The sequence below is a fragment of the Indicator indicator genome, chromosome 18 (genome assembly GCF_027791375.1).
Source record: "Indicator indicator isolate 239-I01 chromosome 18, UM_Iind_1.1, whole genome shotgun sequence".
Lineage (NCBI taxonomy): Eukaryota > Metazoa > Chordata > Aves > Piciformes > Indicatoridae > Indicator > Indicator indicator.
In genome coordinates this window covers 12,857,090-12,928,368 of record NC_072027.1, presented here as the reverse complement: position 1 = coordinate 12,928,368, position 71,279 = coordinate 12,857,090, and the positions used below count along the sequence as shown (strand labels likewise).

At 46.5% G+C, this 71,279-nt stretch overlaps 1 protein-coding gene across 1 annotated transcript; it reads left to right on the top strand.

The window, feature by feature from the left end:
• The first annotated feature begins 10,847 nt into the window (after window positions 1–10,847).
• FGF18 (fibroblast growth factor 18) lies at window positions 10,848–68,320 on the top strand. Its single transcript, XM_054388956.1, is given in 6 exon segments — window positions 10,848–10,988; window positions 15,903–15,997; window positions 15,999–16,032; window positions 22,811–22,991; window positions 49,805–49,911; window positions 68,054–68,320. Coding segments are annotated over 6 exon segments (825 nt in total).
• The last annotated feature ends 2,959 nt before the right edge of the window (window positions 68,321–71,279 follow it).

Below are 71,279 nucleotides of genomic sequence, written 5' to 3'. Positions count from 1 at the left end.
CCATCCAAGTGAGGCAGAAACAAATATGAACTCTTTCAGCATTCGAGGGCTTGGTGTCTTCTGGATGTGTTGTGGCCACAGGCAGCAAAACAGAGCTGCTGCTGGAAGGCTTTGATCTGTTCACCTGCATGTGTTGCTGTTTGCCTTTTCAGGGCTCTAGAGATGTGCAGGATGCTTCAGAGAGACAGAGAAGCACTCAGTGTGGTTGAGGAGAGCACTTAGCAGGGTGTACCCATGTATAGGGTTCAGATTTTCCCTGTTGGAGATAGCTGGTCACATCATGGTGGTTGCATTTGATTTCTTGTTTACTCTCCTTATTGCACCTGCATGTCCGAGGCTGGGTGGAGACAAGTGAGTCTGGGTTTGGAGCAGTGCTGGGATTCACAAGAGGGATGTCTGCTCAAACTCCACTTGTTTGCTGCTTGTAGAGCAGCTTGGCAATAGTGTTCCAAGAGCAGAACAGGCAAAGGGTGATGATACTTCCCAAGCCTTTGGGCTGTGGTGATGCAGCTGATGGCAGGTCCTTCAGTGACAGAGAGGTGGGGGATGACTGCTCAGAGCTTCTGGAGTCTCAGGTAGGATGAACAGCATCGGGGGACTCAGGCGGTCATTCAGATTATCTGATTTTGCTGTGAGCTGATAGCACCAAGCTTGTTGGGCTGGTGAGCAGATATCTGCTTCTGCTGCAGGAGTCTGAGCTCAAGAGAAGGATTCCCCTGGGGCTGAAAATCCTTTTTTTTTTTTTTTTTTTTTTTTTGATTGATAAAGCTACTTCCAGGATTCTTGGGAGTATTTTTATGACTCTTCCTTTCCTTAGAAGCTGGGAAAAACCCCTGTCGGACTCTCTCCTACCTGTATCCTTCTAAGTAGTAGCTCCTTTCAGGTGGATTTTCCCCAGATGTGGACACTTTGGCTTCAGTTGTGATAAAAGCAGGTGTGTTCAGGGCACAGCATGATTTAAAAAGGAAAAAAAAAAACAGTGAGCAGCTGCTGATGGTGCCTGGGCAGGGGTATTTTGGGATGGATACCTGTTGCCAGGGACTTTTTCTGGGGTCTTTGCAAACTGCTCCGGTACTGGGAAGGCTGGGGTACGTCATGCCATATGTACTGGAGGGTATGGAAGCTGTGGGCACGGGGAGGTATCTAAATACCCTCCTGCCCTTGAGCCTCTCTCATGCTTTGGAGAGAGATGTTCTGCTGCAAACTGTGACCTTTCTGTGCTCCGCTTCTGAGACCAGGGGAACTTCCATGTGGGAATCTGCATCTCTGACAAGTCTGAACATTATTTTTTTTTCTTTCCTTCCTGGGGATTTTTGTGTTTGATCACCTGCAGTGCCTTAGCAGCAGGTACAAGCAGAAATTATGCAGAGCTGTGCATTACACTGCCTACCTGGTATGTCGCCTCTGTGTCCCAGTCCCTCTCCAGATGTCCATGGAGGATTAGGCATCCAGTGAAGCAGCTGGAGGGAAAGTAAGAAAAAAACCCAACAAAATAGAAAAGACTGTCTGGCTCTGCCAAAGTATTTCCCTATTGGCATTCAGCAGCCTCGCCATAGCATGAAGAGAAAGAAAGGGGAACAGGGAGGAAGGAGGAGGCTTAGCCTGTCATGGTCTGCGTATTTCCCTTTGTGCAAGTTCCTTGCCGTGCCGGGGACTGCGGTGGGTGGGAGCTGACATGCCAATCTTCCCCACTCAGCCAGGGCCAGGCTGTGGAGCTCGTGCCCCTGCACTGGGCTCACCAGCTTGCTTCAACACAGGGATGGGCTCCATGGGCAGTACCTCATCACCTTCCTGCTTTTTTTGCCCACACAGACAACTGGATTCCAAGCGGAAACACAGGGCAGTGTTTCCCACGTAGTGCCAGCACATCCTCCCCTGGCACAGCTCTCTGCCTTTTGCCAAGCTCTTCTTACACTCTGCTTACTGCATGTGCTGGCTTCTTCATCAGGTTATCTGCTTTATTCTGCTGCAGTCAGCAGAAAAGGGGTCATGCTGCTGGGAAATCCAAAATGCCTTCAACATACTGACCTTAGAGTGCAATAACAGCATCCAACAGCATCCTCCTGCACATAGATCCTGTCTCAGCATAATGCTGCTCCTGTGTTGTGACTCTAGCTGGGTACATGCTCATCGAGCTTGCTGTCTGTGCTGGTTGAAGTGAAGTTTGCTTTGGAGGCAAACTGGGAGGAAAGGGGAATGGCTGGAGGCTGCAGTTCTGGGTAATCACAGCTCCTGCCTTGGGGCGCAGTTGAACTGGGATAAAAACAAGCAGTGAGGAAGCGTCCTAGTCACCCAGTGGAGAGCAGCTGGTCAGGCTCTGCTGGTGCTGATGGGAGATGAGGCAGAGCCCAGCCCTTGGCCTCATGGAGATGGAAGGTGAGGAATTACTCCACTGGGTTCACTGGGACAGACTGGGGCTGCCAAAGCTTGCCCCAGGTGCTGGCCAGGCTGAGGGGCTGGCCAGGCTGAGGGGCTGAATCTTGCATATGATGGGTATGGCACTGAGGGAAGCGGTGATGAGGGGCTAGATGTGCCCTCTGGTTCTCTGTTCATGTTTTACAATCGAAATCACACTGAGGATGATGAATGCAAAACCTTGGTGCAGGTCCCAGGGAACTACATATCTCATGGATGCAAACACCAGGATGCAGCAATTAATTAACAATGGATTGCTCTTCCTGCAGAGTGTTTCCAGCACTTCTTATTCCTCCCAGTTCCTTTTTCTCCTACTGTATGTTTCAAATCTCTTTCTTTCCTGCTACAATACTATCTTTGGCATAATTTTCAAGGCCAGCTTGTTAAAAAACTGCTGTATCTTTTGGAATACCCTGAGCTGCTCTTCTGCAGAATTAACAGAAGCATGCAGGGAGCACTGGTGAGCCTGGTAAGTAACTAGGCTTGCAGCATGTGTGCTGGGTGACTGTGGGCAGAGACAGTGGGGTATGAAGCCCTGGGAATATAAATTAGAAAATGAGATGAAGGACAACATTGGTGGAATACATTTTGGTGCTTGTCTGTGGCAGTTAATGTTTGGAGACAGGGATGGGCTGGAAAGCTGTCGCTGCAGTGCTACAGTCACAGGGGTTCCCTACTCACTGGTGGGACTGGGCTCACCTCCTTCACTGCAAATTTGCCTTGGTTATATGAGTGTGCAGACTACCAGTGAGTAGGGTGCATACTCTTCTTCCAACAATAATTTGAGGGTGGTGGAGCCCTGGAGTGGGATGCCCAGATTCTCTGGAGAGATTCCAAACCTGCCTGGATGTTGTGATCGTGGGCAACCTACTGTGAGTGACCATGCTTTAGTGTGAGGGTTGGACTAGATGATCTCCAGAAGTCCTTTCCAACACCCACCATGCTGGGATTCTGGGATTCCCAGCTATGAAACGGAAGCTGATTTTAACCCCTGTAAGCTGCCAGGCCTTAAGGTTACAATCCTGGTTGAGCAGCACCAGCCCCTGAGTGTGGGGCTGTACTGTAAGATTGCATGGTGCAGTGTGGTATTGATTATCTGTAAAATAAATTATGATGTATGTAGTGCAGGTTTCTGACCCTGTGGTCATGACCTCGATGTGATTGGGGAGACTTCCTACCAGCTGAGATCAGAATAGCAAACAGCCCCCCAGTAATCAATAGAAGAACCAGCAGCTCTCATCCTTGGGGCCTGTGACAGGAGTAATGTTTGGTGCTGTGTACATGTGGCATTTTTATCTCAGGGAACAGGCAGGTCTTCTGCAAACTTCACCTGAAATTAGGAGTGTGCCTCAGTGTGGGCTCTTCTGCTGTGTGCCAAGGCAGCCTAACCAACGGGCTATCAGGGATGGGAAGATTCACAGTGCAAAAAGGAGCAGATAGGTTTCTGAATTGGGATTTTCAGTGACCAGCCAAGCTGGTGCCTCTGAGGATGGTAGGGAGGAGTGTGGGCAGCTCTGCCTGGCTCTGTGGGCAGGCACAGAGGGTCTGCCCTGCTCATATTGTGTGTTTATTTTGTGAGTTTATAATGGCATTATCTCAGTCCTACATGAGAAGTCTTCTGATCCACAAGCCAGTCTGACTGAGCTGGGGCACAACTGACAGCCAGCCTGCTGGGCTGATCTTTGAGAGGTGTGCAGGTGCATGCAGATGCAGGTGCAGTGGCTGCACCAGTGCTTTTCTTGGCTTGTTCTGCTAACCTAACCCCCACTAAAGAACTGGGAAGGCAGGGAACAGGACTGGCCTGGCCTGGGGCATTCTGAGAGCATCACCCTCTCTCCTGATACTGCTATCATGGGGATTGCAGCAGGGCCTCCAGCTCCTGGGTCAGCTGGGCTGTGTCTTCTGGTTTGGAGAGGGAGCAAGGAAATGGGTATAGTCTGCCAGGGAGGCAGAGGGCTTGCTTTTGCCTGTTTTTGTTGAAAGAGTAGGTAACAGGAATTTAATTGCCATTTGAATTTAACAAACAAGAAAATGGAATTTATTTGTGCTGTTTCAGTTTCTTTCTGGGAGCCTGATTTCCCCTGCGTGCACCATCACTGTGCATGCCAAGAAGCTGAACCACAGCAGGTTAAATTGTGAGGTCTCAGTTTTGAAACAAATCTGTGCTAGCTCTGACATGGGGCCAGCAAGGCTAAGCTCACAAGGCTGTTTGGTTAGTTGGATGATGGGCCTTGGGAGGTTGGCAGCTATAGGAGTTCCCAGACCAGGCAGGAGCTATAGACGTTCCCAGCCTAAACAGGGGGTTGTTTGTGTGCTGGGTGCCTGCAGGGCTCTGGCCAGCTCTTGCGGGTCTCCTTGCAAGAGGATACTCAGAGAGCAGGGGATGGGGAGGTCTGGACCCAGGCATGGTGCTTGGCAGCATCCTGGTGATTCAAAGAAAGGGCTATTGGGGAATCATCAGCTTCATGTCATAAGGTCTCCTGAATTTCCCCCCAGCAGCATTTTTTCTCACTGCTGGTGACTGGTGATGGATGCATCAAAGTGTGTTGGGCTCTCCCTGGTACCTGGAAGCTGTGTGAGGATGCAGCAGCCCAAACCTTGGGAGCTGCCTTACTGATTCTAATGCCTCTATTTCTTATTTTGACTATTTAAAATGTTAAAAAAAGAGATTTATTTTCCAACGCTGTTGGTAATTATTCCCTGAAAATGGGAAATCAGTAACCTAAATAATTTGAAATGAAAAGAAATTGTTCCCCAGCTTAAGAAAGGAGAACAATAAGAAATCCTGTTTGTCCAGCGTTAGCAGTGTACAGTTTTCCACGCCAGAGCACCGAGCACTGAGATCAGTACAAGTCTTCTATGAGGAAACAAACTTTGCTTTTCATTTCTGGCCCTGGGCTCCCATGTTTGTTATATCTGATCCTGAAGGCAGAATGACAGTTTGGTTTGGATTAAGTTCAGCACATGGTTTATGCCATACTTTTGATAAGGTTCAATCTTAGGGGTTTTTCTCGTGCGGTTTTAGTACATGAGCAGCAGTATTGTCCATTCCTAGGAATATTTTTGCAGTGAAACCATTGAGGAATTCATTTCTGGAGGGAAGATAAGATTACTGATTTTTAAAAGCTCTCAAGATCCCAAGTAAAGTTAAAATCCATTAACTAAGCTTGACATGACCTGAATGGTTTTCAAGCTATTTTATTAACTGATATAAAAAGCATTTTCTTTAAATATCTTTGGAGAAGCAGCAGAGGAGGAGACTGGCTCATGCAGAGGGACCAGAGCAGGTTCCTTTGCATTTGCCATCAGCATCAGCTCAGTTCTGGTTAGCTGGGAATGAAGATGGTCACCATTAGTGCCTGTAGGTGCTTGTGAGGTCAGTTTCTTTGTGGGAATAAAAAGCTTCGCTGATTCCCACTGGTTCCCTGAACGGCCTCCTGCTATATGTCCCAGCAGTGGGCTCTTAGGTACAAACAGTTTGTTCTTAATAATTATTGGACACAAATAGTTATTTATTTGTATAATAGATATTTATTCTGTTTAAAAATGGCCTTCACTCTCCAAAGCTGATGTCTTTTATGTCATTGCTCTGTTCCCTAGGAAGAAAGTGGGGAAGAAATGGTAGAGGAATTGGTGATGGGGAGGACTGAGGGAGAAGAGGCAGAGAGGAAATTGCTTATTACCTTTGAACTCTATCTAAGCAGCAGTGTGCCTGGAAACCCAGCTGCAAAACTTTGTGTCCATGCTTGCTGTAAGATGCAGTGATCTGTGGAGGCTAATTTTGAAGTCACCTCCACCTCTGATGCAAGTGTGGCAACTTGCAAATGTGGTGCTTTTATCAGGAGTGAAGTTTGTCCCAAAGCTTGTCTTTGGTGCTTGAAGATAACTGATGCCGGCAGGACCTGTTGGTTGCTTGCACAGTGCTAAAACTGGGTGCTGGAAAAGCTCTGTCTTGATGGTAATACTTGAAAGCAGCTGAGATCCTTATCCCAACTGGGTATTAACTTTAAAAAATAAAATTAATGGAGCTGGAGATGAACATTGCCTGGGTCAGCTTTGGTTTGAAGCTGGCTCCAGCAGTGAGTTGCACCCGGTGAGGTGCTTAGGTGAGCTCTCCTCTGGGTGGTGAATCTTGTGAGGCACATGTCTTGGGGTGAAACTCTCATTTCTCAGCAGGGTGGTGCAAGTTCCCTGTATCCATCCATGTTGGGTGAGCCGGGGATCTCCAGCCTCAAGCGGAAAATGTGTGTTTGCACAATTAACGTGGCCCCTTCCTTCCCTGGGAGCAGAATGGTTTATTGATTTCTGTGGCCCGCTCACCCCCACCTATTCAGCAATAATGACCCTTCCACCCCAACTCTAAATCATTGCAGCCTGCCTCGCCTGTAAGCCCTCTAATCTTTTTGGGTTGTTGTTGGTATTTATGCTCGTGGAGGTTTATGATCTGTCGGTGTTGGCTGCTGAAATGCTTTATTTATCCATGCACTGGGCCACACAGGGAGCGTCCTTATTCTGGTATCATATTCAGGATGCTGTAGTTAAGGTTTGTGTCAGCACTTCCATGCACAAACCTTGTTATTCAGGGCTTTTGCAACTCTGTGGAAAAGAAAACCAGTGACCTGGCACAGTGAGGGGAGGCTCAGAGGCACACATGAAAGCCCAACAACCCACTGCCCATTTAGGGATTATTAGATGGGCAGCATCTTTCCTTGAGGAAAAATAGCCAAAACCAGCCTCCTCCTTTGGTCTGACTTTGTAAAAAGAAAACCCTCTTTTGTGTACTTGTCTTGGTGTTGGACGAGGAAAACACAGTGAGGTAGGACATGGGCTGGAATCCTCTCTGGATCCTTCAGAAAATAAACATCCGGCTGATGCGGAACAAACCTGCCTTCTCCTCCAGCACACCCTGCTGCAGAGGGTGGAGGCTTTGGGAAGGCAGAGCCTGCTCCTGCTGCCTCCCTTCATCCAGCCCCGTGGCCAGCTCGGCACCACCGCCCCCTGAACAGTAGGCAGTGGGGGCTGTAAAGGTGATTTATGGCCCTGTTAGCACAGGAGCTTGTGGGCTTATAAATTACTCAGAGATTTCTCGATAATCAAAGGAGTGTGGTATGAACAGGAGAGATAATGGGGCTTGAGAATGTATTTCAAAGAATTTCGGGGAAAGAGAAGTCCTGTGGCTGTTGGTGGTGACTGGCTGTGGTGGAGGAAGAGACTTTTCAGACCAACCCTGCTGAGATATGTTTTTATTGCTCCCTTTCAACAGCTGATGGATTTTGTGGGTGCTCCATGGGGCAGCTTGGAGCAGAGTTGATAAGTCAGAATGAAAATGTTCGTGGAGCCCAGTAGCCCAAGGCAGCAGGCAGAGGCTTGCATCAGGGGTTTCTTGTTCAAGTGGAATTGATCAAGCCACTTGTGTCCACAGGCAGCAGTGGGTGGTGATGGAATATCCTCCTGCTTTCCCAGAAAGGGGAAACCGGGAGTGCCAAAGAGATGCTTGACCCTTTGGTTAGCAGGTACTGAACTGCAATGGTTGGCAGCCCTAAGTCCCTGCTCCAAAGACATTTTTCTCATCTCTGGGGTGGTGCCAGCAAGTTTTGCAACACCACATGTAGCCAAGGGGACTCTGCTGTTAGGCACAGCAACAGGCTGAAAGCAGCAGTGATGGTACAGGAGCATCATTGTGGGGAGAGCATTAGTGAGTTAGGAGGTGCAGGAAAACATCTCCTCAGACGTGTCTTTGGGCTGGGGCTGGGTGTTGGCCAACTTCAGTGCTTACCCCTTTCTCAGTCCTTGGTTTGCTGACCACCTTTGACAAGGCAGTGTGGAAAGGGTTGACAGCTCCTTGGCAGGCTTGATGAGGAGCATCTTGGATACTGACAGTGGAACAGAGGTCTTTTCTGTCTCCTGTGTTTTGCCTTGAAGCCTTTGGAGTTGGCCATATATTTTGTTGTCTGAACATGAACTTCTAAACTGGTTCTAAACATCTTGATCTTACATAGGGGATGCTTTTGGTGTGAAATTGTGCTTTGCTGATTGCTCCTGGAAGCTCTGTAGCCTGTTGCTGTGAAGCAGCATCTCAGACCATGATTTCAGGTAGGGCCACCCTAGAGAAAGGATAGGAAATGGAAAAGGTTGCTGCTATGATGGTTTTGAGTTTTGCTACATAAAAGTGGGTCTTCCCAGGTAAGTTGATTTGAAGAGATTTATTTAAAGCAAGTAACACATTTTCAAATGGAAATTGCTTCTCTCTACCTCCTGTGTCACCAGGAGTCCCATGGTGATATATTCGGGGTCCAGAGGACATCCAGGGAGCTCCATCCTGCCCTACAGTTAATGAAACAGGGTTTGCAATGCAAGCAGAGTATAAAGCAAGCTCAGAAGAAAGTATCTTCCTTGCAGAGAAAAAGGAAATTTTGCATCTTATGCTTCAAATAAATGAATTACTGATCAAAATCATCTCTGGAAATCTCTATTCCAGAAATAGCTTGCAAGACTTCCGTAAATAAAGATGTTTCTCATCTATGTGGGAAGAGAACTCTGCAGGAGCAACTCTAATATTGCAGGTGCTTGGTCATGGTAACTTGGGGAGAGGAAAAAGAAACTCCTCAGCAATGTGTTGGCAAAGTGTGCAGCTGACATGGAGAAAAGCTCTCTGAAGGACAAGGGGATGCTAATCTCCATGGCTGTGATTCTACAAGTTGCCATTTATTTTGGGGGTAAATTGCTGGCCTACTCTGCTTTCCACCCTGACTGCTCTTCCTCAACACTGTTACCCCAGGACCTTGCCTTTAATAAGTCCCATCGGGTTCAGAGAGTTCCAGTAGCTTGTTCTTGGGAGCTGGTGGTTCCTGCTGTACTGTTGTCCCAGTTCCATGCTCTCTCTTTGTTCAGGAGCCTCCAGTGTAATTTCAGAACCTAAACCTTCTTTGTGGCACAGCAGTGCTGGGCATCTCTGGACTCCTGCATGGAGAGGGCATATGAATCTTAAATCTCTTTGCCCCATTTCTGTGAGTTTGGGTTTTGATACAGCTTTGTATTTTGCTTTCTAAAAAGCAAAGTTTGTGCCCCTGACTCTTCCAACAGTATCTCAAGTCAGGGCTGGTCTGATAGACTATTTGAGTGTGGTGGGTGAAGTCCAAGGACAGAGAGCATGTCATTACATGTTACCAGCAGCACTGGAAGGAGAAAAGGAAGTGCCCAGTGGTGGTTGGTCATTTGGTGTGTTTTCAGACCCGGGGAGAAGTCGTTGTCTCTGTGTCTCATAGCTTAAAGTTTGCAGAGATCTTCACATAGAACATCTTTTCCCATTTTGATACCAAAACTTCCGCTCAGACTGGCAGTTGGGGAAGGGTGGGTCCATAGTGACGCCTCATGACACTGCCACATATCAGCCACGTTTAGCAGTACCAGCCCTGCTGTCACAGGCTTTACTTCACGGGGTCAGGATGAAGAGCCTGGAAAGGCTGTCCCCCAATCTGGGCATCCCCATCGTGTGTCATAATTAGGTTCTGAAAGAGAAATAAGCCTAGAGAGACAGCATGTTCCCCCCCTCATAATTAACATTGACAGGTGACATGTAACCACTGAGGCTGCCAGTCATGTTTTGGTGGTTTCTATAACACAGAGTTGATTCTTTCCCTGAACCCATAAACGTCTCCCTTCAGACCAGCGCTGCTGGAGATGGTGAGAGTAAAGAAGATACTCCATTGAATGATAGAGAAGACAAACTTTAGGAGTGGTGGATGAAAGCTTTGTGAAGTATCGAACAGCTCATGTCAGCCAGTCCTAAAAGCAGGCATGAAAAAGCTGGAGGCAAGCTGGTAGGAATGAGTGTGAGGCAGAAATGAGGTATCAGCAGCATGAAATTCCCAGCGGAATGACTCCCGCAGGTTCAGTAAATCCCCTACCTGGCCTCCAGGTATTGTTAGATGGATTAACCTCCCTGTCCTTGGTCACAACCGTTTTCTTATATTCCAGCACTATGTAGAGGGTGAGAAATCATGGAATGAGTGAGCAGTGACACCTGAGGAAGTCCCTTTCCCCTTGGCACCATTCCCATGTAGGGTCACCGGGTGTTATCTTGCCAGAATAAACAGGAGTGAGACCAGTCAGAGTTTAGTAAAAGCTTTGCAGAGAGGAAACTCAGCAGAGAAGTAGCACAGGATAATTCAGTAGGATGTCCAGGCATCTCTGCTGCATCAGCTATATGCTTTTGGAGGAATCATCTTTCACATTGAGATCAGTACTTGGGAGCTGCTGTCCACGGCGACCGCTGATAGCCACATCTCTGTTCTCTTGGCAGATGCAATGGCTGAAGGTGTTTTGGGAATGTTGCCCTGCACTCGTGAGCGCTGCTCGGCAGTTGCCATGCTTTACCCTAGAGGGAGTTGCTTTTCTGCAGTGGGAGCAGGGACCTCTGTGTTCCTTGGACGATGTCAGGGAACCGGGATGAAAGGAGCAACCAGGGCAGACTTCGGATCACTGCTGCGGTGCTGCCACTGCAGACGTTTGTTTCTTTCAGGAGGAGATCGGTCTCTGGTCATCTTCTGTCTCCTGACAGGGTGGTTTCTCGAGTATCACTTGGGTTTGCTAGGTCTTGTGCTTTTCCTCCAGTTTTAATGGGGGTTCCAGCTGGGCTTATGTTAGGCAGAAGAGCCAGAGGTGTCACCGTGGAGCTCCTGCTTTAAACTGGCATTGTGGTCAGTCGCTGGTCCTAGGGGTGACTGACTTTGCCTTTTCCCAGGGTTTGGAACCCCCCCTGACTAATTTCAGGGGAGTGGGCTTGGGGTTTCTGCCCTGTTCTGCCAGATGAGTTTGGTCTGGAGCATCTGCTCTGGGACAAAGTTGCTGCTGATGGAGGGAAGGAGGAAAAAGGCCAGGAGTGCTCTGAACCTGTTAGGTTTGTCAGTAATTTGGCTCCGGTCTCGTTTGAAGAGATGAACAAATTGCTGGTAGGTATTTTTAGTGGAGTGCCTGCAGCTTTTGTCCCAGCAGCACCCCGCTGGGAGGACTGCACTGGTCTGTGCTGCATCTCAGCTGGTGTGGCTAAGCTGAGCTCCTCCACCACTGCCTGTGAAATGGGATGAGGAGCAGAGGGTACAAACCATGTGCTTAACCAGCAGCACTCCAGGAAGGAGTGGAAATAGAGGAGGGGCAGCCCCTTCACCCTTGTTTCACACCTTTGCAGAGCTCCCTGTGCCTTCTGCAAAGGCTTTCATGTTGTTTAGAAGCAAGTTGGGTGCTGCTGATGGATCAGCCTCAGAAGGGACTTCCTCTGTGGCTGACCATGTGGGCAACACATGCTCAGATACAGGCTATTATGCTGCTGCCTTACCAGAGACTGAGTTTGGTCTTGGTGTCTTTGAGCTGGAGACTTTACAGTCTCCTCTCAAGGTTTTGTTTCTTGAATGCACATTTCAACTGCTCAGAAACACAAACAGACAACTAGCTGCAACAGTTTCAAGTGTTGAATGGTCTTAATTCCTGCATGTCAGGGAGTTTAATTCATCAGGATTATTTTCTACATGAAGAAAAGAAACTGTCTTTCTTTGTTAAGGTAGTGAAGGCAGTTGTAGCATTCTCAAAGCCAGCTGCTGTCTTTTTGGATCCAGGACCTCACAGAGGCTGGAGGGAGCTGTTCTGCAATGCCTTGTTGCAGTTTTCTTTGCAGTGATACCTGTGGCACAAGGAGGTTCACAGGCATATTAACTACTTCTGGTGCTAGTAGTGAGTAATTGAGTGGCAGCAGTACCAAGCCATGCAGAGATCTTGAGTCATGCATGGCCTGTGCAAAGCCTGAAGGATGTTGCCTCCAGGCAGCACTTGACAGTGTCAGAAGTAACTGTGGTGAAGTGGCAGTGATGTGAGCTTAGTAAAACCACCTCCCAGCAAAAACACCTGGAGACAAACCACACTAGGAGATTTCACCCCTAAAGGGGAACCTTTGGAAAACTTAGGCTTGTCAAAGTAGTGATTTTTGCAGAGCAGGACTGTTGTGAAGGCTGTTGTAATGTAACACATTCACCAGAGCCAATCCTGTGTTCTCTCTGTGGGTTGTCTTGGGGTGAGACATGTCCAGAGCAAAGTAAATGCAGTGAAGTCCCAGCCCTGGGGAGGTGCAAGGATTTCTGCTGGTACCAGGATTTGAGATGTTCTGATTATACGCTGTCTGGATCCAGGCAGTGCTGCTCGGGCGCTATGTGGCACCAAAGGGGATGAGACCTGAGAGAATGGCTGGAGTGGGAGATGGTAGGTGGGGCAGTGCCTGAAGAGGACGTGGGGGCTTTGCCCTGTACCTGAATGGCTTCACCAAGGTCTAAGTTGAGCAGCAGAGCTAAATGAACAGGTGATACTAGTCCAGCTTATTCCTGTGTTTCTTCCAGTAAAAAAGATAAATAACTAGTGCAGTAGTAAATGTTGTACATTTTGAAAAGCCGAGTACTTAACATGGGAACAATTTTGGAGCCCTGAAACCCAACCTACCCAAATTCTGTCTGGTGAGTTTGACAGGTGCAGCATTAACCCTTGAACCTTCCTGCAGCCCAGGCTGCACAGAGATGCCCATGGAAACCTGAGGTGACCTCATGAAACCACCATGGGAATTTAATGTATCTCAGTAAGCAAGGGAGGGCTCTGTTTGTTGAGCTGTTAACTTGGTCATATTTTAATATCCTCTATTTTTACCTTTACTTGTATTTTTGAAACTCCTGTTCTTATTATTCTGGAATCATCCTATTATTTCCTGCAAATACCGTTTCTCTAAGAGGTGGCTGGATTTTTTAAAATGGGAAAGCAGTGGATCTTGTGGGACAGAGTTGTAGCACTCTGGTAAAGCTAAACTGCTTTGCATCTGCATGGGTTGCAAATCTACTTCCTTTGTTATTCTATGATTTGACGTTTCTGTCTCTTCCTGAGACAAAATCATGTAGATAAATGACAACTTTGAGTCAAGATTACTGAGGTCACCTTGAATTGGTATAAGTGTACTATAAGACCACAGGGCTGGACAGTTTAAAGCTCTCATGCTCTCATGTCCCAGTTTCAGAGTCCCAGGAAGGACAGCTAGAGTTACTTGACCATGTGCATTTCAGGATCATGTAGAATCCTGACGGATCATGGAAGATCTCTGTTTTCCCCTTGAGATCTCAGTTGACTGATGGTTGGCCAATAGTCAGAGCTGCAGAACCAAGGACCTGCTCATCCCTTTGTATCCATGGGGACCTGCAGCAATGCTGTGAAATCATATTGGGGCAGATGAGGTGCCAGAGCTGGAGTGATCACATGTGCATGGTGTTGGGGACCTTCCTTCCAGCATCGACCTCCCTCACAAGCCCTGGCCGGCGGCTTTGGAAGGCAACGTTTTGCCAGTCGCGGTGGAAGTCAGAAGGACCACCCAGTTCTGATAAGGGCAATTTAGAAAGGAAGGGGAAGATTGTGAAAAGAGGGGCAAAGGGGCACAAAGGGAAGAAAAAACCCACCCCACTGCTGAACAAAACTGAAGATCAAGACCGCTGTTAAACACACTGCCTGCGAGGGAGGTCTCCACCGTGCCTTTTCTCATCTAGAGCCAGCCAGGATTGTATTAACAGCTTCAACGCAATGGAACAAATTAATCCCTGATGTAATTGAAATCGGTGAGGTCTCACAATAGGTGAGTTTGACCCAGTGGGATAGAAATAGAACAAGTGTTGGAATGAAGGAGTGAAATGAAGTCACACTGTTCAGCCATTGGTATTTCATTCCTAGAAACAAAGGCCAGACAAACGCAGAGAATACATGGCTCTGCTGGGCATGGTTGAAAGCTGCTCAATAATATCAAGCTTTGAAGGGATATTTCTGTGTGGAGAGGAAGTATAGAGCAGAGATGTAACAAGCATTAAAGAGAGACAAAGAAAGAAAGAATGAAAAAGCCCCACGTGCTCGTTGCCTGATTGATAGCTGTGGTAAAATAACACCAGCCCTGAATTTAAAACAAAGATCTGTCACAACTGGGGGGAAATAAGAAAAAGAATTAAGGTCTGAATTGTATTTCCAGAGAATCAAAACTGTCAGGAGCTCGTGGCGAGAGGCAGTGTCCTTCAGACACCCCTGCAGCTGAGATGCACAAGCTTGGTTTGCTTGGGTTAGCACAGGTAGTAGGAGCTGGTCCTGCTGGGAAAGATGTGCCCTTAGGTGGTGGGAGGTGGCTCAGTCTCGGTCCATTCAGTGCAGCTGCACCATGACATGACACAGGCTCTGGTGGAGGGGGAAGGTGGATGCTGGAGACATGGGCTCCCCTTACAGGCTGCTGAGCTGTTATTCGTGATTACATCTTAATAATGTGGCCAGGGGGCTGGTTCTGAGTCGGTGGGAAGGGGCAGATGCAGGGGGAGAAGTGAAGTGTTTCCACGGGTGTTGGAGCCTGTTGAAGGGAGCAGCATAACAGCACCTCAGTGGCAGTGGCTGGAGGCACCCTCCCTTCCTCTGCTTGCATGCAAGTATGGTTTGAAAAGCCATTAATCAAGGCTGAAACCTTGCTCTTCCCCAGACCAAGCCATTTCCCAGGGTGGAACGAGTTTAAAATGTCACCATCTCACAAACAGCACGTTTGAACAGTTCTGGCTGAGGCTCACTCCATCATCAGGAGAAATTCGGGTTTCTGGAAGGCAGCATCATCTTTCTCTAGAAAATGGCCAAATACTGACTGATGGGCCATAAAACATTCGTTTCCTCAAAGCTCTCTCAGGTTCCAGCTTTTTGGCACTCCCTCCTGCCTTCCTCACAGTTTCATACCAGGCTCAGTAACACTTGTCTGCCATCTGAGGGGCAGTGGACATGTTGTGTTAGGGGAGCTGGATAGCAGTGGGACATGGCTTGGAAAGCTGTCAGGATCTCAGGGAGATGCTGGGGAGTTTGGCTGAGCCATAGCTGTATTTCTTAGGGGTTGTGTGTCTTGGAGAGGAGGAAGGTCTGATGCTGCCCAAGGAGATTTAATGTATGGCTTCTCTGAATGCAGCAGGCAGCTCCCTGGAGGCAAGGAGACTCTGCTTGCAGAGCAGCTTTTGGATCCAAGTATGTGTTACCTCGCTGAGCTGTATGTCCCCTCTTCCAAGTCCTGGAAATGTCTTCTTTTTAGGTCCTGTTTAACATTTCTGAAATCCAAAGGACGGGCAGGCTTGACCCCCTCACCACCCCAGTTCCTTCTCCTTCCAGCTCCATCCCTAGATGCACCTCACTTTGAGTGCATTAAACAAGAGCAAACATCCTTGAATTTCACGTACCGCAGCAGCTTGAAAGTGCTCAAGTCAAATAAATGAAGGGCTCAGTTTCAGAGCACATCTATGCATGAGCAAGGAGAGCTCCAGAATTTCTTCCTGGGCTAATGTCTCCTCCATGGGGCTATGCTGGGGAGAGCTCAGCACTCATCCTCACTGTAGGCAGAAACTCCTCTGTGACGAAGGGAGGCGGAGTTGATTTGGTTCTTGGCTTTCTTCCTTTCCCAGCATGGTGGAATTGAGGCTGGGAAGAGAGCGGAGAAAGGAAATGTCCTGAATGTATTGCAAGGAGAAGCATGAGAGGAGAAAGTATTAATCAAGCTGAAGGATACTTGGTACAAGAATAACCAGATGTAAACTGGATGTAAATACACAAGGTAGAAAATTAAGGTGGAGAATATTAGGGAAACGGTTCTAAGCAAACAGAGACAGAAGATGGTTTATGACTCAATCCATGAACAAGGCTAGAGAGAGAATGCCTCCTGTGGAGGGAGATATTTTGGTGCCTGGGTTTTAAATAGGATATTTGTGTTTGTCCAGTGAAATCTTATTTCCCAGCAAAACCAAAACATCCAAAAAGCTTTTCAAGTGAAATACTTTGTAAACACCATTTATCGAGTCTAGAGACTCATTTGTCCTACAAGGACAGGATGATGGAAATGGGTCTGTTCAGCCTGGAGAAGAGAAGGCTCCAGGGAGACCTTATAGTGGCCTTCCAGTATGTGAAGGGGGCTACAGGAAAGCTGGGGAGGGACTTTATACAAGGGCTTGTAGTGCTAGGATGAGGGACAATGGCTTTAAACTAAAGTAGAGTAGATTCTGACTGGACATTAGGAAGAAGTTATTTTCTATGAGCGTGGTGAGACGCTGGAACAGGTTGCCCAGACAAGTTGTGGACATCCTATCCCTGGAAGTGTTTAAGACCAGGCTGGATGAGGCTTTGAGCAACCTGGTCTAGTGGGAGGTGTCCCTGCCCATGCCAAGGACATTGGAACTAGGTGATCTTTAGAGTCCCTTCCAACTCAAACCATTCCATCACTCATGTCTGCGTTGTTTTTAGCAATGACTTCTGTGTTGTTATTCCTCTCTTCCTCATAGTGCAGCATAGCTTTTTGGATGTTTGTTTTTCAAGGGAAAAATAGTTTTGTGTGAATGGCAGGAAGACACCAACATCAAACCAAAAGTCTAATTGCTGTTGTTTTGAGAGGCTTAGTTACATTTGTGTGATCCTGACGCTCTCACACCACTGGATGCACAGAGACTGACTCTGAAGTGTCCTTTCCCTTCGCTTGAAGTTCCTGCTGTGCATCTGAATATGGAGATTCTTTGTGTTAGATAAATTTCCAAACGTGCTTCTAAGCCCAGAGAAGTGAATATGTCAAAGCAGTGCACATCCACTTCTCTCTGGCTTCGAACTGGGCTCTGTAACAATATCCTGGCAATGGACTGACCTTACAGTTAAGAGGAGGAAAAAGCAGCAAATAAGGAGTGCATTGTGTTTCATTGCACATCGAGGATGGCTGTCATGGTGAGCTAGCAAATCCTCCTGTAATTGGCATAGAGGAATTTTGCCAAAGTCATGGAAGCAAAGTGGTTTGTTACTTGCCTTTGTGGGCTTGAGAGAGATCTGTCTTGGATATCCCCTTGTTGACCTTATTGAGTTAACTTTCATGTGCTTAGAAGGTCATGGAGAAAATCATTAATATTAGGTTGATTTGATGGCTGAAAGGTAATAAGTATTTCCTGCTTATCAGATGGGGTTTGAAAGGCCTTTGAATGGCTTGATTTGTTTATCTTTTGCAATCGGTATGGCCCTTAGCGAGAGGGATTTTGTATTCCTAGTTCAGTTTGGGGAATGACATACGGCTTGCTCTCTGATGAGGCTTGGAGGTTCTGTAGCGTAAAAAGCAAAAAATCAGGAAACTCTGAAGTCCAGCTCACTTGGCCGTGCTGGGAGCCTTGGACATCTCATGCTGTAACACTTTGTGACATGAACAATAACAAATTAACATCCCATTTTACTGAAAAGCTCAAAATAGAAATTTTGAAGCACTTTGAGGCTGATTGAATGGAAAACCAAATCCCATAAATGCGGCTTGGCACCATGAGGGTTTCATTGACCTTGGCAGGGCTGCGTTTGCTTTCAGCAAGGCATCGGTGTCTGCAGAGATGTGGCACAAGCTGGTGTAGGACTAACATGGCACTGCAGCTGTCACAGGCTTTTGCTCTTCTTGAGCGTTTCTTGGATGACTTAATGGTGAAATCTCAGGCTGCATCAGCAAAATGGTCCTTCCCTCACCCCCCATCTGGGATTTAACAAATAGGAAAGTCATTCTTTAAGCCGAAGGATCGTTGTGAAGCCATTTAAACTGAAATGCACTCATTGTCTGAGAATCGTTCAGCAAAAAAAGCACTTGAAAAAATCTCCCAGTGTGGGCTGTCTGAGCGCAGATGTGTTTTCTGTGGCAGTTTGGAGAAGTGGTAGAGCTAAATGGACCTACCTTGAAGGGCTGGACAAGTACAACAGATAAAGGAGGAAGAGCTGCTGCTTTCCAGGATGCACTTCTGGTGCATTCAGTGCATCAGCAGCTTGAGGTGATTGTTGTTGTAAAAGAAGGAATGCTGTTTATTTCCTGCTTAAGCTCTGTGTTGCTAACTGTAAGATGTCTTTGTAGCTGTGTAGTATCACTGAAAAATGTAGTGATAAAAAAATTGATAAATACATGAGGAACTGATAGAAAAGAAAGAAAAGAAAGAGGAAGAATAAAAATGAAGCCAAATTTGATGTTCTGTTTTGTCGGCTGGGATTTTGCAGGCTATAAATTGTTGGCAAGGAGCAAGATGGAGTTATATGAAACCTGCTATCCTGAGATGCTGAGGCTGCCCTGCCCATACCAGTTGAATATATTTGCCAAGCAGACTACAACACAACTGCAAATCCCACCAAAATGCTGAAGGAGATAAAGTAATGGAATAAAGGAAATCCTTTTCCTGTCCCTAGAGAGCGTTGGGCTGTTGGGGACCTGTTATGCTGAACTCTGGACCCAGCACTCATAGATTTTGCTACCTGCAGTGTGGACGTGTGAATGAACAGATTGAAAGGGCCAAGATAAAAAGTGGTCATTTTGTGTATGATAATAGTTAAAAAAAAGTCCTTTTGCTTTGGGGAACAGAAGTGCAAAGCCCTTAAGTTTACAAGTGGGACTTAAAGACATTTCTGTATTCATTTATGTGTGGTTGTGATGGTTACATTTGGGGTGGATAGACTTGATTTTAGGTGACCTTCTTGAGCAAGTGTCGGTAAGCAGCTACTGAAAGAGACATATGTAACTGTTTTGAAATGTTGAAAGGGAGTCTCTCTTATGGTATCTATAAATGGACTTTCTTATCTCAGGAAAGTTAGCTGCTTGAGGGAGTGTTGCTCTTCAGCACAGAGATACTGTGAGAATGGATTCCAGCAATGATCAAATAGGTTTTATCATCTCCTGAAATTGACACTGCATGAAATTTTATTTTAGAATATTGATACTCTCTGCTGTGGGCCAGATGCAGCCCAGGCTGGCATGGCTAATTCACCTTGGCCACACTCCAGCAGAGCATCCTGTTTCAACAGATTGGTTTAAGCGGGTGCTTGTCTTTAAAAAGCAGCCAGCTAGATCCTGGGGGTTTCACTGCTGCTCTGGGCCATGGCTGCTTGACCAGGGGACAGGTCAGATGTAAGGAGAGCCTGTAGCACTTTCCTCCTCCAGGATTTTATTTCCCTGGATTAAGGATGGGCTTGTTACTGGAGAAGTGATGGAGAGATACACACTTGGGTTGACTTTATTTCAGGGGTCAATGTCCCCTGCTGATCCTTGCATCGTGCTGCCACTGGGCTTGGACAAGGTGTTGTGGCTGGTGCCAGCCAGGCCCTCAGCTCAGGGAGGAGGAGTTGTCATCTTTCTGGGCTGCAGCATGCCGTTCTTGTGAAGGGAGGTGACACTTAATTAGCTGATCTTGGTCAGAAGAATGGTGACAAATATGCAGAGGTGACTTCATGGCATGTTCAGAACTCACCAGAGTGCAGGATGTCTCCGTGAGTGCTTCAGGGTCCACCCGGGAACTGTGGCTGTAGACTGAGGCTCTGTGGTGTGAGTACTCGAGAGACGATTAAAAGAGAGAATTTACCCATCTTTTGGAAAACAGATTGCCTTTTCTGTTGGAAGTTTCCATGAAAGCAAAGCAACCTGCCCATCCCCCCACTTCAGATCCCACCTGTTTCCTTGGTTTTTTTCCCTAGAAAAATGTGAAATTCATTAACATGTGGTGAAAGCAATGTAACGACGTCATCTTGATTTAAAATCTGTTTTAAATCTTAAAATGGTGGAGCCAGAATTTAACTGCAAATAGCCTTGCTTTTGTGGGTTTGAAGCAGACTGTCAATATTACTGGAACATCTCTGGTTTTAGTAGTTCAATGTCCTCAACAACAATATCATTTGAAAAGAAAGCATGAAGAGAAGCAGGAAGAAAAACAGAAATTAATGTTATTGTTATTAAAAGCCCAGTCCAGCTTACTGTACTTGAATGTAGTTATAGTACCTCAGGAGAGGAGAGTGCGCAGTGCCTGGCTTGGTGATGGCCATGAGCTCTGCTGGCATCCTGCAGTGCCCTCCCGGCAGGTGCTGTGGCTGCTGCTCCTCTCAGGTCCAGCTTTGGGTCACGGTTTCTTGCTGCAGTGTTTTCTGAGAGTTGGAAATGTTGCTGTGATTGTGTAGTTTCTGCCTGTCATCTCTGTCGTCACCTTGAACGTCTGTTCAGATCGAGCATTGCCCTGAGCCTGCTTTTGTAGCCTGTGCGTTTAGCTTCTGCAGTCTCCTCCTGACTTCTGGCAGTGAAATCATAGAATCATGGAATGGTTTGGGTTGGAAAGGACCTTTAAAGGTTATCTGTTCCAACCCCCCAGCAGTGATCAGGGATATCTGCAACTAGAGCAGGTTGCACAGAGTCCCTTCAACCTGACTGGAATTTTTCCAGGGCTATGGCTTCTCCCAGCTCTCTGGGCAACCTGGGGCAGTATTTCACCACCTTCAATGCAAAACATTTCTTCTTCAGTCTGAATCTCCCTCTTTTAGTGCAAACCCTCCCCCCTTGTTTTGTCACAACAGGCCCTGTTAAAAAAATCTGTCCCCAGCTTTCTTATCACCTCCTTTAAGTACTGAAAGGCCACCAGAAGGTCTCCCTGGATATTAGGAAAAAATTCTTTACAGTGAGTGTGGGGAAATACTGGAACAGGTTGTCCAGGGAAGTCATGGATGCGTCCTCCCTGGAGGTGTTCAAGGCCAGGCTGGATAAGGCCTTGAGCAACCTGGGCTAGTGGAAGGTGTCCCTTGCCCATGACAGGGGTTGGAACTAGATGATCTTCAAAGTCGCTTCCAACCTAAACCATTCCATGAATCTATGAACACCCCTGTGAACCTCATGCTGTTGCCATCATGTTGAATATAGAAGTTTTGTTTGGTTTGCTTAGTGAAGACTTCATGCTGAGCAACACTGCCTGCCCCAAATTGGAAGTATAAAAGTTTCTTTGGGGTTTTGACTTCCAAGGAGTACGTGCCTTCAAAATATTTGCTGGTATGAGATGATATATGCAGGAAGCTGAAATGGTGCTGTTTTCGGTGTTGTGGCCATTTGTTCTTATGTGTTTTAGCCTGGAATGGACATGAATGAAGATTTATTGATCTTTTTTTATTTGCATTGCCAGCTTCATCCCCACACCTGCTTGCAGGCTAGGAGGACTGTGTGCTGCAGAGGGAATGGGTTAGGAGAAGAAGTAGTAACCCTACTAGGAGTAGGTATCATTCCTCTACTAATCCCAAACCTGAGCATCATTACACTCCCACCTGATTCTAATTTTGTGGTGGATTTAATCTCTTACACACAGGTAGTACACATCATTAGAACTCACCAACGGCAAGTAGGTTTTGAATGGTCTTGGTCAAATTAAAAATTGCCTGTTGTGTGTTGCCTGTGCCACTTGATAATCTTCTGGGTTTCGTTTCCAAATGATTTATTGTCCTGTGAAGGGAAGTCTGCCTTCAAAATGTTGTCCACCTGTGAGTCAGGAGTGGACAGCATGGTGGTGCAAATACTCTCAGGGACAGGTTGTGGAGCAGTTTCTGGGCTTTCATATTGTTTGGGTGTGAAGTGCTCTTGGATGCATGCTGCTCAGCCTCCCCTTTGGGAGAGCATCTTGAGAACGTCTGGGTTGTCTGGTCCTCTGACCTTGGGCAGGGCAAGATGACTTTCTGGAAGCAAAAGCAGGGATCCTGTTTCAGTGTTTCTTGGCAACAATTAAGATAGGAAACAAGACCTTCAGAGAAGGGCAGATGTGTCAGAGAAAGTTTCTGGTAATACTTTAAGGCCATAGTGAACTAAGGTTAAATTAATTCATTGGCCAGAAAAAACAGATGAAGTGGCTTAAGGATCAGACCTGTGCCGATAACAACCTTGCAGCTGGATGTGCTGATTTGGCTCTTGCTTGCCCTCATGGTCTCTCCCTAAGCCATGGCCCTTTTGAGAGGGACAGAGATGCACTCATAGACAGACACCAGTGAGATGGCTTCACTGAAAAGCAGAGCTGGCAAAAGCTTTAGGCTGAAGAGTGCCCATGTACAACTGATATTTTTATCCCAGTAGTTTTTATGCCTGTGTAAAGCTAGAACACAGTCTGCTAATGTCAGCAGTGAATCCAAGGAATCAGTGGCGCTGCCAAAGGTGAACCACAAATCCTCTGCAATGGAGTTGTCCATCTCCTTCTCCATACGTGTCTTTTAACCTGGTACAGGCTATGCAAAGGGAGAAGCTAATTTATGGCCAGTGTGGCTGACCTGGATTAAAGCAGGACTGAGCAGAAGCTTTTACTCGAGCCCCCACAGTTTGACTGTAAATACCCAAGTCTAGTTTACTGTCAAGTGCCACCCCTGCCTAGAATTCCATGTTGAGTGCCTGATACTGTGCCCACATCTCTCAAGGGAAGGAGAGCCAAATCCCAGTCCTCTCATGCCACGTGCCCGTTGCCAGGTTGGTTTGAAGTCTTTCTGCACCAAGATGCTTGTTTTGTTTCATGGCCTGTTCTGTTCTGTCTCTCCCAAACATGCTCAGATGTTTGCTGCCGAGGAGAATGTAGATTTTCGGATACACGTGGAGAACCAGACGCGAGCAAGGGACGACGTGAGCAGGAAGCAGCTTCGGCTCTATCAGCTCTACAGCAGGACAAGCGGGAAACACATCCAAGTGCTTGGCAGGAGGATCAGTGCCAAAGGAGAAGATGGAGACAAATATGGTAAGAATATTTACTTCGATCCCCCAGACTCCAAGTCAAAGGCTTTAATGCTGTATGTTGGGCTGAGAACCTCCCAGAAGAAAAATATGAGCAAAAGAAAGCAGGATCACAAGGACACCCCCCCCCAGATTTCTATGTTAAGAACATGGAAATTTATTAGTGTGTGATGGTGCTTGAAGAGGAATATCTTCTGCCTGATGGATGAGCTCACAGTGTGTCTAAGTAACTCATAAATTGTACCCAGGTTGGTGATTTGGATTGTTCTTTCCCCATGCACTCTGGGCTCAAGTTTGGGTGAATCCTGTGCTTCAATGAAGTGCTCTTGGCTTGCTAGGCTTGGGGGATATTTGATTTGAGCTGAAATTAAACAGACGTTGGAGCTTTGATTGTTCCTCAGAGCTTAAGTTGAATCTTGAGGTGTGTGGATCCTGCAGGAATGCACCTAATTGAATGTCCCCTGGGCTAGCAGCATGTTCAACTATTCTCATGGTGATTTGCACACATGCAACACGCGAGAGATGGTACTGGCAAGCTGAATTATAACAACCTGCAATTCTGATATGCTTTGAGATGGTTGTGGCAGAAATGCTTTTGCTCAAGGCAGTTGCTAGAAGAATTTTAGGGCTGTTCAGAGAGCTGGCCCTTTTTCTCTTAGGGATGTACGTTCATGTGTGAACAGAGGTGTAGAGGTGTGTGCATGCATTGGCTGGTGTGCATGTTCACATGAGATTAACTTCATATGCAGCACTGGTGAGGTGGGCTGTGATGATGGCAGATCAATATCTGGGAACAGTTGTTCCCTTAGGAGCTCCAGGCAGGATGAGGTACACTCTGTGCCTAGTACTGAGGGCAGTGACTGCCGTTGCCAACATGGGCAGAGGGGCAAGGTGAGCTGTGCCATGGGAGCTGACAGCTAGAGAGCACCTGGCTGGTGTCAAATGAACCCCCACAGCTCTTGAGAAGAGTCAGCCAGTTTCTCAGAGAAATCCCTGCCCTGAGGTCTCATCAACCTTGTCCTTTGTCACTCCCAAATTTCCAGATAAAACAGGAGTGTAAAGTGCCACTTGGCTGCTAATTATTGTGTCATTTGATTGCATTCATCCCCTTCAGGTTTGATATGTAAACCAGTGGCTGCGTGCTGGCTGCTGTGTGCCCAGAGAGCGCTCATGCCCTGGGTGACTGTCAGGTAGTGTGATGTGGTTTTCCTCTCCATGAAAGAAGGCAGCATTTACAGTGGGGTGCAGCAGGGAAGTGTGCCCGTGAGCAGCTGACAAGTGCTAATTTATGTGTCAAAGCCCATCTTGTCCCCTTCATACATATGCAATCGTGTCTGAACAACAAATCCCCACGCAGGAGCGTGCTCCTGACCGCTGCCGATGCTGCACAATTGCAGAGCCCAAGATTTTCATTCTGATAGCTCCCTGGTGCCAGTGTTGCTGCTTGCCACCAAATTCTCTCCACTCCTGGGCAACCCAGAGTGCTCCAGCCATGGAGGCCATTTGCTGACACCCCCCCTGCACCCTCCCCTGTGCCTCCTAATGAAAGTCCTCGACGTGTCAGGTTGCAAAGCCTTTCCATCCCTAGCCCTGCTGAAAGGTTATGGAAATCTGTTCAGCATCTTGCTTGGCACAGGAACACTTAGAGCATGATAATCGGGGAGACAGTGAGGTGGGACATGGAGGTCCAGGATGTGACCATGCAGAGCTCCTAGCTGTGATAATGAAGGGGGGAAGAGATGTCAGAGTTACTGAAGTGAGAACCATCTGTGTTACAGCCAAAACTGGTTACAAAGGCAATGACACAGGATTCATTATGTGCTGGGAACCCCTCCCCCCGAGGCATTATTATGGAGTAACCTTTGATCAAGACCAGAGAGAGGCTTAAACCTGGTCTGAGGATCTCAACAGTTGCAAACTTTTGATCCACATCTCCGTCTTGCTGGTTGAGTCTGCCTCTGCAAGAGGACACCTTTCCCCTCATGCAGCAGCAGATGGGTGGTTTTCCTCCTGCCCTTTTTCTCTCCCCTCTTTCACTGCCAGGATGATGGCACAGTGACTCAGAGCCAGGCTTGGCACTGGGCAGTGCCCAGCTCCTTTCTTGGCTACATTGCCCTTGCTTCTCCACTGTCTTAACCCTGTCCCCACTGACAAGGGAGATGATGGTGGAGGTGATGTAAATTGATGTCCTAAGGCTTACAGCTGGGAAAAGCTTTGGGAAACTGAGCAAAAGCCAATGTCTGACAAAAGGCAAGAGATGTGGGAAAAGGGGCCCCAGAGCTGGTTCCTGCCCTGAATTCTCCAACATCTCAGTCTGATTAAGAGAAGGTAGCATTAAGCAAGGGCAGACTCAGTCTTGATGTGGGCAGTTCTGTGAGCAGGTTGCTGTGGCTGAGACCCATAGAGCTCATCACCAGCAATTAGCAGTAGCCAGTCTTAGGGATGGGGGAGCTAATAACATTTTGGCACATCTCCTGTACATTTGTGGCTGGTTAAAGAACAGTGTCTAAGTGAAGAGATGCTGCTTCTTTTTTTTTTTTTTTTTTCCACATATACAGCTTCCAAATGGCTGGTGTGGGAGGGGTGTCCTGCCTTTGAAGGCAGGTTAGTTTTATTGCAAGGTTTTATTGACTTCTGTAAAACTTCTCACCTCTTGGTTGAAGAGAATGCCCAGAAAAGAAGGGAGGTGGAAAGTCTCAGGCACGGAATTGCTCATTTCTGAGTAGCCACCATGAGAACAGCAAAATGACCAGCCAGCCCTCGTCCAGGGAGAGAAGATACCACAGGGCTGGGGGAGCTGGTTGAAGGAAAGCCCCTGGAATGTTTTATCTAGGTCTGCAAATGCCATATGCAAGGCAAAAGGCATGCTCTGCAATGCTTAGTTTTGCTGGCATAACAATTCTGGTATGTAGTTTTTGGCATATGTGTTGTTTGGGGCCAAGATCTGGCCCCATGTGTCAAATTATTAAATGGCAAATTAAGTCAGTTAATAGAATTAATTGAGTCGATGTAATCCTTTTAATCAGATGGATTTGATCCCTTCTCAGATGAATTAGAATCCATTAACAGATAAGTCAATTATTGGGCTAAATTAAATCTAATAATAATAATGCCTGCTGCTCACAGCAATGCTAATTAATCTAAATACACTTACCTATCTCCCAAGGTTGCATGTTTTTTTCAGGGTTTAATTGATGTTCCTAAAGTGCTCTGAGATCTTTAGATAACAGACGATCTATGTGAGCAAAATATTATCTCTTAACAGACTATAAACTAATGAAAAGCCTGATCTATTTACAGATTGTATTTTTACTTTAATCTCTTCGACCTGTTCAGAAGGAGTTTGCAGTGGCCCAGAAAAACAATATTCCTGTTATAAGCTTATTATTGCTTTACAGGTTCCTAAGTGGTCCTTTCATTCAGAAAATGAAAGGGGGAAAGAGAAAAAACAACCATTAAACTGCTGAAAAAAAAAAAAAGAAAAGGACCTGGAACCTTTATATTCTACCTCCGATAAATGGTACAGATAGGGAAGAGAGGGATCAGTGACCTGAAACCTTAGATCCTTTCATTTATTTTCATTTCACAAAAGGCAGAAGACATTCTATCCTGTTTGTTCACGATCTTTGTATCCGGCACAGTTGGGGAGACAGAGCTCTCTTGGTTTGGTGAAGGCATTTTTTGCCTCATTTGTATTTCACAGCCATGTGATTTTTGGGTTTAATTTGTCCCCGGCTACTGCTGTCCTGCGGGTGATGAGAAGTGATAGCCATCAGGAGAGGTGAGGGGGGTGCCAGATGCCTTTGGGCTTGCCCTCTCTGGGGATGTAACTTTTCTTTGTTGTGAGTGCTTGAGGGTTCTGATGACTGGGACAGAATAATTAAAGTTGGAAAAGACCTCTAAGATCATCAAGTCCAACTGTCCATGTGGTGGAATATGTAGGCAGATGATTAGTTGGTATGTTCCAGGTCACTGTCCAGGGGTATTTTGTACATTGACCCAGAGGCTATCATAGTTTAAAAAATCCTCTTGGGTCCCCTAGAATGTTATAAACCATCTATTTTTTAAACCTTCTCATTTATCAGCCTTCTAGTCAATGACATGGGAGGCTTTGTCTGAGGACAGCCCACACAAGGGACAGCTCACAGGTATGACAGCTTTCTTTCTCAGAACCCTGTTGTCCTAAATCTGGGTTCTTTACCCTGTGTGCAAAAAACAGCCGACAGACAGTGTTAAGACACTTGTTTCATTCCATTTCTGCACAGAAAAGGATTCTATGTGATAAAGAAACCAGATTTGGGACAACATCATCGCTGCCAGCATTTTCAGCCACCCAAGGGGGTTGACTCTGAGTGGTGAAATCTCCTCGAAGAGTCCCGAGTTCAGTGTTCTTTAGCTGAGGGCTCCAGAGATGCTCCTGGGACAGGAGGTTTGGGGAGGTTAACAGGGTTTGCTAACAGGGTGTCAACAAATCTTGGGTCAGGAAGACCCAGGAAGGAAGCAAATTTAAATAGGTGGTGTAGGCATGGTGCCAGGCATTGCATCCACATGTCCTGGGCATTCCCGGTACAGAATATCACACCCTGTATACATGTGCTTTTTTGAGGGTATGGGGAAAGCAAGGAGCTTGGGGAGACGGGTGCCTCCTTCCTCACCCCAGCCTGGGTGACATTCTCTGTAGCTTGCAGTCCCTGCCTTCTGTTGTGGCTGGAGCTTCCCAGAGATGCCAGTGGACAAGCCCATGGAGAGCACATTACAGCTGTCTAGACATCAGCCACACTCCATCCCGCCAGAGATTTCATTTGTGGTAGAAGTGGGCTCTGTTCCATGAGGAGGTGTAATATGTGTGGAAAATATTATTATAGCAAAATAGCCTCCTTTAATTGACTCTACATTTCGCAGGATGCCTTCCTAGGTTTGGGTAATCCTGTGCTCTCTAGAATTAATGAGCTGACATAGCACTTCTTGGGGTTTGGCAGCCTGACAGCTAATTTAGAACTCCCTAAACTCATTTCACTAATGACTCCCATTTGTTCTATCTCAAAGCCTGGAAACAAATGCAAAATACCAGTGCCATTGTCCCATCTTTAGCAAGTCATTCTTTCCCCTCGGTGTTTCTGGCACCTTAACAGCAAGCTGTCTTGGGAAACCTGATTAACCCTTTCCCTTCGCAGAATAGTTAAAATCAATTTTGATCCCTCTCCTGGGAAGAAAAAAAACTATAAACTCTTTGTGGCTGGAAGGCGCGAGGAAGACGAAAGATGTATCCCAAGTTGCAAATGGGATTAGTTAAATAAAGCTGTATTTCCACAGGCTGGGAATTCAGAATCCTGCCTTTCTTCCCAGGAACCAGGTATATGCAGAGGGACTGTTCGTCCCTGGGCAGCCCAGCTCCATGCCCCATATGAGCTGTGATTCCCTTTGTAATTTATTCCACTGACCATCAGGATGGCTGTTTCCTATTTAAATGCTGTACCGCTGCCTCCAGTCTCTTCCCATTACAGTTTTGACATGACAACAAGACAAATAATTTTTTTAAAAGACCTTTTATCTTCTAAATCATTTATTTTCACTTACTTAGCCCGGGGGCAGAGCTGACCTCAGCGAAGGGGATGATCATTCACCATGGCAGCTGTACAGTCATATGGGTCCTGGGGACTGGTCTGAGCCACAGAAGCCTTCGCCCTCCAGCTGCTGTGTTGCGGCTCTGGGTGTTTTCCCTTCTTGCCCAACATCCCCTGGTTGCCTTATTGATTTTTTTTTCCCCCCCTTAAAATATCTTTCCTTCGCAGGGGGGCAGTGGTGGAGTTTTCTTTGGAAAGCAGGCATGGGGATGAACTGGAGTGTGTTGCTTTGTTGAATCATGTGTGGAGTCAGTGGAGCTGGGACTGGGACTGGAGCTGGGGTGAAGATGGAGATGGAGCTGGGACTGGGATAAGGACTGGGGCTGAAACTGTGGCTGGAGCTGTGTCTGGAGATAGGGCTGAGGCTGCACCTGGGACTGGGGCCTCTGCTGCCCTCACCATCCAGGAGACTCTGAGAGGTTCAGCAGACGTTTGAAATGCACCATAATCATTTTATATGAGCCATCTGTACATTTAAGATGTTTTTCTTTTTTATTCTGCTGTATTCTGTGTCTGTGCCAGGCTAAGGGAAAGGTCTGCTTAGACATGATGGGAAATTTAGGGAGAAAAATCCAAGCCTTTTGCATTTTGATTCATGACAAACCTATTTCAAACAATGTATTTGTTGCCAATTTCCTTTGCTTTTGTTTTTGACAGCTGCTACCCCGAACTCCCACTGTGACCAGTGTCACACCTGAAGTTCAGCTCTTTCTTCGGCAGTCCCTGTTTGGTACCTGTAGTAACCACAGAAAGTCATCTTAACTTTATCTCTGACACTACAGAGATTTTTTGATATCCCTACTTCTGGACTTTGAGATGGCTTAAAGACCCTTGACTTTCATGGAAACAAAACAAAAATCCTCTTTCAGCTCTGTGTCCAAACTTCAGATCTCGAGGTTTGGAAAACAACAACCTGTCAGTAAATATTAAAGACCCAGAAATAATGAGGAGAAGTAATGTAGAGATCTGCTGATAATTAGTCATTTTTGATTTCTGTGTGGAGTAGAAAGCAAGCTACAAAGTGAAAGATCCTTATTTTCGTGGAAGTCATAAAAGGGTTTTTGTTAACAGTTTGTGTGTGTGTGTGTGTATAATTCTGTGCTGTGATTTAAGTGTTCCCATTAGAAATGCAGAATAGGAAATAGGATCCCATCTGTGAGCAATTTAGGAGGAAGTGAGACAATGGAGTCGATTGCTGTTTCAGTTTAGATAATCAATACAAATATTATTAGTATAGTGATTTATCTTCTGAGACATGTCATGAAAATGTGAATGCCAGACCCAGAAGACAGGTCAATATGATATTATCTGTTCTTGCCTTGCTGTGATTATGTTGTTTTTTTTTTTTTTCCATGAAGCTTGAGCAGCTGCTTGACTAAATGTTCTTCCTTGACTGTGATGAAATAATGCAGTAACAAAGTTGAGGCTTCCCTTTCTCCTCCATGACTCTGAAAACCTATGGTGCATATCAGTACAAAGACTACTTTTATCTGAAATTTGTACCTGGGAGATACTGGGATAGATAGATACTGGGAGGTGGTCTTTCAGATCTCTTCCAACCCAAACAACTCTATGTTGAAGTTCTGGAAGAAGTTTGCATAATTTTGAATATATTTTGAGGCCATGAGTGATTTTTGTGCACAAATGCTGGGAGAGTTCCATTGACTTTATTGCAGCTGGTCTATGTTAGTGTCTGTCATCAAGCCTTGGACTGGGGTATGTGAGGTTCTCCCATATCAAAGCATTTGGCCAGTCATGAATTCAAGTTGGTTCTTGAGATGCAACTGAAAGTATCTTGTGAATAGGCTAGTCTTCATTTCTTAAAGGGTTTTTTTAATGGCTTTTGCTTTGGAGATGAGGGAAGAAAAACATCATCAACAAATTTTCTTACGAATTTTGATTTTGGTGTACATTACCATGCATGTTATCAAGTGCCCACAAATCTGTCCTTCAGAAGAAGCATTCTGAGGAAATGAAAAATTGCCATAATTTCATTAAGGATGTGCCTAATTAAGGACAGGTTGGGAAATTCAAAACTTGGTGTATAAAGACCACATATTTGCTTGAGGAGAACATGGGATCTCCCTAGGTTGCTGTTTGAGAGACCTAAAGTCAGTATTGTGCTTTGCTGGATACTTACTGTTGGTGGAGTTAAGCTGAGTTGCTCAGCTGGAGCATCTCCTGCACTTCACTCTGCCCAGATTAGACACTGGGACACTGAGGCTGGACCCTCTAGAAAGTGGAGAAAGAAGGACCTTTGCTCCTCATGTATAGTGAAGTGGCATGAATTTCATCTTCTCAATCTCTGTGTGTCTCCCTCATCTCTAAATCAAGGGTTGCACTGTTCCCTCACCTCGCCATCAGGATAGAAGCATTACAAAGGGAGAGATGCTGAAGAGGTGGTGGAAATGGAGACCACGTCACTAGCCTGGTTAGAAGTAATTATTTGGTGTTTTTAGGTGCTGTGAGACCATTCCTCTTTTCAGGTTGGGGTTTCCTCAAGAAAGGTGTTAGACGTTATAAAAAAACCGAAGCACTTCAATTGCTCAGATTTCACCTCAGCTCTTTTCAAACTCAGATAGTCAGGAATTTCCGCAGCTGCGAGGTGGAGCACAGCAAACATTAGCAAGGCCAGCAGCATTGCCTGGCTGTCTGGAAGAGGAGAGAAGAGCCTGGGCCCTTCAAAACTGCACCAAGCCTCGGGCTCAGCAGAAAGGTGAAAAATAATGATGCTCCGAAGAGGGGAAATTGCTGATGCATGACGCTCAGAACTCTGGAAGAGTCCAAAAAGGGAGCTGAAAACACCCCCCAAAAATGACTATCTGTGGCTTGAACGAAATAGTGTCCGATCAGCATTCAGAAACCGCTGAATTCAGGCCGTTCCAATACTGGCATTTTCCAGAGTGCCTGCCAGTCGGATGCTGAGGAGAACACGTGTGGAGTGTCTGCGGTCTCAGTGCTCACAAGAAGGGGAAGGCGAGCTGAAAGTGAAGGGAGTGAGAAGGCCCAGTAAAAAAACCCTGTTTTTTCTTACAGAGAGGAGGAGAAGGAGGTGTTGGGGTTGGAGAGAGACGGTTGCATTGGCTGCATGCTGTGAACATCCCTTTTGATGAGCTATGCCAACAATGAATAGTGTGTGCTTTGGTCCCTGATGAATTTAAAGCATTTTCTGAATGCCTGTAACAGACAATTCATGTTTTCATGGTGATGTAGGAGCTCAGGCCTTCTAAATATCTCCTGAGCTTTGTGTCCCTGACTTGTGTTCTTATCACTTTGAGGATGTGTCGGTCATTTGCTGTTGCTACCTGGAGTGGTTCAGCTTGAAGAATCCCTGGGTAGTGCTCATATTCATTTTGCTCTTGTCTCTGAGAGCTGAAATGAGTGCCTGACAGGCCTTCTCCTCCACTTCATTCACAGCTGCCAAAATGAGTGTCTTTCCTCCCAAAGCAAGAAGAAGAAATCCTGCGATCTGCCATGACCTTCCCGCCTTCTAGGTGTAATGAGTTTTGGTTCTTCTCCAACAAGTAGTTTCCCAGCAATCACAACTGGAGGGCAGCTGTGCTGGCTGGAAGGATCCAGCCCCAGGTAGCTCCATGGAGAGGAGTTCTTGTGCTCTGATGCTGCTCAGCTGCTTCTGTTCCTCATCCAAGAGCTAGGCTGTTGGGATGGAGGAGGAGCAGATGTTGCGCCTGAACGGTGCAATGCTGACACACGCCACTGGCGTTTGAGCATATGGAAGGAGACAAAAGTTTGGGATTCTGGCTCAAATTGGCATGGCTGGTGTAGTTTGGTTTATACCTGATGTTCTCAAGTGCTTTTGGAAGGACAAGCAGGAGAGGAAATGTTTGGTTGGGTGTGAAAGGAGCTCTAGCAGCAGTGAACATCACCCACAGCCTCTGGAGGTGGTGAAGAACCTAAGAAGCAGTAGGGAAGGACTAAGAATAGGCTGGCATGTAAACACCAGCTACATCTGAAAAAATAATGTCCAAATGGCCTCAGTGCTTGGCCAGGGACAGTTGTGAGGCTCCCAGTGTGTCCTTGCCCCTTCTGTGGTATGGGTGTGAGTGCTGAAGCAGGCTGAGGGGTGCTTTGAATTCCAAGTTTCAGATCACATGTTGTGACAGAGGGGGGAACTGTGCAGCTGCTGAAAAGCTGGGCTTGCCCTGTTAGGATCAGTGATGCTGTCCCAGCTTCCAGCACCAAAGGAGCTTGCCTGAAGGTACTTCCAGTAAATTCCCAAATAACATTTCTGCTGGTTGCATGGAGGGATCACAGGGCTGGATCTGTTAAAATCTGAGGCCTGATTATCCTCTTTCCTACGCTCATGAAACTCCACCGACTTCAGCTGAGCTGTTCCTGGAGCTCCTGTGTGAGACTGAAAGGAGATTAAGTGCCCAGCAGTGCCTCCCATTCCTCCTGTGTCTTGCACCTTTGTTAAGACCTTGCATTTCAAACCATTTTAGCTGGTGGGAGGCAAATCAAAGCTGTTAGGTTTTAGCTGGTGACAATGGTGGGATGCTGTGGTGTGCCCAGCCCCTTGCCTTTGTGCCACGTTTGCTCAGCGGTGATTCTGGCCTTTATTTCATTTGCTTCTGCATCTGCATTTGTAACCAGTTTTTTTTTCAAGTTGAGTTTCTGACTGGTGACTCATTAGGAGTAAATAGGCAAAAGGATATTGACTTTACACCTACTAATTTGGGGGTGCTAACAAGCAAATGTAAGAGCTGTATAGTCACATTCCACCTGGGAGGACTGGAGGAGGGGAGATAAAAAGCCTTGCAAAGTAACTGCACTTTTGTTTCTGGCTCCTAGCCTTGGTTGTTCTTGCAACCATAACGAGTTTGGGTGAACATTTGGTAGTCACCTTTGCTGTAACCTGTTTTGAGGAGAGACTGAGAGACCTGGGGCTCCTTAACCTGGAAAAGAGATGACTGAGAGAGAAATCTTACAAATGCTTATAGATATTTAAAGGGTGGAGGTCATAAGGATAGGACTAGGCTGTTTTCAGTGGTGGCCAATGATGGGACAAAGGGCAACAGATACAAACCAGAACACAGGAGACTTCACTTGAACTTAAGGAGAAACTTCTTTCATTTGAGAGTGCTGGAACACTGGAGCAGGCTGCCCAGAGAGGTGGTGGAGTCTCCTTCTCTGGAGACTTTCAAAACCCACCTGGAGGCAATCCTATACAACCTGATCTAGGTGAACCTGCTTTAGCAGGGGACCTGGACTAGAAGTTCTCCAGAGGTCCCTTCTAATTCTCACCGTTCTGTGATTCTTTGATTCCGTGATTGAAGATCACTGGGACATTCTGGCACTGGAACTCTCAGACCTGTGTGGGCATGAGAAGAAGCTGAGATCCTAATTAGATGATGGTAAATATGTTCCCTCAGAAATGAGGTGCCCTTTACAGCAGCTGGTGGAACAAACCCTTCTTCCTGTGGCATATGTGAGTGCAGTGATGCGATGGATGAGTCAGGGCGTGTGTCGCTGCCGTGCTGCGCGGTGCTCTCTGGAGCGGAGACCTAGAGCAGCTTTAATATAGCTGCTATAGGTACCAGCAGCAGTCACCATCAATGGTGTGGGCTGCCCATTAGACAAATATGGCTCGGTGTGGCTGTGGGAATAACAGAGTCTCATGGTCATGACCATGGTCAGGCCTGAGGTCTGTTCTCAGTTTCGTTGGTGCTGGGGCCTGGGTCAGCTGCAGATGTGTCCGTCCCTCTCCAGCCACATGTCTGATGCACTGACCACACACCCTTGGATATGCTTGAATCAAAACAAGGATGGCAGTGATCTTGGGAAGAGCAACCTATTGCAGGGGAGCTGGGGCACACCTAGTGAGAGATGGTCTCCAGTCCTGATGGCCCTTCTCTGAGCAAAGAGTTGAGCTGCATAACCTCTGGAGAGCCTTCCCAGCCTGAATAATTTTGTGATTTGATGAGTGTCTTCAACACTGATAATGGTGAGTGTTCTTCAACACTGATAGTCAGAACAGAGCTAACAAAGTCATCAATGGTCCATTGCTTAGAAGGCAGTGGTTCTCCTTTAGATGCGTTCAGTGGGACCCTTAGGAAGTGTCTTCTTGTGGCTTGTGTCTCCTTTTTCTCCTTGTGATATTGGTATTGAGATTTTAAGAATTTGTATCATTTAAAAGATTGGATGTATTTAGAAAGTTGGACTGCAAAGTTCTCTGTTCTACTACTTTAGTCCTTTTGCTCTTTCCCTCAGCTCAGGGTGGCCTCCTTAAATCTGTAAAGATGATACCATCTGCACAAGGGTTTATCATAAACTGAGTTTATCTTAAAAGGTGTGTGCTGTGGCATGGAGAGGCATACTTTTTACCAGTCTAATAACCAGGTGCCATCTTGACTCCTTTCTGGACACAAACTGGGTTTACTGTGTGCTTTGAATGGAAGGGAGGAGTCTCCAGTCCTGCTTTGTCTGATGCCAGGCTCCCTTTCACCATGTCCTACTCTGTGGTTGTGACTTCCAGCCCCATTCCTCCTCCTTGGTGCTTGACCTGGCTGCAGCCAGTATCTGTCTCTCAGCAGGAGGAATCTGAGGAAACACAGCAAACTTCAGCTCCTGGGGCTAAATTGTTGTGCTCTGTAACATCAAACCGTCTTGAACTAATTGACAGCCAGCTTTAAACATACTCCCATCAAGCAAATATATTGATTTATTTTTTCCTCTCTTACTTAGCACTGAGCAGCTTCCAGCATGGTTTCCTCCCCAAGAACTGGATAACTCATCTGTTGTTTAGTAAAACTGGTGGGCGGTTTTGACCTCTATACAATCTTTTCAGTACCTTGAGGGATGAAGGAGTTTCTTCTACTCATATGAGTGTTTGACCATTTAAAAAAAGCAAAACAAAACCAAACAAAAAAGCCCAACCCAAACCCACACACGCAACAAAAGATGATCCATTTTCTCTGGATGTCTTTGAAAGAAGCTTAGTTTAGAGACAGACTGGAGAGAAAAGCTATTGATTTTGTTTGACCTCCAAACAGACTGCGGTCAGTATATTTTCCCTGTTGGAAGCGGTTCAGGGCTCTGAATTTCCATGTCAGCGTTTGTATTCTGAAGTGCACTGGGGCTTATGCTGCTTCTTCAATAAACAGCAGGCTGCAGAGAAGGGTAGTGCTGGTGTATATAAGTATTTCCCTCTGGATCTGCCTGGCCTTTTTTTTTTTCCTTGTAGAACTGGGTCCTGCTGCTGATTAAGCATTTACAAGTCTTTTTTTATTGAACCTCATGCAGGTTATTGACTTAAGCTTGAGACTCCAAGCAACAGTTTTGTAATCCCTCTCTTGCTTTTTCCAGTGCTGAGCCAGGGCCTTTCTCAGCCTCATGCCTGCACCAGCATCCACAGTTGTGCCTGGTATGAGGGGGGATACCTTCCTGCACACAGTAACAAACCCTTTTTCCTGATTGTTCTCCACCTTTACGTAGGAAAGCGTTCCTGACTGCACTTAGTCCCCTGCAGTGGAACAGAGTATTCTGTTTGGTGACTCCTGTAGCACTGAAGCACTCTCCTCTCTACAGGTTTGTGTAGTTCTGTCAATGTTCTTCTGAAATGGATTATGAGAGCTGATGTGCCCTTCCTCTGGCATTCAGCTATCAAAGAGTGGCTTCAAGAGGTGGTAATACCTGTAGGATGTGTTGATTGTCAGGTTTCTAAATGAACTTCTCAGAGCTCCTTTGAGGTGAGCAGAGCCAAGGTGTTGATGGGTTACCTCCTTTTAATTTAACGATAATGCTTCACGCGGTGTGGTTTTGGTTCCCATGCTTCCGCCTGTGCTGCAGCAAATTCAACACAACGAGTTTGCTGCTGTCAGCACATCAAAGGGCAGCCTGATAAACTCACCATGATGCTATCACACTGTAGGCAGAGGGTCATTGATGTTGGATACCAGTTGCTGAGCTCCCTTATTGGCTTTGGCCACATGAGTTTAATGTCTAATACCCATGGGCAGATGCTCCTCTTGGTCCCTTCTTTCGAGGGCTCATCTTCACTGCCGCTGCCAGCCTCATGCCCGCTTCTAGCTGTGTTTTGGGACAGGGCAGAGGCTGCTGGTACACATGGGTGAGAGCCTGTGGCATTTGTGGTCTGCTGGTGATTTCGCAGCATCAGTTTCTATCGCAAGCACTTAACTTCCCAGAGAGTAATAGCCCACTGCATCCCTAAAAAATAATGAGGAGTGGAAATTGTGTTAGTGAAGCCTGTGCCAAGTCAAGCTGAGGTTGTGTAACTCTAGTGACTCCTAGGAGCAAGGCTTTAAGGTTCCTGAGAACCTTTTCTGCTGTTAGCCTAAACTCCCACTCTCCCTACATCTGAATATTCAGTTACATTAAACCTTTGCAAATGGCTCAGCAAACACCTCAGAGAGTGGTGAGAAAGAGAGACCTGTAGCTGTTAAACCTCTGCCACAAACATGAGGGCAACGAGCTGATGGAGTGAGATAGCAGGAGGTCATAGATTCACTCCCTGCAATCCTCAGCCACAAGCAGGGCTGAGCTTAATACAGCTCAGTACTGGTCAGCCCACACATCCCCATAGCTGGAGCTGCTGGAGGTGGGTCCCATGGGTGCTGCCTGCCAGCCTCCTGGGCTGCCTAGTCATGGTGGGTGCTTGTGTCTACCTTGGGTACTGGTGCTGCTAATTATCCCTCAGCTCCAGCTCCCAAGCCCTGTGTACTGAGTGGTCCCCGCAGTTGGGACTGGGCCATTGGGCAAAAGGGTGCAATGCAGAGGGGCTCCTCTGCTGCCTGGGATGATTTAGTAATAATTATTTTGACTACAGCAATAATATTTATCAACTGCTACTTGTCTTGGGAGTGAGTAGCCCTGGGTGTGCAGTCTGAGCACAGACTGGCCTGCTTAGGTGTTGCCCACCTCCAGGTTACCATGGAATCATACAACTGGTTTTGTTTGGAAAAGATTTTCAAGACCATTGAGTCCAACTGTTGACCTAATACCCCTATGGCCATTAAACCATGTCCCCAAGTGCCACGTCTACGTGTTTCTTGAACACCTCCAGGGCCAGTGACTCCACCACATCCTGGGCAGCCTGCTCCAATGCCTGACCACTCTATAAGTACAGAAATTTTTCCTAATATCCAATCTAAACCTTCCCTGGTGCATCTTGAGGCCATTTCCTCTTGTTCGATCACTTGATACTAGGGAGAAGAGAGGAGCACCCACCTCACTACAACCTCCTTTTAAGTAGTTATAGAGTGCAACATGAAGATGTGGCACTTCAGGATATCGTTTTGTGGTCATAGTAGTTGGGTTATGGTTGGAATCAATGATTTTTAAAGATCTTTTTCAACCTTTGTGATTCTATGAAGCTTTACTGATTAATGAGCAGAGAGTACCTATGAGTGGTAGGTGATGTTTCAGTAAGACCTGTCCGTGGGAATGTAGGTAATGATAGAATTGTAGAATACACTGGTTGGAAGGAACATCTAGAGGTCATCTAATGCAACATCCCTGCAGAAAGCGGGACATCCCCTACTGGATCAGGTTGCTCAGAGCCCTATCAAGCCTGGCCTTGAATGCCTCCACTACCTCTGTGGGATGTTCCAGCATCCTCATAGTAAAAAACTTCTTCCTAATGTCCAATCTAAATCTATCCTTCTCTAGTTTCAAACCATTGCCCCTTGCCCTATTGCTATATGCCTTTGTTCATCCCCAGCTTTCTTGTAGACTGCCTTCAGATACTGGAAAGCTACTCTAAGGTCTCCATGGAGCGCTGAACAACCCCAACTCTCTCAGTCTGTTTTGGGAATGCATCAATGCTATTCATTATGCTGTGGCTTCCATAGGTGGTCTCCACCATGTTGTGATGGTGGATTAGGAATATGACAGTTTGTTTTTGATGATCTAAATCAAAAACTAAGCACATATAGAAAAAGCAAAGATGTCCTTGTGTTTTAAGTGCCCATCGTCTTGTTTCTGAGAGCTGGGTACCAAATTATCCCTTTGATTCTCAGAGGTAATTGTACCTCTTAATTAGCTGGAGAGAAAAAAAAAACAACCCCAGAGCCTGAGATCTTGCTATATAAATTATAATTAACCCCTTGGCACTGGAAGTTGAGATTTCCTGCCCCCGAGCACAAATGCAAAACGCATTAGCAGCACTTAACATCAGGCCCCCTCGCCCACTGCAGCCGAGGGGTCAGGGCGCTCCCCCATAAATACTGCCACACGCCCAAGGCCCCCAGGAAAATGGCAGGGAAGCCACGGAGACCTGAGGGAAGGCACTAAACACACCATTTGAGGATATTTGACCTGCTTTTTTCTCTGAGCTGCAAATGCCCCAGCGGGAAGGACAACACAGGAATAAAAACCCCCACAAAAGCCGAAGCCCGAGTTAGAGCTGGGAGCGAGGAGCGGGAGGCTTCCTGGTGAGCGGTTTTGTCAGCCGCCATGGCTGGTTGCTCCGCCGTGAGAACCGCTCTGGGCGCTCCTGCCTCGCACACCTCCAGCACAATCATTGTCTGGTGCCAGACACACTTGGCTGTGCCTCTTGTATGCGCAGCGCGCCGGGCAGGGGCCGGCGGCCACCCACCGCTGTCATTCACCAGCATCCTGCTTTTTTGTCTCCTTTTCAGTCATGCCTGCTGGGGGATGAGCTTTAACTCCTCACACCGGAGGTGGACCTGCAGTGGAGCACCAGGTCAGGGCAGCTGAAGGCAGGGAGAAGGAGGAGGGGAGAAGGGGAAGGAGAAGAGCATTGCTGTTGCTGTGAGGAGGCTGGAGGCCAGCCTGGGCCTGCTTGCACCTGTGGCTCTTCCCTTCCCACTTCCCTCATCTACAAAGGGACTCTGCTCACTTCTTGGCCTTGGTGGAGAGCCAGGCCTGGTGGGCACCTGGGTTTTTGGAAAGCCATCTGCCTTCCCCACCAGGAGCCTGCACAGCATCTTCTTAGTTCATGTTTGCCTCTTCCTTTGGGGTGGTGGATGGAGAAACTACTCTTTTCTGCCATGGGTCCGACCCTGGGTGGCTGCAACTCTGTGCTGAGTGATAAAGCTCTTGCAGATAAGGTGTTGTTTGCCAAGGGCTGTCTCTTGACACATGGGCTGTGTGATGTGACCTCAGGCTCCTGCGTGCTGGTGGATCGGGTGGTGGTGGTGTCAGGAGCACCAACAGCTCCTCCTGCAGCAGCACTGGTTCCCTGCTGCATCAAGTGTGGGGTGACTGATGGTGCTGCCGTCAAGTGTGGGGTGACTTGGCCAGCTTGGCAAGTTTCTAAGGTGGCTTCATCCTCCTGTGCAAAGATGAGGAACAGCCCCTCCTCCTGGGGCTTGGTACAGAGACTGCCTGTCAGTCTGCTGTGTGTAGTGGTGGGAAATTTCCTTCTCCTGTCTCTCCAAAGATTGTAGATGGAGATAAAAGAGAAGAGAAATAAGGTGTCCCAGTGAGGAGGAGGGACGTGCTCACTGGCAAGGGGCAGTGAGTACTGGAAGAGGACCTTGTTCACTGGGTTTTGTCCCTTGTCTGTGTGTCTGGAGATGTTTAAAGTGGATTACAGGCAGATTAAAAAAATCTGGCTAAAGAACCCTCCAAGCTAAATGAGCTCTGTCTATCCGTGTTAGGACAGGTACAGGCTGGACACCTACCGCAGTGGTGTCACCTGCCACATGGTACCTGCTGCCTCAAGAGACCATCTCCTGTGCTGGTCCATGGGATCACCTCCAGGGTGGGGAGAGAAGGAAAGATGCTTTAGTGCAGGGAGGAGAGAAAAGGGCTGGAAAAAATTGGTTGGAAAGATGGGGCTGAACCTGAGCTTTAGAGGTGACCTGAGTCTCAAGAGAAACTGAAACTGGGCTAAGTAACAAATAACGTAAGACAGATTTTTTGCTGTCAGTGCTGATTCTTTAAACCTAGAATACCCCCAAAATAACCTATTAGAGATATTGCCTTATTCCTTTGCTGCTCTTGTTTATAGCATCACAGATGATGACTGGCTTAGTTCTGTACTTGATTTACTTTTCTCTTAAGATTTGATGTGGGATCTCCATCCCTTAATCCAAATGTGGTTTGAATGCAGAATTATATTTGAGATTTTTAAAGAACCTTTATTGAAATGTAAAAGCAATTTTACAGTTCTGACAGGTCTTATGTAAATGTGCAGTGGCAGATGCTTTTCGTCCCAAATGACTCTAGGAAAAAAACCCAAACAAACCAAATCAACCAGCTTTTAAAACTTCTCATGCAATTAAAATGAAGTAAGAAGCAAGTAAATAGTCTTAACTATGCTGTGGACTGTGAGTTTAAGAAAATCCCCCTGATGAATGTATTTCCAAAACTACATATACAACTTAAAGATGCTAAAGGCAGATTTAATGTGATATCTGAATTTTGTTGTTGTTTCTGTCACTGCTGCTCTGAGACTAGGTGAAAGAATTGTGCTATGTCTGCAGGGAGAGACCTTTTCAAAGGGGCTGAGGCTGAGACCCCTATGCCAAGGGTCTTCAACCTAGGGATTTGCTTTGGCTACAGTTGGTTCCAGAGGATGTGTCCCACCAGGTGCTACAGAAGATCAATTTTTGTCCACCTCTTTCAACCCTTACCCCCAAAATAGTCACAATCTCATATTCGTAGAATCATAGAATTGTTTCAGCTTAAAAAGATCTCGAAGATCATCAAGTCCAATTGTTGACCTAACACTGCCATGACCATTAAACCATGTCCCCAAGTGACATGACTTATCCAAGAGTGACAGTTTGGACCCTTCATTGAATAATACATTGTCTTTTATTTGGCAACAATGAGCTTCAGCAGCACAAGTACTAATAATCAGGTATCTTGGAAACTCTGTGCTCATTTGTAAGAGCAAACCCTGTTTAAAATCTTAATGCAGAGGAATTTTCCCCATGTGCCACAACATTTTTCTGGTAGGTTGTGCTGCTGCTGCCTCTCCTCTGGGTTCCAGAGCCACAAGAATCCCACTGAAAACACTGAAGCATCCTGCAACTTTATTTTCAGCATATTTTTGCCTTGCTGAAAGAAGGAGAAGTTACAATGAACCCCTTTGAGAAAGTGCATAGGCACGCTTGTAATCCTAACCATAAAATGAATTGTCACAATTTCAGCTTTTACTGCACAAAACAAGAAACTTTCTGGGTAGAACTTCACCTCTTTGTCTACCAGACATGGCTGATAATCTTAACTCAACTAACACTGCCTAACACTGCAAATACTTCATGCATTTTTTCCTGATTAGCCCCATTTTGGAGCATTCACAAATACAGCAGTGGAGCCTGGAGTATGCGAAACCATCATGGTGCTGGCATGGAGGAGAGATTTATGTATTTGGGACTCCTCGGTAAGAGGATATGCTGGTTAACATCACACCTACTCCATCAATGAAGATCAGCAGCCAACCACCAGGCTGCCCAAGAGAGATGGACAAGTGCTCGAGAGTAAATGTGGTCTGTCCTACTCTTCTTGCCCCAAATAAAGCAGCTTTGGAGAAGCAAGAGTACATGGGGTTCCCATAGCCACCATTCTCTGCTTATTGTTATTTTTGTGTACGTCAGTATTTTTGTTGGGTTCATCTGACACTGGGAACAAGAGAGTCAAAATAACTTCAGCAGGATTTCTCCTTGTGGTAATTCTAACCCTCTGTGGGGTGGGAAAGGTTCATACTATTTCCAGACCCAAGAGACTCCTGTGCTTTGGATGTGTTTCTGCTAGGTGCTCAAGGCCAGGTTCTGAGGTCCTTGTCTGTTGGGCTTGACTGTGTCAGTAGGAGTTTATTCAAATGAGAATGATCAAAGACACCAGGGTTTGGCCCTTTATTTTTCATTTTAGGTGTTTTTTCAAGCATAACAGAGCTTCTGAACTTTTTTGAGGCTCATCCTTCACTAATTCCAGACTTGCAGCCTGGCAGATTGTCAAGCACTTTTCCTGCCTCTGTAGAAATACTGTCCACTTGAGCTGTGTTTGGAGGCAGCAAGACACCCTGGTGAGATAGAGGAATTTCTGTGCTAACATTTTTAACGTTTCTCTTTCCAGGCCTACTTCTTAGTCATGGCAAGTTTGCAGGTGGCAAAGTTCAGTGCAGAATTTGTTCGGTGCCACTCCCTGCCCAGGCGTTTTGAAAGCACACAACCTATTGCTTCCAGTTTAACTGAATCTTGTCTAAATAAGCTTATTCACCATCACTGGAGCAACTGCCAAAATATTTTTTGCTGTCTCTTATGGTGAATTATGTATAAAACATCTGCAAGAGGCAGAGCCTAATTCCCCACTTCTTAATCTTGTTTTCTTAGATCTACAAGTGGATGCAAATGATTCTGTGTCAGAATGACAGTGTTTGACATTAATTTTTCACATGGGGAAATAATCATCAGCCTCTGGCCAGTAATATGTGACTTAGAATTTTCACATTGTCCTCAGATATGTTTTATTGTTTTATTCTTTTCTCAGAATCACAGATTCAGGGATTTATTAAACTTTCATTTAAGCTGGGCAAAATCTGTAAGAATTACCTTGATAGTCGTTCTTGTCTTACATCAGCTAAACTATTAAATAATTTTCATATGCATGATAAAAGTCCTCAAATTAGCAAGTTTTCATTCATGGTATTTCATTTTTTGGCATTGGGACAAGCTGCCCTGTGAAGCAGTGCAGTCCCCATCCCTGGAGGTGTTCAAAAATGTGTAGATGACATGGTTTAGTGGTCGTGGTTTGGGACTGATAGTTGGACTTTATGATCTTTGAGGTCAATTCCAACTTTTATGATTCTATAAGCTTCTCCCAAGATGTGGAAAATAGAGTTAATTTATAGAGACTGTGTCTAGTAGCTCTGTAATCCTTCAGCAGCCTGGGCAGTCCTGAGAGGAATACTTCTTTGTTCCAGAATCTCCTTTCAACCTTGCTATTGCCATTCTGGCATAAGGAAACTGTCTCCAACAGGGTGGGGAGGATGGTCCCTGAGATGTTTGAGGAACACTGGCAGCTCAGCATTGTTCCCTGGGTATGTATCATTACTGAACTGGTAGTGGAGTTTTTTGGGTGGTCATTCCTGCAGGTGAGAGCACTGTAATGGTGTGACAGGCTTCAGCTGTGGAGGTTTCACTAGTGTGCAAAGGATATTTTATTATCCAGCTCTCTCGACGTGTGCGCCCCATGGGGTTAACTGCTGAGGCAGTGTTCCATCCCTGCACATCTGTCCTGGGCTGGGCACTCAGACTGGTGTGGTTGGCACCAGTGTGGATGTTTCTGCATGTCTTGGCCTCATGTCATGTAGACATGCCCAGGGAGTGCCAATGGCATAGCTCAGCATCCTGGAGATGGGACAGGATGCCTTCTTGGGGTTAGGTGGTTGTTTTGCAGAAGGGAGTGCCTGAAAGCATCTCCTAGGGATTGAATCTCTTATTGGCTAGTGCAGAAGTGAAACCCAGCAAAAGGTGTCCCAGAGTGTGCCAGGAAGGGGCACATTAGCTCCTGTTTCTTTGTTACAAGTGCTGTGATCCTGCACTTCATTCCGTCACATCAAGCCCTCAGGGCAGTTGCAGGTAGGCAGCATGAGGAGAGAGCTCTGGGGAGGATTGAGGAAGGGGAAACTTGCACTTCCATATCCAAAGCTGTGCTCCCAGCATCTCCAACCATGCAGCAGGTGACAGACGTTGTACCCTGAAGCCATGTCGGGGTCTTTATCAGCACTGGAGGGCTTCCGATGTGTGTGAAGCCCTTCATGTGAGAGTATTTGCTGGATCAGGTTGCTGCAGTGTAAGTGCCTTTCAGGTCTTTGCTGCATAACAGATTTTCTTCTGATGTCTCCCATGCAAATATTTAACCTGTCTGGTTTCTGGGAGCTACTGAGGCTGTTAAGCAAGTGGCAGGGTGTCTCTGCAGCCTTTCATTTGTTCACACAGAGGCCTCTGTCCTGCTCCCCTTCTCACCCCAAGTTGGGACAGGGAGAAGTGCCATGGGAGAGTGGCACTTGTCATGTGTTGATGCACTGAGAGGCTTATGCGCTCCGGATCGTGTCTATTTCCCTGTCTGCATCAGCTCTATGAGTAAAAAGCATGGTCAAAGGAAACCTCCTTTAGAGAAGCAGCATTTTAACAGTCTGGGGTACCACGGGGTGCACCACGCAGTTGCCTCGCTTCTCCAAAGCAGTGCCTTAAAAAAGAAAATACCTGGAGCCTGAATGGTAGATCTGCTCTTACTCCTCTCCCCCATGACCATCCCTTGTAATGATTTGACATACATATCCTATGTATCCTATCAAGCTCAAGACAGGCTCGATGAGCTAATTTCAGTGGTATGTGGGTCAGAGCTCTGCCCTCCTGGGCACCAGCCTCATTGATTGTGGTGGTTAGTCCTGATTCCACCTGAATAATTGAGAAGGGAGTTGGGTTGAAGGAGTTATAACTATTTTAAATACTACGGTTTAGAGGAATATACAAGTGTGCAAACCAAGCTCGAGGATGCAGCCTAGATTCCCTCACTTATTCACAGCCCATGGGCTTTATTAGACCCTCCAGACTTTACCTAATTTTGGCCATATTCCCTCGTCATTACATCATGAATGTGAAGTGGAGACACGGTCATTCTCTCCTATGTTGTGGTCCTGCAAGGGTTTCATGTGGTTTTGGTAGGGGAGAGGCCATCTTGGAACAGATTTCTACTATTTTAAGTACCTTTGGCCGTGCTGGGGTTCAAATTGAAAGATTCAGCCTTGCCAGAGGGTAGGTGTTAGTCTCCCATCGGATGTGAAATATGCTGTGAGCTATGGAAATGCTCTTTGTCTTGGTTCATAGCACCACAGTAACCACACTGGAAAGCTGCTCTCAAAGCACACAGACTCTGCTCCCAGCTACATCCTTCCTCTCCATTAACTGGGAATAGTTTCAAGTGCTGAGAATGGTTTTCCCAACTTTGTAAGTGCATCAGAAAAAAAAAAAGTGCAACAAAATCTGGGTCCTCTCTGCAAGCCTTTTCCTTGAGGATACTTTTTCAGCTGACTTCAAGCATAAGTGGCTGTAGTTTCTTTCTCTCTGTGGTTCCTTTTGCAGGATTTTCACCTGAGAAAAAGCCCCAAAGCAACGGTGGGTAGACTCCAAGTATTCAGTCCTTCTGCACCTTGCTGGTGTTTTCCCCTTTTATCTCTTTATTGGTCTGAAACTGTCTTGTATTTAGGATTTTGTGATAGGTACAAGAAAACCTTACACTTCTCAGGTGCCCTCTTTCTCTTTTCTTACCCCCTGCTTTTCTGGCTCCTGTCCTCCCACTCCCAGGAAATATTTGAAAGATAATTTGGCATATTTTCTGCCACCTTCACATATCTCCCTGACTTCATGTTTTCTTAGCTGGAAGATAGCTTTTCAACATACATATGTAATCCTTTTCACCTAGACATGTGAGGAATTCCAATCTCTTCCAGTGGGAGTTTTCAGGAAGGTTTAGGTTAAATGGGCCAATAAGGCAAAAGCATGTAGCAGAAGATCTCACCCTCTAAAGACATCTTTTCTCTTTGCCTCTTTTTTTATTTTTTTCCCTCCCCCCCCATCTCTTTTTTCCCCCTGGAAATGTATCTGAATATCTAGCTGTCAAAGAATTTAAACAATAATACCTGATCTGAAGCCTAGAGTGCAGGGCTTTTGGAAACAAAGATTCTAATCTCTCTGTGGTGTATCCAGGGATTAATGGAGCTGGAAGTCAGGTGTCTAGAGCAGCAAACTGCTGTGGGGACACTGCTCCAGCTTGGTGGGATTTTTTTGACTTGAGCTCTCAGTGGAAATTCTCCTAGATATTTCCTGGTGGTTTTGTTCTGGCTAGAGCATCTTTATCAGAGAGACAAGACGGTGAGCCAAGTCCTGTTTACACTAACTTAAATCTTGGTAATGGTGGCTGAGCCTTTCTCCTGCCATGTGAGTGGGGCAAAAAACCTCAGCAGCCCCTTCTGCTGGGCCATCCTCCATCCCCCAGAAGCTCTTGTTGCAGCATTCAAGGCTGGGGTTCATCCATCTCAGCTGATCTTAGCTGACTAGATGTGTTGTTCAAGGTCTCTGCCTGGGCTCCTGGGAGAATTCTGGGAGATGTCTCTTGTGGAAAGGTGAATAAGTTATAAGAGGTTCCTTAGCCTGGAAGCCAGCTGGGCTGTGACCCCAGCTCTAATACTTTACTGATCTTTCTTGTAGGAAGGAATTCAAGGTTTCATAAAAATAAGAAGATGTTTCCAACATCTTAAGATGCAGGTGTTTCAGAATTGGATACCTATGGATGGCCTTAGCCTGAACATCGGCAGCTAGACTCACAGTCGGGAGCAGACAGCATCTGCTGAACTTCCTTCTCTCTGCTTCCCACTCCTAGACAGGGTGGGAAGGACCACCACTCCTGGGTGCAGGACAGTCTTTGGTGCTCACAGACCTCCTCTGGGCACTGGGGTATGTGTGCCGTTGTGGGTGTTGCACTGGGTGCTTGCCCATCTGCTGCTGCTTGGTCTGTGCCGTGGCACTCGCTTGGGAGGGATCTCAGCACCGACATAACCTTTGCAGCCTGCAGGAAAGGTGACTTCCATTTAGTTCTAAATTATGACATTATTTTATTAGATCTTTAAACTTTATTTAAATTCTTTATTTAAAAGGGGGGGAGGAAGGTATCATATTTTAATTAGTAGTGGTGTCAAAGGAGACCTAGATTAATTATTTGAAATCACTCCATCCAGATGGTTTTAATTTTCACAGCAGGGAACCGGCATCTTTTTAAGGTGATATTTTTCAAATTAAAATCAGCTTGGATATTACTCATGCTGGCTGCAGAGCAAGGGGGTGGGGAATGTGAGCCAGTGTGTCCTGTGTTTGTCCATCTGAGCTGCCAGCAGGGACTTGTATTGGAGAGGTGTGGGTTGCCAGCTGCCCATTGGGACCACAGCTCAGTGCTCTCATGTTGGAGTGTTTTACCAACATTAGCTCCTACCTGGGCTGGCCAAACCCAGTTTCTGATATTCAGCATTATTCTTAGCAGCTTTAGTTGCAGTACTGAGTGTGGAATGGATGGGGAATGCCTCACAGCTTAGACAGGAACTTGCCATGTCCTGTTCTTGCCTGTGTGCAAGCTGCGAAGCCCTGGCTTGACCCTTTCGGTGGGTGGCCTGGGTCTGTTTGTGTGCCTGGGTGGATTTGACATTCTAGATCTATGTGCAGCTCCTTGGTGCTCTGGGTGTTGGCTGTGGTTCTTGGGCCAATCTTTGGGACAGCTTGTGCTGGCTCTGTAACCTTCCCTCATGTGCAGGCTGCTGCTCTCCTCTGATGCTGACCATTAGCTCATGCAAGGAAAAGACCTTTCACTGTCAGCTCTTTAAAGATAGTCCTTCCTTGGCTATTCTCTAGTCTATTAGTGCTGTGTTGCATCTGAGCAGCACCCCTGAACTTCCTGAAGCAGTGGGCATTCACCAAGTTGTATACCATGTTGGTCAGTCTCCTGTTGAAGACCTGTCTGACCCTGTGCCATCTTCCCCCATCCTGTCCTGGTTTATCCTGATATCCCTACTGTGATGGGACATTTCTGTTTGCTGAGGCCTTTCCTCAAGGAAGTAGTCACTGGTTCAATACCACCTTGGCAGGTGTGGAGAGAATGCACCCAGTTATTGCTTGAAGGCTGCTCTCCATTGCACCCACCCTGATTATGCACGATTGCAGGTAATATTCTGCTCTAATACAGTCATTATCCCTCTTGCTGTCTGAAAGAAGCTGTTCTTTAAATATCCCCTGTGATAACAGGTTTAACAGATATATCTGTATAAAGGTAACCTCATAAGTGGAAAACCCTGAGCTTGCATCTGTGCCTGAGCTGCTGAGGGAAAACTCTGTTTAGGGCCCTTGTGAGTTAAAGGTTTGTGATGTTTGCACTGCTGCAGAAGCCAAGAGCTGACTTTACAAGTGGGAAAAATATTAATGTGTTTAAATGAAACAAACTCCTATTTCTATCCCCATGGTAAATCCTTACAGTGAACATATTTGCTCTTAGAGGGTTTTTAAGTTTGAAATATGAATGCCAAAAAGAATGTGACTTTTTGCAGCACAGATCAAACATTCTCCAGAGTTTGGCAAACGCTGTGCTTCTACGGCAAGGCTCAGGTCTTACAAGCGTGAGTATTTCCAGAGCAGGACCGTGGATTTACACTTGCTGACACTTACACATTCTTGCATTGTGTTTCGACCATGTCTACTTTCTCCCCCTCCGTATCAGGGATGGATCTGAACCAAAATGTCCAGTCTGCCTGTTCCTGCCTCTCCAGGGAAATTCCTGGAATCCGAACCTTGAGCATGACTGAAATTCCTGTTCAGATCAGAGAGGGAATAAAATGCTGGATCTGGATGTGTGTAGGTTTTTGAGATGTTGAAGGCATGCTATGCTTCTGCAGTGTATATACACTTCAGTATAGTTGGGTCAGGGCAGGTGGTTGTTGAAGATGCCCCAGAAGTCTATCTTCTGCAGTGGCTCCTTGAGATGCTGCAAAGCAGTTCTGTCCTTAATAAACACGCAAGACACTATGAAATTGGCTATATTTCTCCCAGCTAGAGCAGGATTCATGGACCTGGGCTGCCAGAAAACAATTAGTGACCTCCTGGGACCACAGCTAGACATACAGAGGACATCTACACTGTGGATGTTCATCAGGCACTGCCGAATTTCTCTCCTGCTAGGTGTTGAGGGCAGCTTTAGGAGCTTTAAGAGATCGCTGCAATGTTTTGCACCATGAACATGTGGCTGGACCACTTGTGCAGTGTTTGAGGGCTGCTGGCAGTGGGGAAAGGATTTCCATTCTTGTCGTGCTAATCTTCTATCTTTATGAGACTGAAATCCACATCTGTGCTTTCCAAGAACCCTCCTGATGTGCAGAGCATTAGTATAGAGCTTGATGAGGTGGTGAGGTTGATGTGGACAGATGGAGTACAAGTCCGTCTGTGCCTGCTCTCTGATAAAGTGGCATTGAATCTGGAGCACCTACACAGGAGTCAGTGGACATGTGTCAGATCTGCACCTGTGACCAGGCCTGGAGCTCAGCCCCTGGGTGGTTCCCTGAATTGTTTTTTGCAGAGCATCCCAGTGTGGTGTGGTTCAGGTAGAGGTAATGGGACAACTTGCTGATGAGCTTTGCACACCCTAACTTATTGGAACCACATTGGTAAATGCTTTTTTATTTTTTTTCTTCTTCCTTTACAAGCCCAGCTTCTAGTGGAAACAGACACTTTTGGCAGTCAAGTCCGGATCAAAGGAAAGGAGACAGACTTCTACCTTTGCATGAACAGGAAAGGCAAACTAGTGGGGAAGGTAAGTGTTTCCTATTAATTCATTTGTAACATGAGTGTTACCTTCAGCAGCCTCCTCAAGGCTGTAATGATGTGTTTGAGCTTGGCCTGTCAGTCTCAAATGAACAGCAGGATGGAGGGGATGTGGGGTTTGCAAGGCAGCCTGGGTTCTTCCTGAGGCCTGCATCCACAAAATCCAGCTCTTCAGCCAGCCCTGGGGTTCTCTGATGCTTTGAGTGTTTGAGCTTTACACTTGCATTGACATGACATGTCATCTCAGCATCCCCGTGTCGTGGCCATCTCCACACTAACTTCATTACTCGATCTTTCTTTGGAAATTCAGAGTAAAAGGGCAAGGGGAGAACTGTGCTGGGGAGGCTTGCACTGGAGAGGTCGGTGCTAGAGATGCTGATGCTGGAGGGGTTCGTACTGGGGAAGTTGATGCTGGAGAGTCTGGTGCTGGAAAGTGTGGTGCTGATAAGGTTGGTACTGGTGCTGGGAGGTGGTCCTGGGGAGATTGATGCCAATGCGTTTGATGCTGGAGATGCTGGTGCTGGATAGGCTGGTTCTGAGAAGGTTAATGCTAGAGAGGTAGGCAACATAAGGGTCCTTTCAGTGGTGAGCCAGAGGATGGTGTGGCAGAGCTAATACTGGAATCTGAACATCATCCTGGGGCTGGGCCTCACGGTTCTAGCGTTACGGAATATTTCATTACTTTGGATCCCTGCACAATGGAAGCATGTAACAAATTACAGCGCAGTCACCCATCCAGCTTAACTTCTTTGCTGAAGTCATATTTTTTATGTATTAAGTTGTTTTTGTAACTTAGGCATTGTTGGCAGCCCTGGAGGCTTGCTAACCAGGCAGGAGCTTGCTCAAAGCTAAAGTATCACCAAAAACTAAATGTACAATAAAATCTCTCAGCTCTCAGAGGCCCCCTCCCCAACTGCCCACACTTTGCACCACCAGGAGTTAAAATTTGGCATCTTTGTGGCTGTGAAAAAGGGAAGCCGAGTTTTGTTGTGAGTCAACACAGCGAAAGCCACGCTCCCAAACAGAAATCAGAAGCCAGCTTGCTCTGATGAAACATTATTTATTTTTGTGGTCCCTAGAGTGACACTTGTGGGACAAGTGCCTTCCGCAGAGAATCCCTCCTGCTGCTTCTGCTTTCCTCACGAGCAGTGTGGATGCTTCTGTGCAGCCCCAGCCCATCTGCCAAGCTGCTTTGGCCAGGCAGAAACATCCAGGATGCTGCTCAGAATCCCTGAGGACCTGGAATTTGGTGCTCTGGGAGGAATGGACCAAAGCAGCTGGTTCTCCCTGCTTCTTGCTCTTCTGTGGTGCAGTTATTGTCCTGAGTTGTTTGGTCTTCAATAAGGAATTTTTTTTTTTATTGGATTTAGATCTCTCAGGATATGCAGGTTTGAAGATTTTACTGCCCTTTAACTTTTTCTTTTTTTTTGTGCCTTACTTTTCCAGCCTTTAAATGTGATAATAGCTCTTTCCTGGAAATGTTACAAGGATGATTTTGTTAATGTTTATAAGGTGGTGATACCACAGTAATGGACACCTTAGAAGCATTCAAATTAGACAGAGTAAAATGAGCATGAAATCTTACGTTCTTTCACATAACCCTAATATGGTTTGGGTTGGAAGGGACCTCTGGACATCATCCAGTGCAACTCCCCTGCTAAAACAGGGTTGCCCACAGCAGGTTGCCCAGGATCACAGTGTCCAGGTGGGTTTGGAATCTCTCCAGAGAAGGAGACTCCACAGGCTCTCTGGGCATCCTGCTTGGGGGCTCCAGCACCCTCACACCAAAGAAGTTCTTCCTTATGTTTAGGTGGAACATCCTGTGTGGCACCACTGACAAGAGTCTGGCCTGATCCTCTTGCCCCTCATCCTTTAGGTCTTTGTGAGCATTGAGAAGATTCCCTCTCAGGCTGCTCTTTTCCAGGCTAACCAGTCCCAAACCTTTCAGGCTTTCCTCCACACAGACACTCCAGTCCCCTCAGCATCTTCATTGCCTCTGCTGGACTCTCTCCACTACTTCCCTGTCTGTCTTGAACTGGGGAGCACAGGTACTGGAAACAATACTCCAAATGTGGCCTCACTAAGGTGGAGTAGAGTGGAAGGAGAACCTCCCTTAGCCTGCTCACCACACTCTTCTCAGTGCACCCCAGGACACCGTTGGCCTTCTTGGCCACGAGGGTACACTGCAGCTCACGGTGAACTTGTCATCCACCAGCACTCCCAGGTCCTTCTCCACAGAGCTGCTTTCCAGCAGGTCAGTCCCTAACCTGTACTGGTGCAGGGCATTTATCAGCCCTTACCCCAGGGTGGACGAGCAGTTGCACACAGGACAACCCTCTCCCTTTCCAGGTCTATGCCAAGCGTCCAGGAGCATCCTGGCAAAGTCAAAACCTGCAGTATACTTTGGGAAGATTCATCCCTTGTTTTTCACCCCCTGGGCATCAAGGCAGGACAGTTCTTTAGCTTGTCAGCTTTCATGCAGTGTAAAGCTTTTTTTTTTTGTGTGTGGTGTTCTTTTCTTGACGTGCTTCTCACAAGGTTAAGCTGGCAAATGGCTTGCTATTAAAAAAAAAAAAAAAAGAAAAAAGGAATAAATCTATTCTTGCAAATAGGAGCCTTCCCACCCCAGACTGCTGACAAGTTCACAAGCCAGGTGACCTGAGCAGGAGGGGGTCCAGAGCATGGTGTTTGGAAGGAAAATGTTCCAGGCGTGTTGCCCGTATGAACAGCTTCTCCTGAGTAAAGAAAAAAAGAAAAAAAAAAAGAAAATAATAGCATGTCTTCTTGATACCAAAGAGTGTGGTTTTAATTAGTATCATGGTTTCAGCTCTTTTTGTGGCAAGACTTTGAGGGAATGCTTTTTAGCCTGAATGCTCTAAACAGCTAGTAAACCCCAAGGAAAACATTAGATAAAAGTTATGCCTGGGCTTATACAAATATTTAAGTTCAGTCTGGGGGTGGAGGGGAATGAAACCCACAAAGTGATTGTTTCACGGTCACCCTGCTATGTTCCTTTGGCAAGAGCAGAGCCATGGGACCAAACTGGGTCTTTTTCTCTCCTTATTTCCTATTGCCTTACATTGCATAATCCTAAGCAATACCAGCATATGCCATCTGGCTTTGTTCTCCTCCTCAGTCAGCAGTTTTGGACCCCCCCCAGTTGAAAACCTGCTTTGAATTTAGTCCTTTTTGTTTCCCATAATCACCTACAAAGGGTATTACAAACCAGAGCAGGTTGTTGTTGTTCTCAGCTGAAACTGGTGACAAATGCAAGAGCTCCAGAGGCTGGGCTTGCTCCCCACCTTGGAGCTGGTTGTGTTGCAGGCCAACAGCCTAACCCCCAGGGCTGAGAAGAGCAGCCTTTGCCTCTTTTGATTTATCTATCAAAAATTGCACCTATGCCAGCATTTCTGAGCACAGACTGCCTGATGGAGCTTTCTCAGGAGCCCCAAACCTTCTGCTTTCTCCCTTGTTTCGTTGTTACTGCACGTGTGTTCATGGCCAGTGTTGGCCAAAGGGCTTGGAGGTGTTTTGGACAGGCTTCTAACTTTATTATCACAGCATACAACTGCTGAGGTCACTGGCACTCTACATGCTGCTTATGAAAACTGGAGACAGGGCAGGTGTTGCAGAGACAGTGACTTTGCTGCTCAAGATGACCAGCACAAGGGGAAAAAAGATCAGATTGTGTTTCTTTAATTGTTGGTGTTATGTGGAAAAAGGCCTAAGAAACATGTAATTTTTATGGGGTTTTTAATTGTTTTGTGGGATTTTGGTGCCTTTGTCTATACACATGTAATAACTGTAGGCCCTGAGTTTTCTGGTTTTGGGGGTTGAAACCTTTAAAGGTCATTTACTTCAACTCCACTGCAGTCAGCAGGGACATCTGCAACTAGAGCAGGTTGCTCTGAGCCCCAAACAACCTGACCTGAAATAGCTTCTTACAAACACGTGGGAGAAGGGGACTCTCTTTTCAAGGAGAGGCTCAATATTGTCCACTTGGGACAAGACACAAAGTGACTGGCCACATAGAAGAAAAGGACTCTGAATAGTTGCAACAATTCAGTGTTAGGTGAGAAGAGTAGCCAATGGTCTCTTTGGAGGAGCTCTGAGTTTCTCACTGTGGTTCTCCTGGGAAGTCCTCTGTTTTTTCTCTCTGCCTCAGCTTCTCTTATATTGTGCATTGAGATAAGGATGTCTATAATAAAATGGGGACACCGTGTTTGTAGAAGTCTGTCAAAGGTAAGTCTTTTAAGAGTCTAGGAAGGAAGAACAAGGAATAGCAGCCTGTGTTGTGAGCAGGTGGCTGCTAATTAGCTTGGCCACCTCTACCTGCTCTTGCTGAGCCTGCCCTTGCAGCAAATGCACACTCTCTAGAAGTGCAGGAAGCTGCAGAGATTTCCTCTCCTTACCCTTTTTAACCCTCTTTCAGGAGAGCCTTTGCAAGTGGTCAGTGATCTCTATGAGGTTTAAGCTGGATCCATAGCACCATTACAAGATGACCAAAGCCCTGCCCCTCTCTTTAGGCACTGCCCCACTGTTTAGGCTGGTATATGGTGATCAGAGTACCTCCTACCCCCAGGCATTGCAGCCAGGGAATTTCCCATGGTTCTCTCCCAGCCACCCATGTGATCACACAATCTGGTTGACACTAGTGCTCAGGCTGTAGCAGGTATCTGTAAGGAGAGTATTTTGTTCTCCCAGCTATAAAGGGACAGGCCTTTATAGACAGACCAAGGGCAGAAAAGAGCAGACCTTGGCTTCTTACAAAGTTGCCAGGTGGGAGGAGAGGCTGCTTATTGCAGATGGTGATGAGGGAGACATCAGTTTTTAGAAGCAGGGAAGGTAAGTAATGACTGGAAGGAATCCAGACAGTTTGAGAAGAAAGGGGAAAGACCTAAGCACACCTGTGGTTTGATCCAGAAGTTTCTTCAGAAGATGCTCCAAGCAATCTCACTTCCATGGCATCAGACGGATTATGTCTTTTCCAGATCCAGCAGCAATATGGTTCCCTGTTGGTTTCATATTGAGAACAGCTTCATCTCTCAGTGCATTAAGTCACTCTTTGAGCTCTTCCAGGAAGCAGAAGCAGATGGTAGGTGCTGGAGCCGTCTCCTCAGGGTGGAATAGGACTCAGAGTGCAGGTGGTGTTGGAACAGCATGGTGACTGTCAGTTGTGTGCTGTGCTCCTGTGTAATGTACCTCCACATAATATAATCTTGATACTGTGAGTCTGCAGAAAACTCCTCTACCACTGCACATGGGGTGAGGCCTTCTTCTGAGGCAGGATGGAAAACTCCAGAAATAGGGGTAGAGTCAGAAAAGCAATAGACAAAATGGGGTCTATCAAAGGTATCATCTCCACCAGCTCTACAGAAAGTGAGAGCAGTGAGGTTGGATACTGAGGAGTCCCTGCTCACCACATCAGCTCAGCTCCTTCTAAGAATTCAAGTCTGAGTGCATGCAATAGTATAAAATAGGTGATTTTCCACCAAATCCATGTGCAGATTTGCACCATCTCAAAATCCTCAGTGACCTGGTATGCACAGGCTCTCAGAAGATCATTGCAGTATACCTGTGTTATTATTGAAAAGGCATTTTCATCAGTTTGGATTTATTTCTCCCTTCTCTGTGCTTCATGTGGGTGGTGGGAAAAAGCTCTTTGGTTAAAGGTAGGAAGCCTGGGCTGGTCAAGGCAGCTCAGGCATTGCTTCAGATCTCTGAAAGGAACTCAGGTGCTTTCTGGGACAGTTTTGCTGACATGTTTGTAGTGCTGAAGCCATCATAAAGCACAGATGAGCAACCTTGACCTTGGGCCCTCGAGCATGGTCCAGCTCCTGGATCAACATTTTCCTGTGCCAGGAAAATGTGACCCATGGTGGGGGCTGGAGGTGGCATGGCTCTGCTGGCTGCTACCATCTCTCTTCCACCCCTGACCAGCACCTCTGTGCTGATACTACTTACAGCATAGACCTGCCTCTCAGATGTAAGATTTTTTCTGGTGTGATAACTGCTTTCCAAGCCAATACATTTCTTAATGTTACCAGAAAGTTGCTCATACCATATGGCAAGGCTCTCTGTATTTTTGCAGGACAACAAACAAATTGTTGCTAGATGCCAGACTGCTCTGGCAGAGCTTTATCACTGATGCCTGCCAGCAGTAGCCTTTAGGGGATAGTAATAATTTGGGGTTGTTTATATTACAGCTTTAAAATAGGGGTTTTCTTGAAGCATGTGTGTGTGTTTAGTCAGGAAAGTTGGCTAAAAAAACCTCTGACAGCATCAAAGAGTGAAGGTGCTCGCTATGGCCCATGCCTGCAGTCTTGGCCCTTTCTTATACCTCTGGTCTTAGAGGAGAAGGAGCAGGTTACGTTATGGGAGCTCCAGGTGGTTCACTGGGAGCCATCCTTTGTAGGACAAGGGGACCTACCTGGATGGGAGACACCAGATGGCTTCTCCAAAGTCTTATCAGTGTACCTGCACCATTTTTTTTCATCAGTTGACTTTGGTCAAGGCTGTAATTGAGCTTTCTTGGAAAGCCACCTTTGAAGCAGTGATGGTGGGAAACCAGTGCCTTGCTGTAAGGCCAAGAGTCTGTGTTAGCCTGAGACAAGGAAACTCAGGGATGAGCTCTGAGCTTTACGTCCTTTGTGTGTCCCAGTCCTTCATGTCATTTGGATGCAAGTCTTGCCAGTGCCTGCCTGTGCCCAGGGTCTATCTCAACAGCCAAATGTGCTGCAAAGATGTGGGGAGGTGTGTGGCAAGGGCAGTGGGGCACTGGGGGGGTTTCAGTTTGAAACTCTGATGGCATGGATGAGGTGTTTGCACTCCTCAGCTTGTGTATTTAAACCCACGCCTAACTGCATCTTGGATTTGGAGCAGAACTTTGAGTTTCACAGGGGTTTGATGCTTATCCAGAATTTTTCTCAGTATTGCACAGTATTTGGGTTGCTTGAAAGGGACTTGTAAAACTGAACAATTTCTGGGGCTGAATGCTGAATTTGCAACAAAAACACGACCAGAATTAGTGGGGTGTTGGGTTTAATAGCGTGTGATTTGTGGATCTCTCTGTGACGTGTTCAGCCATAAACCATTCTGACTTGGCATCCTGTGTAAAAGCAAAACTTGACATGGCTTTGCTGGATCTCACTCAGAACTCATTCTGAACTGCAGCCTGGTTCTTCCTACAGAGTGGGGTCGGTCCTTTTCAAGGGAACTGTTCCCAGGCTTTCGTTCCCCTGTGAGTTTGGTTTAGTTTAAGTCATCTAAATAAACTCCTTCAGTGGAACCTGGAGCCAAGCAACCTTGGAACCTGTCATACTTTGCACAGGGACCTGATCCAAAGCCAGCCTCATGTGTCTGAAAATCTTGAGTCAGGACCTGCAGGATTGCAAAAATCTTAAAAGCCATGAAGAGATGAAACTAGCTGTCTTTTGGTTGAGCCATTGGAATCTTCTGCATTCACCTAATCAGGCTTTCTGCTGCAGCCAGTGGAAAAGATTTTGAATAATTGTTCTGAAAAGTTAAAAGCTAAGCTCACAGGAAGTTCCACCTCAACATGAGGAAGGACTTTTTTACTGTAAGGGTCACAGAGCACTGGAACAGACTCCCCAGAGAGGTTGTGGAGTCTCCTTCTCTGGAGGCTTTCAAGACCCATCTGGATGCATTCCTGTGTGACCTATGCTGGATTCTATGGTCCTGGTCTGGAAGGGGGATTGGACTCAAAGATCTCCAGAGGTCCGTTCCAACCCCTAACATCCTGTAATCCTGTGAGATTCTCCTGAAATTAAAACCTGAAGTGGAAGCTAAAATCAGCCATCACCATCTTCCAGTCTCAGCCCCCAGATATCTTGAGGCTTTTGGTAGCATTGCACAGCCTTCCACAACTGCTCCTTTCCAGCTGCTGGGTGTCTGAAACATCACATTCAAACTTATGTGGATGCTGATGAAATTTGTATCTTCTGGTTCATTTGTTGCAATTTCAAATCTTTACAGTGCTGGAAATGTGTCAGAAGACCTCCCCAAGGAGGGATTGCTAGGTGTTACAGTAGGGATGTTGTTATCATGCAGGCTCAGGGTATGTGGGCACAATAATTTGTCATGTTACCTCTCAGTAGGTTTAATGTGCTAAGAGCTGGCCAGACCCCAGCTTTGGCGTTACTTGGCTGTTCCAACAGCCCTTGCTCTGGATGGCACAACTGTGTAATGATTCCCAAGAAGCCACTTATAGTTGAGCCCAGGAAAACCATTTTCCAGCATTTATTGCACCAAGGCTGCCTTGGCAAAACTGTGGATAGGCTCTGATGCTGCTGTGGTTCCCTCAGTGTGCTAGGAGTTTGTGTGAGCTCAATGGACCTTTGCAGCCTTAATGTTTTCTGTGAGCAATGGGCCTGGTCCTGCTTCTGTCTTTGTGATGATTTGTTTACAGCAGTGCTTTGCTGCTGGAGGTAGGGAGGAGAGAATGATGTGAATGAGATGAATTTTGTGGAAGAATCATAGAATGGTTTGAGTTGGAAGGGACTTTTAAGATCATCTAGTTCCAACCCCCATGCCATGGGCAGGGACACCTTCCACTAGACCAGGTTGCTCAAGGTCTCATCCAGCCTGGTCTTAAACACTTGCAGGGAGGAGGCATCCACAACTTCTCTGGGCAACCTGTTCCAGTGCCTCACCACCCTCATAGTAAAGAATTTCTTTCTGATGTCCAATCTAAATCCTGCCCTGCTCTAGTTTAAAACCACTGCCCCTTGTCCTCTCACCTCATGCCCTAATAAAACATCTCAGCTTTCTTGCAGACCTCCTTCAGGTAGTGGAAGAGCACTGTTAGGTCTCCCTGGAACCTTTTCTTCTCTAGGCTGAATGAACCCAACTCTCTCAGCCTGTCCTTGTAGGAGAGGTGCTTTTGAGGAAACTTCATGTTTTCCTTCATGTACGCCTAAGAAGCACCAATTCTCCCTCAGACTGGAACTTTGCAAAGTCAAGGTTCACACTGCGAACCAAGCTTGTAAGCTTGACCTTTAAATTTTTTTCTTATCCCATGGCTGGCAGTTGTATATTCTCTTCCAGGAAAATTAACACCTTCTTGAAAGCTGAAAGGTGATAATTTAATAACATCCTTTCTATGTTCAAGGAGCAAGTGTCACCATAAAGCTGCTAGCATCCTGTCCCCTGTGTTTCCTGGTGGCTGCACCTGGGTGTCATGTTGGAATTTTTCAGTTCCCTAAGGTTAAATGTTAATTAAAATTATTGAGAAGGGATCCTTGAGTCCTGGACATTCCTCATCTGTTTGGGTGGAGGGGGTGTGTTGTATGTGTCTTCTGTGGCTAAGTATTGAGTAGGATTTAATTGCTTTCCTAAGATCATCTTTTGTCCAAAGCAATTTTGGTTGCTCTTGAGCGTCTCTAAGATGATGGTGATGCCTCTTCTAAACTTTACTTTGCAAATACGCTGATGTATTTATTTTGCAAGAAGGAACAAAGTGATGTAGCCTTGTCTTCCTCATGTAGATCCAGCTGGGATGCACATTCAGGTGGATTCTCTTCAAGAAATGTTTCTGCTTGATTCTCAGTTTGGTTTTGGAGCTGCAGTGAGAACAGAGGCTATCTCTGAAGTGGAGAATAAAATCTCTGCTCCAGCAGTAGCAAAGGACGGTCCCTTTGACACGGCCATTACAATTCTGTTTTTAACATCAAAGAAAAGTAGATTTTGCTTAAATGTTCTTGACATTTTTTTAACTTGTCTTTTGGGTACTTCAAGATAATTAAGTTTTCCTAAGGGAGGGTAAGTCCTGAAAGCCTTGCATTCGTTGTATTCAGCTGGAAGTTTGTCATTCACCAACTGGAACAGTCCTGGTTGATCCTTTTTTATCAGTGGCACTTGATGTGATCATGGATTTCTATATTTCCTTAGTAATATAGTTTGCCATCCTGCAGACAGTCAATGACTTTTCTTGGTTCTAAACTCCACCAGTTTAAACTTGTGCCAGACAAACTACTGTCACTGCCAGAATGTTGGCAGAATGAGATTGCATTCATCTGAAATGATGAGGCTTTCCTCCCCCTTTACTCCACCCTAGTGAAGCCACATTTGGAGTATTGTTACTAGTTCAGGGCTCCCCAGTTCAAGAGAGAGAGGGAACTACTGGAGAGAGTCCAGTGGAGGCTACAAAGATGCTGAGGGGCCTGGAACATTTCTGTGAGGAGGAAAGGCTGAGAGCCCTGGGGCTGTTGAGCCTGGAGAAGAGCAGCCTGAGAGGGGATCTGCTCAGTGCTCAGCAAGAGCAAGAATTAGAAAAGAGTTAGAAAAGCAGAATTTTTGGGTGGAAGGTTGAAGGAAATGAAATTTTTAAACCATTCTTTTCCTCCCGTGGTTCCTGCAGCTTGTGTCTGGCACAAACAGGGACAGGGCTCTGTGAAGCCTGTACCTCCCATCCCACATGTGCAAGACTGTGCCCATTTATTTTCACATGCTCTCAGGAGAGATGGGATGGACCCCCAGTGCATCTGGGCATGTGGGTGCAAGCATGGGCATGCTGCTTTGAAACTGGGCCTCCAAATGGAGATGTACTCTTTGGAGGATCTCCTCCATGTGGGTTTTGTATTACTTCCCCTGATCATGAATGCACTTAGATGTCCTCTATACATAATTAACCTCCCTGCTGTGCTGGCAGACACTTTTATTGAACTGCCCATCATGACTCCTAAGTATTTTCCTCGGAGGATTGTGCAGGTTCAGAGGGCAGGGAGCTGGAGGAAACATTCATGAAGCTGAGTAACTCTTGGCAGTTATAGATGTGGCTTCCCTGATTTACAGCCCAGTTGAGGAGCAAGAATGTGCATTTGGGTCAAGAGGTGTCTCTGTGGTCAGGATGCCTTGCCATAAATCCAGGATGCTGAGCATCAGGATGCTATGAGGAGCTGTGCTGATAATGCCTGTAAAGTGGATGAGAGGGCTGGCCCCAGCTTACCAGCAGCCAGAGCACTCAGCTGTGCTGCTGTGAAAGGAGCTGTATCTCCTCCAGCATTGCTGGGTCTGTTAGCTCCTGTAACCACCTCGTCATCATGCTTTCTGACGTACCTTTAAAAGGTTTACATGTGAAGGGGGAGAGATGGCAGTGCTAAAAGCTGTGACATTAACACAGCCCCTGCTCTCTTATCTTTCATTTGGGATTTTCCAGGCTGTGGGGAATGAGTCTGGAGGTGCTTCTCAGTGTTGCCTGTCTGACTTGGAGCTGAGCTTGTGCAAAACCACAAGGAAGTAACATGCTTCCTGAAAGTCATATGTCACTAGATATTGGCTGTGTAAACAGTTCTGGGGCTTTATACAGGTCAGTGGTGCAGGATGCACAAGCCCTTAGCACTCACCTGGGATGCTTCAGGAGTGGCTTACTGGGGCTGCCAAGTCACACATCTCCTGACAACCCAAACCTCACCTTGCTGCTGCTGCTCTGAAATTTAGGAAACACAGGGCAGGATTTCTTCTGTTTAGTGCAGTGTGTGAATCTAACAGTGCCAGCATGGGAGGGAAATCTTGAGCAGCCCTTTGAACTCAGGCTGAGCTCAGGGGAGCTGTGCCTTATGCCTGCAGGTGACCTGAGATCCAGCCCAGTGGGGTACCACTGCTCAGGAACTCCCTCTGACTGACTGACTGTCTGTCTGTCTACAGAGGCAGGTACAGGGCTGCAGAAAAGGGGCTGTTCTCAAGTTTTTTCCTTGCAAAAGCACATCTTTTGGAAACCTTTGGCTTGAGCAGTTGCTTTCCCTGCTCCAGAGTTTTGAAGAAAAGGAGGCTTGCTTTCCTTGCTGAGGGAAGTGCTCCCACTTGTACAGGGGGCTGGTGTCACCACAATTTGACTTTAAGCCTGGGGACTGAACCTGCAGAAAGGTGATAATTAGATAGGAGAGTCACCCCCTTCTCACTTGCAAGGCTGAATATGGCTGTGCCCTGTGCCAAGCCAACATTCATGGGTTTTGTAGGGTTTGGTGTTTGTTAGTACTTGCAGCGCATCACTAACGTGTTCAGTCCCCTTACCCCGCGAGCTTCTAATTGCAGCATCCTTTGAGGAGGGGGGAAGCGTTTTAACAGGAGCTTAGCTAGCAGCAGCTTAACACAGCATCACTCGTGGGGCTTAATTTGTGCCCTGATCTTTGCAAACAGAGAAACCTTTCAGTCTTGGAGGCATCTCTCCCCGCACCGCGGTGTTACCCGAGCTGCTTATTGTTGCCATAAAAGCCAAGTGACGTTTGGATTTGCTGGTGCCCACTGAGCCAGATTTGTGAAACATAAATGAGAAAACCTGCCCCAGCCTCCCTTTCCCATAAAAAGCTGCTCAGGTGGCTTCAGCGTGGCCAGCTAATGGGGGGGAAGGCGGAGGCGGCCGCTGCACCTGCTAATGCTTTGGCTGGGGCTGGTGGCACAGAGGCTGCCGCGAATTCCCCCTGAGCAGCAAGCTGTTGGTGGCAGGAATGCCTCGCTCCGAGGAGCACTCCTGCTACGACAACAAAGAGCCCTTTGATCCTTTCCATTTGGAGAACTTAAAATGAGAAAGCCAAACTACAATGAGACCAAGTTGGGTCATAAAAAAGGAGAGCAGGAGCACCAAAGCGCTCTGGAGTGTAATTGTAGAAGCAGCAAATGCTTTGGCACTTAATTCTGCTTTAGTGTCAGTTCAGCGTGTTTCACGTTTAGTACTGGCGAGCCTGTCGCCAAATGCTCTGCACAAACAACCCACTGCTGCTCCTCAGCAGCCTCAGGACACTTGGAGAGCCCCTAGCTTCCAGCACAGCTCCTTCAGCTCTGAGCTCTTCAGCTGCACATGGGGTGGAAATGGCCCATGATGTATAAACAACCCCATGCTCAAGATATCCCTTTCTGGAGGGGGGAGCCTTGGCTGCCTGCTGCTGCTCAAGCCTGGCTCAATAAAGGCACTGGGACCACTGGAGTGCACAGCTTTGTCACTGGGCAGCAGCTCTCTGTATCCAGGCTGGATCCAGGGGATCACCCTCTGGTGTGACCTGGACAGGCTGGAAGAGTCGGGCAGAGGATAACCTTGTGAAGATCAAGAAGGGCAAGTGTAGGGTCCTGCACCTAGGTAGGACAACCCCCCTGCAACAGTACAGATGAGGGGCTGACCTGCTGGAAAGCAGCTCTGTGGAAAAAAGACCTGGGAGTGCTGGTGGACAACAGGAAGTCCATGAGCTAGCAATGTGCCCATGTGGCCAAGAAGGCAAATGGCATCAGTGATAGAGTGCATCAGTGTGGCCAGCAGGTTGAGGGAGGTTCTCCCCCTCTACTCTGCCCTGATAAGGCCTCATCTGGAATATTGTGTCCAGTACTGGGCTCCCCAGTTCAAGATGGACAGGGAACTGCTTTGTAGGAAGATAGCGAGAAGTGGGGACCTTATCAATACTTATTAATACTTACAGAGTGGGTGACAGGAGGATGAGGCCAGTCTTTTTTCAGTGGTACCCAGTGACAGGACAAGAAGTAATAAGCACAGACTTGAGCATAGGAAGTCCATCTAAATGTGAGGAGGAACTTCTTTACTTGTAGGGTGGTAGAGCACTGGAACAGGCTGCCCAGCGAGGTGGTGGAGTCTCCATCTCTGGAGTCATTCAAAACTCCCCTGGACATTGTGTTCCTGTAAAACCTGCTGTAGGTGAACCTGCTCTGACAGGGGAAGGTTGGACTGGATGATCTCCAGAGATCCCTTCCAACTCCTATCATTCTGTGATTCCCTGAGATGCTCCACTAGAATTAGTGCTTAGTGCTGCTCAGGCTTTACAAATGTGGCTGTGCTTTCCCTCACCTCTGCAAAGCCCAAGGGCTTTCTGCAGAAGGTGGCTATTACATCAGGCATTTTTTAAGGCATTCACCAGAAGTCTGACTAACAGACACCACATCTTCCCACAGCTATTAGAAGTGTGTTTAAACAAAAAATGCTCTCAATTATCTCTCTGCAAAGACTGAGCTGCAAGTTGTCACCTCCATCGTGGCATGGCCTTGTCATGAGGCCAGGCAACAGACCGCAGGGGAAAACTGGTTATTTAGGGGTGGAGGTGCTGACTTGAAGAGAGCCCTTGCCTTTTGCAGGGGCAGAGTTGTGCCTCTGCCGTGGATCTCACCTTTCTCTGAGCAGGGAGCTTAGCTGGAGCTGCTGCCTGTGGGACTGTCGTAGCAAAATGCAGGAGCAGCTTGTCCCCCAGGACCGCAAAGCCCCTGTGCCTGCCCTGCTCTGCCAGGTGATGGGGATGCAGGGCTGGATGTAGGTTCTTCCTCATCATGGGGCAGTGCCATCACACCATGCCAGGTGGTTCCTGCACAGCTCCCAGGCTTTCGAGAACTCTATTTTAAAGAATCAGTTTGAAATACAGAGGGTGGGAGGTTTCCCATTCCTGGAACCATTCCAGGTCAGGTTGTTCGGGGCTCTGAGCACCCTGCTCTAGTTGCAGATGTCGCTGTTGACTGCAGCGAGGTTGGACTAGATGACCTTGAAAGGTCGCTTCCAACCCAAACCATTCTATTCTGAGTCTATGATTCTCTAAACCTCCACATTTTGAATGGCAAGCACTCAGCAAGGTCCACCCCGACAGCTAAGTATGTGTGCAGTGTGGCTTGGCAGCATCTCCCAGCTGGCGCTGGCAGCAGAGGGTGCAGCCCCGTATTGACAGCAGCATTTGCACAGGGAGCTCCTGGGGAAGGAGCAGCAAGTGGCTGGAGCAGGGAGAGATGCTTGCCCAAAGCCGTCTCTGTCTTCCTTTTCTCTTCTCTTCTATCCTCCTCTGTTTGGTGGAGTGAGGTGATGGGTGACCCACACAGTGTGCTGTCGTTTAAACAGGGACAGGATTAGATCTGAAGTGATGGGCTCCTGGTGAAAACAAGGTGACACCTCCAAATTGTTGAAAACCATTATAAATTGCTTTGTTCCTTAATAGATTACCAGCTCTCCATGGTATAGGAAATGTGTGTGAGTGATTTATTCTGCTAGGGATTATAACAGCTGCTGTAAAATCATCTTGTAATTATTTGGAAGTAATTTGTCTGCCTCTGACGTGTCTTAGCATGGACAAGAATGCTCTGTTTGGGGAAGTGAGGGCCTTATCCTGCTTTATCTTGAGGTACTTATAAATGTTACTGCAATTCCATGTTATCAAATCGTTTAGCTCTTCCTCTTCCAGAATGAAGTTATTTTATCTCTTGCACCTTGTTTACTTCAAATTAGCCCTGAGGTTGGCCTGAAGTTGCACCTTGTTATTCCTCCACTTCCTGTCTCCGTCTTAGGCTCTGTCGGCAAATTTGAAGGTATAAGTAAATACTTTTTTGTTATTAATAGAATAACTTCCCCCTCCTACACACACTCTTTCTTTTCATTCCAGTCTTCATTTTCCATGAGAAACTGACATTGCAGTACAAGCGGAAACCTCCCAAATTGCATGAAAACGCCTTAATTCTCCTAGCAACAAGGTCAGGGCTCAAATCCAGGACCTTTCCATGAGCGCGGGGGGAACAGCCCTTCCAATTACCTGCTCCCCCTGCGGTACGGATCCGGCCGGTTCAGCAGCACCTGGGTTTGGGTGGATTTGAAACTCAGCCATGGTATTGTTTAAAAATTCTCCATTCACTGGGGAAAGGTTTGTAGTGGGCTGAGCCCTGAGCAACCTGGGGCTGGTTTTATGGCTTCCCATTGAAACCTGGTGGAACCCCACGGTGTTGACTGATTTCCCTTTTCCCCACTCATGTGGCTTTGATCAAACCCAGGGCTTGGAGTACGACCCCCCTAGGAAGTGGAACCACTGAGCTTTGCCCAGTTCTGTCGTTCATTAAACTGTTTGTGAGCTTCCAGTTGTAGATGATAGAATGAGGACCTTTGTGCCTAGCCCAGGATGGAGACTGCTGGTCCTGGTGGCAGAAGCTTTGTCCCTGTATAGAGAACACGGACCCCGGATTAGCATGTCTGATGCAGAAGTTGCCATGATCTTCCTGTGCCCTCTTAATGAGACCTACTCATGGTAACAAAAGCTTTTAGGTGTTGGTGCATTAATGATTTGAGGGTAAACATCACATATTATTGGAGTATTGAATTCAAGCTTTGCTCATGGTATTAAGCCAGGAAGGGATGGCTGGTCATGGAGGCTGGCTACAGCAGAGCTTTTACCCTTGTTACCTACATGACTCTAGCCTTGGTTGTTGTGTTGTGGTTCTGTCTCACAGCTCCATTTACAGCTCATACACTGTTATTTGGGGATCAGAGATGTGGGGAAGCCTGAGCCAGCTCAGCCCAAGGGGTTTCTCTCTTGTCCCATGACCCCTGCACTAACCTCTGCTGTGATTGTGCAAGATGTTTTAGGAAGGTTTCTAGGAAAAAACAGGCTGGCCTGGCCTTGGGAAAAGGGTAACAAATACATGGAGCTGATCTCCTTGCCCAGAGGAGCCCCTGAGCAAAGTTACTGCAGCCTGGGACTGACCAGTGCTGCAGGTGCTGTGTGGTCCTGTTGCTGTGGCTCTTCTGTCCTTCCAGGGATGGGTGATATGCAGCTGGGTTGGGCTAATACTGTGATGGAGATCCTTCTTTTGGCTTTGCTGAGACTCAGATTAAGTCCTGTATGATGCTCCTACTGTGCTTATTCCTGTCTGAAACCCATGAAACACAAACTGCTGGTGCATACAACAATGTGATGTGCTAGGTGCAGCATCAGTTACTCAGTAGGTAAACAGCAAAACATGTTTTGTGGTGGAAGATTGTAAGTGAGAAGACATCCTCTATGCTGAAGTAATTAAAGATATTGTGTGATGCTGCAACTCCCTCCCATGTTGCATGTACTGTATAGAGTCCCAAAGCAATCCCAAGGTCCATGTACTACTGCATTCAAAGCCCAGCTCTGGATCTGTTTGTTTAGATCTCTGAACTGAGCCAAACTCTGTCAGAGTGTGAGCCAAACTAAGTGGCTGCATCAGAAAAGGAGTCCCAGCAGGGCAGGCATTTTGCTGCAGGGCGCTTGGGAAGCAGCACTTATTCTCAGGAGCTTTTGGCCTCCAGTTCTGTGCTGATCTTGGCTCCCTCTGCAAGGAGTAAAGTAATTCAGGGACAAGGCAGCCTAACCCAGATCCTTGAGCTTTGGATGGTTTTTTTTTTTAGGTTGAGATTGAAAGGTCAGGATAGGGGAAGGACTGTGTCCCCTCTGCCACCAGAAATGAAACCTTCTTGCAAACAGAAATCTACCCTGAGACATGAAAAATCAGGCACTTGTGTCACCCTCTCTGGCAGTGGAGCTGGGGTGGGTTGAGTGGCTGAGAACTCTGCCATGTAGTCCTCCTACTGCCATCACATTGGGATGCTGGTGGGAGCTGCTCCAGCATGGGAACAGCCCTTTCTGCTGCTGCTGTTTCTCAGGGACGTGAGTTGAAGCCAAGCCTGGGGTGTGCAACATGGGGCTGAAGGAACTGCTGGCTTCAGGGCTGTCCTGAGGATTGGGGACTTCAGTGCCTCCAGCACCCCTCTGCTCATCCCCAGAGCTCCATGCACAGATTATTTGCCAGGTGTTGTGCTCATGGTACTGTGGAGGAGCTTTCAAAGTGCTGGGAAGGCTTAGACTAAGGCTTGTAATGATTTTAGTGGGATTTGGGTATTTATGGACACAAACCCATGAGGTATTTTGGAGAACATATCAAAAGTGAGTAGTGGAAGGGGAAAAGCTGTTGTTTGGCCCTTGCAAGATTCTGATTTTTTTAAATTTCTTTCGATGAAGTACAATGTTTCCCTGGCAGGAGTTCAGCTCATCCTCCTTCCCTAATGGAAAAAACAAAACTAAATGTCTCACTTTGCTTGCAGCTGAAGGAGCGGGACTGGGCAAAGTCAACTGTTGTCTTTGAAAAATCTTTCTCTCCTTGGACAGGAGTTTGTTTTTTTTTTTTTTTTTTTTTTTAAAAAGATATTATGACTTCATGCTTTAATGCCTTTTTGTCTTAATCCTTTCTATTTCCGCTGATGTTTGTTACTTGCTCTGATTCACAATGTTTGAACCAAGCCCAAGATCCAGATGTGATGATTTTATCGATGCCAAATTAGGTGATGGACACTGAGTTTGCAATTACATAATGAATATTTTGTTGCTGTGTTTTTTCTTCTTTTTCAGCCTGATGGCACCAGCAAGGAGTGTGTCTTCATTGAAAAAGTTCTAGAAAACAACTACACGGCACTGATGTCAGCAAAATATTCAGGCTGGTATGTTGGTTTCACCAAAAAAGGGAGGCCGAGGAAAGGGCCCAAGACCCGAGAAAACCAGCAAGATGTTCATTTTATGAAGAGGTACCCAAAGGGGCAAGTGGAGATACAGAAACCTTTCAAGTACACAACAGTCACCAAGAGGACTAAGAGAATACGACCCACCAACCCCAGTTAAAACCAGACAAAAACAGTGTCACGATAATGAACCACATAAAACAAACAAACAAACAAACAAACAAAAAAACCCACAAACAAAAAAGAAAAAAAAAAGAAAAGAAAAAAAAAACTGCACCAGAGGAATATTTTTACATTAAAGATAAGGAAGAAGCTCTATTTTTGTACATTGTGTTTAAAAAAAAAAAAAAGATAAAAAATAAAAAACATTAATAAAAGACTAGATGGCAAACGCTGGAGAAAAGCTGTTAGGGATTTATTGTGACTTGAAAACACAAAATGAACTGCTCTATTTAAATTGACTTCTTGTTGTTGATGACACACAGGTGCTTATTTTTGCCTTTTTTGTTGTTGTTGTTGTTTTTTTTTTTTTTTTTTTTGAAAGGACAACTTTACAAGCAGATCCCCAGAGGGAAAAAAAAAAGAAACAAAACCAATAAAACAAAAGAAAACAAAACAAAACCGACAAAACAAAACCAACAAAACGAAACCAGCAAAACGAAACAAGCAAAATGAAACAAAACCAACAGAACAAGCAAAACGAAACAAAACAAGCAAAAAGTAATTATTACAAGTAACAAAAGAAAACCAAAGAAAACCAAAGTTCTTTCCCAAAGTTACTGAGACCCTGCCCTGAGAAGTGCCGGTTTTGCAGTCATCTATTTATTGTCTGCTGCACGCCGGCCCCGCGACAAGATGGTTTGTGCCGCAGTGATTGAGTTCCCGTGGAGTTCTAGACGCATCGATCTTCTGTAACCTTTCTGACGACATAAGGTGTCACGGCTCTGTGATCCTGCATTATGCTCAGTTCTGGAGAATGCTGCTAAATACATTCAAGTGACTACAAGATGACCTAGTACACCAATGATAAGGGAATATTTTAAAACCAGCTATATTATATATATTATATATATATAAGCTATTTATTTCACCTCTCTGTATATTGCAGTTCCATGAACCAAGTATTACTGCCTCAACAATTAAAAAAAAAATTATTTAAAACACCTGTACTTTTTTTTTTTTTTTCCCCTGTTCATGCTTCTTTCTTCTCCCTGAGTAGTGGTTTTCTTTTAATGCTTATTGTTGATGTGAGGGCAGCAGGATATGTTAGGGTTTGTTTCCCCACTCTAAACTTAATTGCTAATTCATAGATACATAGAATGGTTTGAGTTGGAAGGGACCTTAAAGACCACCTAGCTCCAACGCCCCTGCCATGGACAGGGACACCTTCCACTAGACCAGGTTGCTCAAGGCCTCATTCAACCTGGCCTTGAACACCTCCAGGGTGGAGGCATCCACAACCTCTGTGGGCAACCTTTTCCAGTGTTTCACCACCCTCACTCTAAAGACTTTCTTCCTAATCTCCAGTTTAGATCTACCCTCCTCAAGCTTCAATCCATTCCCTCTCATCCTGTCGCTGCAAGCCCTTGGAAAAAGTCCCTTCCTGGCTTTCTTGTAGGCCTCTTCAGGTATGGGAAGGCCACACTAAGATCTCCCCAGAGCCTTCTCTTCTCCCACAAGGAGGAAATCTTGTGAGGGTTGATGAGGGGGATAAGAATGAGGGAACTATGAGGGTGGTGGAATACTGGAACAGGTTGCCCAGGGAGGTGGTGGAGACCCCATCCCTAGAACCATTCCAGGTGAGATTGCTTGGGGCTCTGAGCAACTTGCTCTAGTTGCAGATGTGGGTCCTTCCCCATCATGGGGCAATGCCATTGCACCAGGCCAGGACATTCTTGCACAGCTCCCAGGCTTTTCAGAACTCTATTTTAAAGAATCAGTTCAAAATATAGAGGTGGGAGATGCCCCATCCCTGGAACCATCTCAAGTCAGGTTGTTCGGGGCTCTGAGCACTCTGCTCTAGTTGCAGATGTCTCTGCTGGCTGCAGTGGGGTTGGAAGGTCCCTTGAACCCAACCTTGAAAGGTGCCTTCCAACCCAAACCATTCTGTGATTCTATGTTTTTGTGATTTTTCAAGTGCTGGAATTAAATTTCCTACTTTTCAGTCCAATGAATGTTTCCTAAAGCTTTGGCCAAGAAGAAAGTGAACTGGAAAACGAGCATCTGACTTAATTAACACATACTTACGTATGGCTTGTTTCCTTCACTGGAGGTTTTGAGAGGGGCTGTTTGTTTCAGCTGTTTAATTCAATATTGGATCTTTTAAAACTTGCCCTCAGCCACACAAATCCCTCTCCCCTGCCCTGCAGAGTTCTCCCTGTCTGTTGGTGACTTGCTTTCCTGGTCAGTGCAGACAACTTTCCTACCAGGTATTTAGCCCAGGGTATGGATGATGTTAAAGCCATGCATGAAGCTGCCTATATGGACTGACCACCACGGTGGTGATGAGGTAAGACAGCATTAAACAGAGGGGGGAAAAAGAAGCCAGATGAACTAACTGACCTCAGCTTAGCCCAAGGAAGCTCTAAGGAGATGCTCACTTGACTTTTCCCTTCTCTGTGCTGCTACCCTCCTTGATTTCTTCCAAGGCTGAAAACGCTCAAAGCCACTGAGAAAGATTTTTTTCTTGTTAATCAGAAGAACAACTCTCCATAACAAGGTTTCTCAAGATAACTCTGGTAGCTGTAGCCAAGTCCTGCAAATCAAAGTTGTTTGGGAGATGGGGCAGATAAGCATGCAAGCTTGAGGATGCTTATCTGAACTGATCTCCAAACCTTGCAAGCCTGGAGAAAAATCAGCAGTGCTAAGCAGGGTTACTTCATGCTGCTCCACCAAAAACTAGGCAGCCTTACAGGTGTTGCCTTTATCCCAGCTAAGCACAGGTGGTCACTCAAGCAGGCCCTCTGCCAGTGTATGTAACAGGGTCTGCTCTCCTGGTGCACCTGGAGAGCAGCATGGAAGCAGGACCTGATGGCGTGGTGGTGGTGGAATTGTTTGGTGGGGGCTGGAAGGCTTTGCCAGCTTTGCCTTCAGATTGATTCATGTGGGAGAGATTTGGG